This window comes from Rhinopithecus bieti, unplaced genomic scaffold, assembly GCF_001698545.2.
Source record: "Rhinopithecus bieti isolate Rb0 unplaced genomic scaffold, ASM169854v2 scaffold_1017, whole genome shotgun sequence".
In the NCBI taxonomy this organism is placed as follows: domain Eukaryota; kingdom Metazoa; phylum Chordata; class Mammalia; order Primates; family Cercopithecidae; genus Rhinopithecus; species Rhinopithecus bieti.
In genome coordinates, this window is record NW_016803657.1 from 7,527,169 (window position 1) to 7,599,257 (window position 72,089).

At 43.3% G+C, this 72,089-nt stretch overlaps 1 long non-coding RNA gene across 1 annotated transcript; it reads left to right on the forward strand.

The window, feature by feature from the left end:
• The first annotated feature begins 8,126 nt into the window (after positions 1-8,126).
• LOC108542520 (uncharacterized) lies at positions 8,127-27,651 on the forward strand. Its single transcript, XR_001889303.1, has 3 exons — positions 8,127-8,306; positions 11,748-11,879; positions 27,347-27,651. It is a non-coding gene; the product is annotated as an uncharacterized LOC108542520 (long non-coding RNA).
• Positions 27,652-72,089: the final 44,438 nt, after the last annotated feature.

Consider the following 72,089-nt stretch of genomic DNA (forward strand, 5'->3'; position numbering starts at 1 on the left):
ATGCCTACATTTCATAATACTGATTCAAGATTGACTGAGACAAGTTGAGGTACACCTTGTAGTCATAGAAATATCTATAACATAATTCTGCACAATCAGTTTATAATCACATAAGGGAAATAAAATGGAATACAGCTGACCTTTGAACAACACGGGTTCCAACTGTGCAGGTTCCCTTCTGTATACATTTTTTAAAATACACATATTAGAATATTTTTGAAGATTTGAAATAATTGGGAAAACTCACAAACTGTGTCACCTAGAAAAGAGAAATTTAAGAAAAAGTTAAGTATTTCATGAATGCACAAAATATGTGTAAATACTAGTCTATTTTATCATTTACTACCATAAAATATACACAAATCTATAACAAAAAGCTAAAATTTATCAAAACTTTTGTATGCAAACATCTACAAGCCATACATGATACCCTTCACAGTCAAGATAAATGTAAACAAATGTAAAAATGTGGTATTATAACTGCATAAAATTGACTCTAGTAAATACAGTACTGCTGTAATAATTTTGTAGCCACCTCCTGTTGCTATTTGGGTGAAATCAAGTTTTGCTAGTATCTAAGTATCTGCTTAAAGCACCATGTAACACTGACCATCTCCATGTGGGCAGTTCATTGCTCCTGTAAATTGCACAACACAGAAAAAGTGATTTCTTGCAGTTCTCATGTGTTTTCCACTGTGTTTAGTGCAATGACATAAACACTGAATAACACCATGAGACTCATACAACGTGCCACTAGTGATCCCAAGAAGCAAAGAAAAATCACTTTATTACAAGAAAAAGTTGAAGTCTTGATATGTACAGTAAATTGAGCTCCACACTTGTGGTTGCTGCTGTTTTAGAGATGATTCACCTTGTAAACGATAGGCCATGAGTAGTTAACGTTTTTGGAGGAATCAAAAGTTATACATAAATTTTCAACTGCATGGAGTGGTTGGCATCCCTAATCTTGCATTGTGCAAATGTCAACCATACTTATAATTACTTCACTAAACCAAAAGAAGACAAAAAAAAAGTATAAAAACAAAACAAAACAAAACAAAAGATGTAAGATAAAAATACAACAGCAAGATGGTAAATTTAAACTAAGCTAAATCAATGATTATAATAAATATAAATTGGTTAAAGCATTCAGATTAAAAGGCAGAGATTGTTAATGAATTTAAAAAATTGAGACTATTGTCAGGAGGTTATTCCCATAAAATAACTTGCTTTGGATTTAATATCTGCTAATATTTTACACTTTAAATTTTTATTAAACATTTTCCTGGGTGTCGTTTTTCAAAACCTTAACATAAATGTTACAGATAATGTACTTATATAATATCTGGAATAATTAATTCAAAGTTAGAGAACTAAGTATTTTCCATAGTCAGTAGATGAAGCTGGTAAGTAATAACTCCAAAGGACAAAGAACTTTATTTTAACAAAGTTTCACTGGGCAAAATGGCTCACTCATTATTCTCATACTCTCAGAAATGAGACCTGTGTGACGAATAACATATTTAATAGATCTTTTAGCCTGTGGTACTTGGTCCCTCTCTTGCACTGGGAGTCAAAAACTATGTTTCCACTTTGTGAATTTTTTCCCAAGGAATTGACATAACCAAGTATGGAGGCTGAACTACAGCTGACCATGGTTTATTCTTGTCTTAATTTAATGGAGTGTCTACATGAAAGACCCTCCTGGGAATGTATTACAGAAACTTCTCTTACACTTTATTAATACTTTTGTGGGGATTAGCAGAGAGGGCACTAGGCTATTCTTTTAAATTTGATTCATTTAAAATGACTCATTGACCATGTCTAGTTTACAAAGTAGTTTATTCTCATTACAGAATTTGAAAATTTTATAGAAAAAAAGTCAAAATCATTATCATGATGTTATCACATTGGTATGATTCCTAATGTTTTATATATGTATAAATATATACACAAAATATATATACACACAATTATATCACACTGTATATACAGTTGCATATGTTTTTTATGCAAAGTATATCAAAGTATATGCAAAATATAATTAATTTTATTGGAAACATAATTATAAAATTTTTATATGTGGATAGACAATACTTTGATTACTCTTCCTTATTCTTGCACTTTTAATATGTTACCAATTTTAACTCTATTATTTAACATAGTCATGAACATCATTGTACTTAAAATATTGAATCTCTCTCTGACATATTATTACTTTTATTATTCTTAATACCATATTGCACATGTAAAATAACATATAAATGTGCAGTTTGTAAAATAAAATAAAAAATAATATACTCAGCACACAGCTTAAGATATGAAGTAGTTTTGGTACTTATGAGGCTCACACTGTTTATCTTTCCAAATACGTTATCTTTCCTCCACTTTCTCCTCCACCTTGATAAAAGTGATTCTAAATCTTGCATAAATCATTCCTTCTTTTTAAATAACTTTGTTATATATATGATTTCTGAGTAATTCATTATTCAGTTGGTTTTTGACTAACAAATAAACAAAGATACACTATATACATTCTTCTGGAACTTGTTTTTTACTCATTTGGTTTTTGAGAAACATCTGAGATAAGTACACCTATAGTTCACTAACTTTCCTTCATATTTAACATTCCCTTTTATGATTGCTCCTTTTAACCATGTCATTTGTGATAGTTCCACTTTTCTCCTCTTGCTGACATTGCTTTGCACATTTTTGTGTTTCTCTCAACGAGCACAATTTTCTTCTCAGGCAGCATTTTCAAATTAAGAGTTTGATCCATTAGTGGATCATTAAATACATTTAATAGGTGGTGAAAGTATTATTTAATTAAATAAATAAAATTCAGTGGAAGAGAAGGGAAGGGAAGACAGTGGAGAAAAGAGGAGAGGAGAGGAAAAGAAAAGAAAATCAGATTGCATTCCACAAAGTAAGCAAAATTAATGTTTTGCAAAACTTTTATATTATATAACTGTGTTTTGTCTTATGATACTAAATGTTTTCTGCTTTTATCATTAAAAAAAGGTTGAAAGCTGCGAGTTGAGTTTATATACTTTGGAGTGGGATTTCTAGCTTTCAATAACGCCAATTTAGTTAAATAAACTAATTTGGTTAGCTAATGCAAGTAACTTTGCTACATAATGGTATCAATTTACACCATAAGAGGTGTGTGTCTCAGAGCTTGCTTTATCTCGATTCTCAACAACTATCTTGTAGTTACAATAATAAAGTACTCCAATAATAACAATAACTATTTTTTACTAACTTCCAGAAATTTTTATGAGTGAGTTCACCTTTTTGGGTCTGTTTCTTCACCTGCAATAAGTAAAGTCTGCAATATGAGAACTTCTAAAGTCCCTGTGTAAAATGTTTTAATTACAAAACACTTGTAAAAGAATCATATTGGTCATTCTCAAGAAACAGCAGATGTGACTGTTGGAGAGAAGGGCCATTGTGGTTTCACTGTTCTAACCAGCACATAGTAGTCGTTCAATTTGCCTGGATTAAATGAATGATTATGTGCTTTTCACTTGGTAAATATTTAACATATAAACGTAGTCCTTTCCCTAGCAGTGGGAAAGGTGCCAGCTGAGCTTATCATTATCCTTGATCTGATTCAGTAACAAAGGTTTGTAAAACTTGCTGGTTATATGTACGTTGGGTACTTAACTGAATGCAACATAATTCACTAAACATAAGCAACTTGTAGTTTCTCGTGACCATTGAACAATTCAAGTGACTTGAAAAATACCGATTTTCCACCAACTGCCAGATTGCTGAGGATTTCACCATGAAGATTTGGCCTGAATACACGAGTGAATAAATCTAGAAACACATTTACGGATGGACTTTTCAGAAGGATTCCGATTGTGAAGTGAGGAGAAGACTCATCACCTTGCTCCAGTGCCTGGCAGGCCTGTGTTACGTGTGCTGTCCACGATGTACCTGGAGCAGGCAGTGCCTCTCTCCCGAGCATCCTCACTCCCAGAGCTCTGCGTTCTGCAGTGATGGGCTCTCTCTTTGTTCTCCACCTTCAGCTATATCCTAAAAGCACAAAGCCACCCAGCTCTTTTTAAAAATGCTCGAGGCTTAAACCACCTATTGGAATGCTCACTTTACTCGCGAGAGATCATGTTGATTGAGCGTTCTCCTGTGCCATTATAAATACACAACCCACCAACGAATCAAGAAACCATCCATGAGTGAGGGTCAGAGCCTTGTCAGGAGCTGTTTCTGGAAGACGTGAGGGTGGCAACGTTGCTTTCGCCAGTGCTAGTTTCTGTCCAGATGGCAACTTTGCCTCAGTGTAATCCCAAATGACACGTCCAATTTCCCTTTCTCAACTCTTGAGTTTTTCCAGGAAGAAAATGTGGTTTTGCCCTCCTTTTAGAAAAGTGATGTTTCTATGCTTTTGCTTTGCTAGTGCATCTGAAAACATATGGACGCTTCTGGCTAAAAAAAGGAAAAAAAAGTCTTTTTTGATTCATCTGGCTGAACACATGAATTTTCCAAATTCAGTAAAAAACCCTTTTATGAGACACTTTCGTCTACCATAGATTCCATTAGACCACGGAGCAGAGCTTCTCCCAGTACACACAGTCATGTTGTCATCACAATTCCCAATGTTCCAGAATGGTAGACACTTCCTGACCTTTATGTCTGATACATTATTTGAGAGAATGTCTCCACTGACCCCATCACCTGGATTGGATCACCAACCTCTCCCAAGAGGAGCCTGGCTTCCTCCTAGCTGGGGAAATGGTAGGGAGCTCCCCCAAGTAAAGCCTCTAGGGAGAGTGACCAGGGCCCGGGTCAGGAAAGGTTCTGGTGCCCAGAGGGCTGCCCACAGAGCCTGACGTCCCTGCAAGTGCACAGGGAGGAGAGGTGAGATCAGATTCCAGCTGAGTCAGGCTTCCATGTCAGCCTGGGTGTGTTTATGCAGAGGTACAACTCAGGAATTACTGAGGAAAAAGTACAGGGCCAATTTAACCTCCTCTGAGAGACCTCTATCCCTGCTCATCACCACTCCTCGCTAAAAAGGGCCCTCGCCAGAGAAGAACCCAGAGGGAGACCGGAAATTCTCCTCCCCTTGGAGGAAGAGTGCTTCCTCTACCCTTAAGATATGAACTGACAAAAATTCAAACAGAAGGAAACTGGGGTGTGAGAAATAAAGGAAGCCGTTTCATGCTCTATGTCCACTGGCTTCGGGCAGGTCCCAGTGGAAGTCCAAGAAAAAGAGCCTAAGGTCCAAAAAGATGGTTTGAGCCAAAGTTCTAAAGCATACCAGACATGAATTAAGGTATGTTAATTCTAAAAGCAACTTAAAGAAAATAGAAGCATGATATGGTTTAGTCTCAGGTATTAAAAAATGAGCCGTCTCAGAAGTGGAGACCAACTGAAAATCTTCCTGTATAACCTCTTTTATAACTCTTTGATGCCCCTATGTTTGATTGATTTTTATCAGTTTACCCAGTCTCCAATGAACCTGATTCTATAGGCAGTTACTCTGTGTTCTTATCGATGGGATTCTAAGAAGTGAGGAACAGCATAGGAAACAATTTGCTGTGTAAAATCAGAGAGAGCTCGACTCACCATGGGTTAGAAACAGAGGGAGACTCTGCATTGAAAACAGGCTCCCTGACAGCAGACTCAACCATAAACTGGTTAGGAATTTATTATGAACTTCCTCTACATTCTAAAGCAGAAGGTTTAAAATTAGGCTGTAAGTCAGAACCCACAGTACCCATTTCCCACAGTATGACAAGTTTATATGGGCAACACATATATTTTAGAGTAATTTGTTGTCCCAGGAACTAATCTTGAGTGCTTTACACATGTAGCTGTTTAGCCGTGGACCCTTATGGTCCTCTGGGTTGGAATGATGAGTTGCCAGAGGGAGACGTCACTTCTGGATCCTCAAGAACACATGGAGAATCGGAAGACAACGCCAGAGGGAGACGTCACTTCCGGATCATCACAAACACATGGAGAGTGGGAAGACGACTCTGGGCTCGTCTTCACATTTTCCGTGTTGTCACTTGCCCGTTCTTTGTAAGCCGACCCTAGATGTACACACTGTCTTGCCAGGACCTTTCTCTTCTCCTCCCCTGTGACCACGCAAGTCTTTGATTCCCTGCCCCCTGTCTCCTCCCAGCCCTAGGACCAAGCTTTTGAAGAACTGCACATGGGAGGAAATACCAACCAGTTTAACTTCTTCAGAGACAACCTCTAACGCTGCTCACCACTGTGCTAGCTAATAAACGGCCCTCTCCCAGGAAAATCCCTAAGGAAAAGTGGGACTTCACCAAGGAGTGCTTTCTCTACCCTTAATTTATGAACCGAGAAAAATTTTAACAAGCCTACTATGAAATAAAGATGCCCTTATCCCATTTATGCCTAGTGTTCCATTATTGGAATGCTAAGCTTGTGGGAACTATTTATATCCTACCACTCAAAACCATTCCCAAGGTCTGATTTTTCACAAAAAACTTTTGCAGCCTTCAGTGTAAATGGGTTAATTCCAAAGCCTAAAGCAACCTAGTGTGTCTGGAATTGGTGGGTTCTTGGTCTCACTGACTTCAAGAATGAAGCCACAGACCCTGGTTGTGGTGAGTGTTACAGTTCTTAAGGATAGCGTGTCCGGAGTTTGTTCCTTCAGATGTTCAGATCTGCCCAGAGTTTCTTCCTTCTGGTGGGTTCATAGTCTCCCTGACTTCAGGAGTGAAGCCACAGACCTTCATGGTGAGTATTACAGTTCATAAAGGCAGCACGAACCCAAAGAGTGAGCAGCAACAAGATTTATTACAAAGAGCAAAAGAACAAAGCTCCCACAGGGAGGAAGAGAACCTGAGCGGGATGCCAACACTGTCTCGGTGGCCTGCTTTTATTCCCTTATTTGGCCCCACCCACATCCTGCTGATTGGTCCATTTTACAGAGAGCTGATTGGTTCATTTTACAGAGAGCTGATTGGTCCATTTTACAGAGCACTGATTGGTACATTTACAAACCTTTAGCTAGACACAGAGCACTGGTTGGTGCATTTACAATCCTTTAGCTAGACAGAAAAGTTCTCCAAGTCCCCACCCCACCCGGAAGCCTAGCCAGCTTCACCTCTCACTCAGTCCACAGTGTACCCAGCCTCCAGCTGCAGGTGTTGGCTTCCACACAGCACAGGACTAAGCAGTTTTGTGCTGAGTCCATCTCTGTGGCCACCAGCCACCCAGTGTTGGGGTTGGTCCTCAGCTTATCTGCACAAGGGCAAACCCGCCGGTTGGTGGAAGAGGCCAGAGGCAGCCTGGGCTCTGAATTCCACCCAGACCTGGAGAATAGACTTGGTAGGGGAGCGAATACCAGGGCCGCTGGTGGCCTTGCCTCTTCTGCACGGCAGCAGCTGTGGTGGCCTGAGAGTAAGGAGTTACCATAAGGACGTAGAAATAGATCACCTGAGCTGCATCCACACCTAGAGATAGGCCCACACATCTGTGGTGTGTTCATTTCAACAAAGATGCAGAGATAATTCCATGGAGGAAAAACAATAGCCTTTCAACAAATGGTGCTAGAACAATTGAACATCTTACGCAAAAAAAATTAACTTTTATCTGTATCTCATATTACGTAAAAATGGAACCAAAATAGATTATAAACATAATGTAGAATACAAAAGTAGAAATTATGGTAGAAATCATAGGAAAAAAATATGTGCTACCTTGAGTTAGGCAAAGATATTTTAAATTTGACAGCAAAAGTACAATCCCTAAAAGAAAAGAAACTGATAAATTGGACATACTCAAAGTGAAGCACATATACTAGTCAGAAGACACTACTGTTAAGAGAATAAAAAATATAAGCCACAGATCTGGAGAAAACATTTGCAAACCATATATCTGAAAAAATGGCTTGTACTTCACATCTAAAAAGACTCAAAAGTCAATAATAGGAAAAAACAATTTAAAATGGGCAAAATAGTTGAAAAGACAGATCAGCCAAGAAGATATATGAATGAAAATTAAACACATTAAATACATCCGATGTCAATAACCCTGCTACCTACCAGTTAGCGGATGTTGAACAGGCCAGCTCCACCGCGCATGCGCGGGCACATGTGGGCGGGAAGAGGAAGTGCCCCGAGGACGCTGAATCAAACCTGCCTACGTGAAGGGCTGAGGACACGACATTTCCTGACAGACGTCGCCATGTCTAGCAACACGAGCCTCTCCATGAAGGCATGAGGGGAGAAGGCCTCTTCTCTACCTTGTCGCAGGTCCTCCAGGACAGGCGTCTCCTTTGAGAAGTAGGATTGCTTTTATAAGTAAGAAAAATACCGGTTCTTCATTTTCAAAATGACGTCTCACATACGTGCCCAAGTGTGTCACACTGCAACAACTGCCCAGCTCTGGGGTTGGACTTGGGGAGCAGAGGGGACTAAGGGGCCTGCCTCATTAGGAGCTGCACAGGAGGGCTGAGCTTGCATTAGCAGCCTCTCCCGCCAATGCAGGAGAATGCATTGAGATTTATGGTTCATCTGAAAGTAGCTTAGAAAGACACCATATGCACTTACCATCTCCTGCAGAAGTTGCAGACAAGTTATTTAAAAGTCTCGTTTTCTTAAACTGTCTTTATGGCGAAGTAAAGAGCCTCTGGGATCCACTTCAAGTGGTCATTGTGGAGGGTACAGCGAGCCAGTCCCGGGCTAAGCATTTACCCCACTGATTCACCACCACAGCAAAGTGGGGAGCCTTGAGTTTTTGCCTGTGTTTCACAAATGAGGAATCCGAGAACTGAAGTGACCTGTCCAGTACGCAAGAGTGAACCCAGGGACAAAGCCAACCCGCTTTGCTGGGGCCAGTGCCTTTCCACACTCCTCTGTTTCTATATTTAAACCAAGTGAAAGGAGACCTGGAAAGTACATTAGCCCATTTGGAGGTGAATTTGATACACTCTCATTTGTCATAGAGGGTAGAAAAAAATGGAAAAGAGAAACAGGCTGGTTGGGAGGAGGGAAGAGCAGAGACCAGGGCCTCAGCCCAGCCTCCATCCGCTTCCCATTTTCCCTCCCTGTCCTTTTCCTGGAGGCCTTGCTTGCTCCTCACAAAACTGTCATTCTTAGGCCCTGCATGGATTTGGGTATTTTAACTTGTCTATTAAAAATACAATTCTGGCCCCATATATATACTTAATATTATCATGTGTCCCCTTCAAAATACTCTGTGGCCAAAGTGTGTGCCCTTTTATGCAGGATCAGGAATGGATTCCCTAATAAATGTCTTGCATTTTTCCCATCACAAAATTTAGCGTCTCAAAAATCTAGTTAAATTAGCGTCTCTTCATCTTAATTTTATTTCCCCATTTAGATAAAGCATCTTCACTTCCAGCAGCTGAGCTTTTCAAAGAGATTTGTCTCTGTGTAGAATTTTTTAAAAAAATACTGTATATTACCATTTCTGAAAATAAATAACTCAAAAGTTTCCTTTAAAATTATTGCAAAAATTTCATAAATTCAGTTAAATACATGCTTAGGGAAAAATACAGAGTTTGAAGGAATTTTTAAAAGACCACATATTCTGTAATTCTATTTATAGGAAAGTTTCAGAACAGGCAAACCCATGGAGACATCGAGTAGATTGGTGGTGGCCAGGAACTGGTGGAGGGAGATGGCAGGCAATAGAGTGGCTGCTGACGGGTGTGGGGTTCCTTTCAGAGTAAAAATGTTCTAAAATTATCTTATGGTTGTGGTTGCACAGCACTGAGACTATACTAACTGGCATGTACAGTTTATTAATTATATTTCAACAAGGTTATTAAAATGTTCAGTTTCCAAAAATGTATCAGTGCATGTAATTGCAATATGTTTAGATCTACTGGAATTTCTTTAATGAAATTTAATAAGTAACGTCTAGTTAATACACTTCGACGGGGATTTGAATTTTATATGTTTAAGTTACTCGTCTGAATTTTTTTTTTTTTTTCAGTTCTTATCAGTGCTTCACAAGGTTGGAATTCCAGCTGTTAAACTTACTATCGGCCGGGTGCAGTGGCTCACGCCTGTAATCCCAGCACTTTGGGAGGCCAAGGCGGTCAGATCACTTGAGGCCAGGAGTTTGAGACAAGCTTGAGCAACAGGGCAAAACCCCGTCTATACTAAAAATACAAAAAATAATTAGCTGGGTGTGGTGGCACGTGCTTGTAGTCCCAGCTACTTGGGAGCCTGAGGCAGGAGAATCACTTGAACCCAGGAGGTAGAGGTTGTAGTGAGCCGAGATCACGCCACTGCACTGCAGCCTGGGCAACGGGAATGAAACCCTGTCTGAAGAAACCAAAACAAACACACAAAACCCAAAAACCTTACTATGTAGTCTTGGGCAAAGTGACTTTTCAAAGCCATGTATTCTTTATTCTCAAACAGTACAACCAGCACCTCCCCCATTACACACATACACCAGCATACACACACACACACAGACACACACAAACACAGCCAGCATATAATTATTTTTTGCAAAGACTGCTTAGAAAGACCAAAAAGATAAGCACTAGTTTTTCATACATGTGTGTGCTACAAGAACCAATCAATAAAACAAAACAACAAATAATGTATATTGTAGCTTCTTAAGAATCTTCAGCTTTTAAAGTCTCAAGTCTCTCCAGGGCTCCCAGAACCCCAGTGACTCCTCCTCAACAGAGATGGGATCCTGGAAGAGCCCGGATCATAGTGGGAGGGAGGAAGATAAGGGAACTCCAGTCTGTGCTAGAAGAATTTCCTGAATTAACGTTTTCGTCAGGATTAAGTATGAATTATCAACTACACAGGAACCAGAGTTTGCTAGAATAAATGGTAGGTTTAAGTGATTCTTTTAAGATGAAAATTGATTGAGATTGGGTAAAGTTTGTGATGTGATCACATAAGGTTTGTGGACAGAAGACAAGAGTTTTGAAGTGAGCCTTCACAAGAACATTGCTGTTTGGTAAATGAGCTTTTTGCTCAGATTAGCAACATGCTGTCCTGACAGAAGTTTGCACAGGTAAACCAACTGTTTATCTTGATAAACTGATTTATAGGAATGCCTTGAAACAAATATTAGAGTTGCATGCAAAATGTCACTTCATTTTTTTTTTTTTGAGTAAAATTACCCAGAAAACCAACATATATGCCACAAGACACTGATACCAAGAGTCTGGCTGTCACACAGAGACAGTGAGACCAAGCCTAGGAATGATTCTGATTATCAGAATGAGCCCCATTGTGAGAATATCAAACCAGAAATTAGACTCATGACAAGAAGCCACTAGGGATGAACAAGGCATAGTAGGGGAGGAACATTACAGACACCATTGCTGAGAGGCAGCAGGTGCCTGTTAACAGTACAGAACCGTACATAGGCAACATGCTAAGAAAATGCCCAGGAAAACAGGGAAGGAAAGCCCCCAGATTTGAGGATGACACTCTAGAGCCAGTCATCTGGCACACTTAACAATGGGTATTGACGGAAACTTCACTTCTCACAATTTTCTCCTTCTTCTGAAATAAGTTGCCTTCATTTGCATAACTTGAGTTCTCCAGAACGTCATCTGCTCTGGTACGTTCCTCACCATCTTTGCTGTAAGGTTTTCTGATGGGACAGGGGCCCAGGTGTTGTTGTACCTGGGTGACGTAACTCTCAAGTTAATTGTGGACTAGTGGCCAAAAGCAAAGTATGGTGTTCCTTCCACATGACTCTAGGGCGTTTTTTCTCTTTTCATCTTTCCTTAAAAGACAACACTTCCAGGTCTTAATCTAGTGGATGCCGCTTTGGAGCCATGGAGAAAAAGCAGCCTGTGCCGATTGACCATGAGCCTGAGTACACTGCATGAACCTGTGGAAGCACCTTTTCTGTGTCTGCGTGAAGTAAGATAATGTTGAAAATCTGGGGGTAAATACTTTGCATAATGGCGAACCTGTGATAGTTTCACAGGGTGAGAGTTTTATAGGGGCTGCCAGGGAGTGTGGACTCATGAGACGAGTGTGATGTCTTCACCAGGGAAGCCATGCCGGATGCTTTGGATGGCTATAACTCTGTGGTACCGCTGGATGCCTCAAGGTTCTGAGCGGACAGAAGGCTTCTTTCAGAGCTCTTCAGTGACAACGCCAGCAAAACTAGAACAATGAATTCATTCTTTACATTGGGAGCCAGCATAATCATGCTTATTTATATATTTGCTTTCTCTACTATACAGTCCATAAATCTCTGATCAGTAAAACTCCAAGTAAATTCTGAGAAAAGTTAAACAATGACCAGGACACAGTCAAAACTCATTATACAGTGTAGTCATATGAAATTCAAAAAGGGGCCCAGGCTCTGTGTGTAGAGGCTTGGGCTCCTGTGCATTTTCCATTTTTCAGTGTTATCAGTGTCATGCTGTTGACCTGTAGACATGCTCCAACGTCGTGTTCAGCAAGTGGCAGTGTCGTCACTGGTATTGATTGAGTGCAGTGGCTGAGCCTTCTTTGCTGTCTGGCTAAATTATGTAAAATCATGTGCAAGGTTCTATTGGAGGTCCTCTGGCACCACCAAGTGGCTGGCCTGACAGCCCCCAGCCTGCCTGGCTGAGTTCCCCACCAGATTCACACTTCTCTTCTCTGATTCTGCAAAATTTCTGAGTTGTGTCATCATTTGTGACCAGTTAGATTCATTTGTCACAGTCGTTCTTCTAGTTTGAGATTCCCTCAAATCCTAGTTGAGCTTTTTTTAAAATTTGCATACGATAAATTTGACTTTTTGGCTTTTCTATGTCTTTGCACAACTCAGACATGCAGTCAAAAATCTTCCACCCACTACCACACAGAACAGTTCTATCACTCATCAACCCATCCCCAAACCCTTAGAAGCCCTGCACCCTTTTCTGTTCCTACACTTTTGCCTTCTCCAGGATGTGATATAAGTGGAGCATATAATATGCAGACTTTGGGGGCTGCCTTTTTCACTTACCAAAATGCAGTTAAGACTCGTCTAGGTCATGTGAGTCGGTTGCTCACTCCTTTCACTGTTAAGTAGTCTTACGTCGTGTGAACACACCACAGTCTGTTTCTCCACTCATGTGTTGAAGGACAACTTGGTTGTTTCCAGTTTGAGGTGTTATGAATAAAACTGTTACAGACATCTGCAGATTGTTTTTTGTGTGAACGCAGTTTTCCATTCACTTAGATGAAAGTCTGGGACAGGACTTCATGAGCCTTGAGATGAGTGTACGTGTATCTTTATAAGAAATAGGCAATCTGCCATCCAAGGTGTATGGACATCCAAGTAGAATACTACTTTTGCATTCCTACCAGCAATGGGAATTCTTGTGGCTTCACATACCTATCAGCATTTGGTGTCGTCGATTTTATTTTAAGCTTTAATTTTAGCAGTACTTGAGGATGATAGAGAGAAAAAAAATTCTGGATATAAGTACTTTATCAAATATGAAATTTGCAAGTAATAGCTCCAAGTCTGTGGCTTGCTGTTTTACCATATTTACAGGGTCTTTTGCAAAGCAAACACTTTAAATTTTGCTAAAGTCAAATTTTAAAAATTCTTCTTTCATTGAGCGAGCTTTTGGTATTGTATCTTAAAACTCACCACCAAAACCAAAGTCATGCAGCTTTTCTGTTATGTTTTTTCAGAAGATGTATGGTTTTGCATTTTCCATTCAAATCTATAATCCACTACGAATTAATGTTTGTATATGGAAAAGGTATATATTGGTCGTATTTGGGACATTTGCATACTAATTGTTCCAACACAATTAACTGAAAAGATTCTCTTTCTTTCCTAACTTGACTTGTACCTTTGCCAAAAGTCACTTGTCAATATATGTCTGAGTCAATTTCTCTGTTCTTACTTTTGTTCCATTGATTGACTGTCCCAATGCCAATACTACATTGTATTGTTTACTGTCGCGTTATAGTGTCTTAAAATCAAGTTATATGAGTACTTTACCTTTGTTGTTTTGTTCGTTTTCCAGAATTTTGTTTTGTTTTTCTTGCAGAATTTTTGTGATTATTATAGTTTCTTTGCCTTTCTATGTTAATTTTGATTCAGCTTGTTGTTATCTACGAAGTAGACTTGCTGGAATTGTATTGAGATTGCATTGCTCAAATCAGGGAAAATGGGAGAATGGACATCTTTGAAATATTGAGTCTCAAATCCATGAAACTGCATATTTCTTCATTCACTTAGATTTTTTTCTTTCTTTCATCAGTGTTTTACAGTTTTCAGCATACAAACGCATACAAACGCTGCACCTATTTTGTTATATTTATACTAATGCTTCATTTGTTTTAGTGCAATTTAATGCATATTGTGTGTATTTTAGGTTTACAACATGATGCTACAAAATATAGATAGTAAAATGGTTACAGTGGTGAAACAGATTAACGTATCTATTATCTCACATATTTTTGTGTGTGTGTGTGACAAAGACAGCTAAAATCTACTTATTTAACAAAAATCCTTAATATGAGGCAATTTTATTAAGTTAGGCCCTCATGTTGTGCATCCAGTCTCCGGAACTGTTGGCCCGCATACCTTCTATGATATTTTGATTCCCCATGTCCTCTTGCAATCCCCACCCATGGAAACACTGTTACACACTCTATCTCTGTGTATTTGAGGGTGTTTTTTTTTTTTTAAATCTCACATATAAGTGAGATCATTCAATTGTTTTCTTTCTGTGTCTGAGCATTTCACATAGAATCATGTCCTCCAGGCCAAGCCATGTTGTGCAAATGACATTTTATAAAATTCAAATTCCAAATCTTCATTATTGCAGGTAGAAACATTTTTAATTTTCATGTAAGTTATTTCCTTTTGGGCATAGAGGTGCTTGTAATATTACTGATTTTAGGTGTTTCCTATTTTCTATTACAAGCACTTAGTACTCTACATTTCCCTCAAAGCACTGCTTAGCTATATCCTGATAATTTTGATATATAGTATTTTAATTTTATTTGATTCAAAATATTTTAGTTTAGTGTAAGACTTCAGTTTTGACCCATCGTTGATTTAGAAGTGTGTTGTTTATTTGCCATATATTCAGGGATTTTCCAGATATGTTTTTGTTTATTTTCAGTGAATTTCATTATGGTCTCAGAACATACTTTGCTTGTTTTCTACTCTTTTATCATGTTTAAGGTTTAGTCTGTGGCACAGAATATCAGCTATCCTGGTAAAATATTTCAATTTAAAGATACACGTTGCTGCTGTTTGGAGGAATTTTCTATAAATGCCAGTAATAATTAGTAGCATTTATGGAATAAAATAGGACAAAGGATTAGTGATCTTCTGTTTGGCAAAGTTTTCCTAAAAGGACACAAGAAATTATACATTATAAATTTTAAAAAATGAAAATTATAATATTTTATTCTTCAAAAGACGTCATTAAAATTATTATAATAGATTGAAAGGAAGTATTGCAAAATAAATATCTGAGAAAGAGCTTTTGTTTTGAATATACAAATAATTTACAATGCAATGGTAAGAAAACAAACAACTCCGTACATTTGTGGACTGAGTTGGACAGGTATTTTAATGGATATTTCAACAACAACAACAACAAGAACAAGAAAAGATACACAAATGGCAAATAAGCAATGGAAAAGATGCTCAACAGTATTAGTCTTTAGGGAAAAGGAGGTTAAAACTATAAGGGCAATACCATTGTACACCTGTGAGAATAGCTAATATTTAAAAGTATGACCATAGCAAATGCTGGTGAGGATGGAGAGCAATTTCAAATCTTATACACTCCAGCTGGGAATGTAAACCGTTTTGGAAAACAGTGTGGTCAATTTATAAAACATTAAACATTCACCTACCTTATGGCTCAGATATTCTAATCCTACAATTAATACATTTGAGACCCAAATTTTGGATACAAATGCTCGTATCACTTTTTATTTTTAATAACCAAAACTTGAAAATAATAGAAATGTCCATTAGCAGGTGAATGGGTAGATAAATTGTGCTGTGCTTACGCAACGGGCAATGACTCAGCCATAAAAAGCAACAAGCTACTGGGGGATGCAGTGAGTGGATGATGCACCCAAAGTTGTTAGGTGAAATTAAAGCAGCCAGATTCATAGTAAGAAAGAGCATGCACTGTTAAGACTCCATTTACATGAAATTCTGGAAAATGAAAACTACTTTACAGTGGCAGAAATCAAACTGCCAGTTGCCTCAGACAGGAGCGGAGGGAGAAATGGACACCAAGGAATATGAGGAAGCCTTTAGGTTACAGAAACACACGTTTTCATGGGAAATCAATATGTCACTGTATTAGTATTCATCAATACGTGCAACTTATTTTACAGCCATCATACCTCATTAAACATAAGATGAAATAAAGACATTTCAAGTCAGAGAAGAGTTGATCAATTTCCTGCCACAGAATGACATCAGAAATAAACAGTAAAAGAAGTTTCTTGAGCGGAAGGAAAAGTCCAGAAGATCCTACAGGTAAGCAGAGATCATCAGGAAGGAATGAAGCACTCCAGAAACTGTAAAAATAGCAAGAACTGTTTAAAACAACAACTATAACAATTTAGTGCAAGTTTTATAAGGTGTGCATAAGTAAAATTTTATATTAGTGCAAAAATGGAGTTAACTATTGGAAGCTTCTTGTATTTTCAGAGAAATATTAAAATTACTACTTTAAACATTAGCTACTCAAAGATGCTTAGGGTAGTTGCTAAGAGGATAATAAAATAATGTACTAAAATATAATGAAAAAGAAAAATCAATGCATGAAAAGATGACTTACCTGAAAGAAATTAAGAAAAGTGGAACAAAATAAAACAGACAAGACAAATAGAATCATTTAGTAGGATGGTAGGCTTACTTAAACACAATTATTTTAGTAATTAAATGTATAAAACTGAACACTCTAATTAGAAGACAAAGATGGTCTGTATGAAAAACCAAGAACCAACAATATGAAATTTGCAGGAGGCACATTTTAGATGAAATAATACAGACAGGCTGAAGATCAATGTCTATAGAGTGGGAGTCATGAACACACTGTGTTTAAGAGGCAGCTGAGGTAGCTATAGCACTATGAGACAGTTGATTTTAATTAAGGCAAAATATTCCTAAAGATAAAACTGCATTTCATAAAACAGAAAGATACAAAACTCATTATTGTGTGCGCATGCCTAATAACATTGCTAAACATGTATAGGAAAAAAAAAAAAGACCTAATTAAGCAGAGGAAGATAAATATTCAAAAGCATAGTTGAGGATTTTAACACCTGTTTCTGAAGCTGAGAGAATAAACAAACCAAAAAAAAAAAGTATAAAATAGCCTTTGAGGGACACAGCTAAATTTTCCAGAACACAGCACCCAACAACTGCAGTGTAAACTCTTTATCAGGGGAACAAGGAACATTTACCAAAACAGACTCGACCATAAAACGCATCTCAACAAATTAAAAATAAAAAGATAAGTAAAATCACACAAACTCTGGTTTCCTGCGCAACACAATCACACTGTAACACAACAGAAAGATAACTGAAATAATCGCACAAACACTTCCACGTTGTTACGCATAGAAGGAGCACGATGGACATTGAGAATGTTTTGTATTGAAAAATGATAAGAAGTGTCATATCAAAACATGAGGGAGGAGCTAGAGCAGTGCTTAGAGAAAACTCTATAGCTTTAGTTGCATATATTTAATAGGAAGAAAGTTTTGGAATAAAGGCTCAGAGCTTCTGCCCCCAGAAACTGGGAAAAGAACAGCAAATTAAACCCAAAGATATAAGGAAACAAATTATAAACTAAGTTGGAAAACTAAGAATTTTCTGGTTTGAGCAGGTAATCGTTTGATGTTTCATCGCTCCAATTAAAAAACAACCAAAATTCTTTTTTAATAGTTCTAATTAAAAAGCAGTCCAAACTGTTTTTCACTCACACACTTACCTGTTTCAGGCACCGTGTTGAGCTTGCAAGAACTATCAAGCATAGTCTATGTGAGGAGTCAAAACCTTCAATAACAGCACAAGAGAGTAAGGGATACAAGAGTTTCCACAAGGCGAAATTAAAGGAAACAATAAATCCTGTTGTGAACCATCCGACATTGCAGAGGGAGTGTGTGAGAACAGCTGGGCTGGTGAGGGGCGGCTCCCCACCTTGCTCTGCCCGGGGCTGCTCTGGGGACACAGAGCGAGTCTGGCTGTGCTGCCATCTGTCCTGTCGGGGACAGGTCTGATATGTCCACCCAAGAACTGTTGGCTTTTTCTCTATTTTTAAAATCTAAAGCATTTTCTTTGATATTCCACCACACCCCTGCTTCAGGATGGGGAAGAAAATTGCTCTCCCCACTGTAAAGATGAAGAAAGTGGGATGTGTAAAGGTGATAACCCTGCACACGGCACAGTCAGAGTCAAGACTCAAGACAATCTCCTGCCCTGCTCCTGTCCCCTCATAGCAATGGCACTTGGAGCTCAGCAGGAGGTGAGGAAGCAGCCTGGAGACCATTCAGAGGCAGCCGTGGAAAATCCTGGCTTGAGCTGGACTGGGCAGCTGCCGAGTGCCGGGGCAGAAAAGCACGCAGCCGGGCCAGTGGGGGAGCACACACAGCTGCACACAGGACAGAAGGCCCACACGTCTCAAGACGCACACGTGCATTAGGTTTCTTCCTTCATAAAAAGTCACCAACTCGGTAAATCTGTCACATTTATTCAACTTCAGCTGCATTGGTGCCTCAGAGTTTGACCCAAATATGTGTTCTGTCACCCAGGAGACTTGAAACAGATGCTAACTCAGTCATGGCAACTTCACATCGCAGGCTTGAAGTCACAGGGGCTCTTCACAGAAGGGTGCAGGGGTCTGGGTGTGAGCAGAGCCGAGAGACCAGAGCCACGGCCTCCAGGGCTGCACAGCCTATGAAATTCACTCTGGCCATTTTTGCTTAGGCCAGCAATAACCTCCCTCATCAGAGGAACATCAATTTTGTTTTAATATGCCATGAGTCTTTTGTTATCCCTGAATGGTGACTAGGCATAGATTATTGCCATATTATATGCCATATTGCAAATAACAAAAAATAACCAGGCTCTATCACTGTGGTGAAATGCAAATCCTAGATTTAAAACTGTTTTTCAACATAAAGTCATGGGAATGGAAGTTCAAACACCAAAACAAAGTTATATAACAGGAATAATAAATTAAAGATGTCAAGCAGCAGATGCGGAGAGAGAAAGCACACACACTCACTCACGCCTGCTGGAGCCACAAAAGCTAAGGCCTGTTGCCACAGTTTATTTAAAATGTATACGCACGCATAACTCCCAAACCCGGCAAATCACTGCTTAGGCATTTTGACAAGCATTTAGATAAACAGAAATAATTAGCTGTTGTAGTTCTTTTTTTTTTTTTTTTTTTTATAACTGTCTCAACAAACAAAAGAAAAATATTGAAAGTGTTTCACAGCTGAGGCTGCAGGAATTGGGGCAATAACAACGCTCACAACTGTCAGGTTCAGTGACTTACAGGAATAGTAACTCTGTGAAAGTACTCCGTGGACTAAGTACCAAGAAATATGCAATAACTTTCACTGCTCCTTTGCTCTAATACATACAGCTCATAGCTGCTTTGAAGGGATGTATTCCTTATTTTGATGTTTCATGAAATTTTATAATTGTTAAATTTTTCTAATCCCTGCCCTGACGTTACTGGCTGTTTGATCTTGGGCAATTTAATTCCTTTCTCAAAGCCTGTTTACTGATTTATAAGATGAAATAATAGTGTCCACCTCATAAAAATACCATGAACATTTATAGAAACGATGCATTTAACACCATCTCAGTATGGGGCTTTCCAGCTAGAAGATCTTTACCAATTCAGCTTTTATTGTTTACAGTTTATGGTGCCATGTATAATCTGCTTTCTTCTTTAGCTACTCACTTTTGTTAAGTTATAAATTATGCTTTTCTATGTGAAGTAAGGCAAGATAAAGGGAATCCAGGGCATTGCAGTGGGAAGTGGATATATTCTAACTCTAAACAAAATGACCAGACTTGGGAGTGAGGGTGTTATCTGATGTGGGGTCCTGATTAGGAAAAGGAGCCAGGGTAGGGGGAGCAGGGAAAGCAAAAAGGCAAAGCAGATAAATTATAAATCTGCCTTTCTTCATGGTGCAGGACACACAGCCCTCCTGCACAAATAGTCCATCTAACACACAATCTCCCTATGCCTGACTTACCAGCAGACACCTCAGCTGATAGAAAAATGCAAGTGAGCTCACTGCAATCTTAGTGTTACCAGTACTGCACATATCCCTCTCCAGCACAAGCACCATCCTATAAAATACTCAGCAAGCTTTTGTCTCCTGGAACTCAGCATCTTTCTTGCTGATCTACCCATTGCATCCTTGCAACATATTTTCATACTTTCTTTAATAAATCCTCCTTTCTTTGCCTTGTAGGTAAAGGTAAACTGCCTTTGTAATTCCTTTACTGTATGCACCACTGCTCCCAGTTAGTCACTATCCACAACACTCAATCCTTCTGTTTAGAAAGCCTGGAGAGTGATGCACGTGGATGTCTGGAAGCGCATTCCACATAGAAATGATGACAACTTCAAATTCGTGCTTGTTGTTAAAGTGATAGGAAGGAGGACCACCTGGCCAGGCCATGAAGAGAACAATAGGGAGGTGCATAGCAAAAAGTAAGTGCCCTAGCAGGAAGCAGATGGCACGTTCAAAAGAGAAGTGTGGAGGTGTGATCAGTTAAGCAAACCATTCCAAACCCTTGGCCTGAAGCAAGGCGAGGTATAACCATGGAGCCCCACAAGAACCTGGGCTGTAGGGTGCCCACTGGACAGGATCTGTGAACACACAGAAGAGCAGCCTTTGCCAATACCTGGCCGAGGAGAAGGGAGAAAGAGAGACTTCCCCAGCTTCACCCTTCTCCCACATCCCGAGGTCCTCCTGGTGTTTCCAGTTCTAAACCCAGCAGAAAACAGAAAGCAAGGAGCCTGCACCTAAAGGTCATGAGGTTCAGCCTCCTGGCACGTAGCAGTGGGGAAGAATGGAGAGCTCTCTGAGACGGGCAGAGAGGACACGTGCAGCATTAGATAGAGGAGAGGTTGTGGGGTGTATTACATGAGGTCTTGAAAACCCTGCAAGAGATTTCACCCTGCTGGAGTGGGAAGTCGTAGGAGACACAGCAGGAGAGGGACTGCGTCTGACTCAGACTTACAAAGGTCCTTCTGGCTGATGTGTTGAAAAGGGCAGAAGAGAGAAATGGGGGAATAACATTAGGAGGCTGCTACCATCATCAAATGAGAGGGACAATGGCCTAAGAAGATGGCTAGTTGGAAAAATGCAAAGGAGAGGTTAGATGCTTGATATGTTCTGATGGTAGCACCAACGGGACTTGGTGATGATTGGATCTGAATGATGAGATAAGGAGAAGCATCAGAAGACGACTCCAGGATCTCTGACCAAAGTAGCTGGAAGGGAGAAGTCATCACTAACAAATGTGAGGGATCTGCAGGAGGAACTGGTGTGCAGGGAAGATGGAAAGTGGTTTGGACACGTTGAGTCTGAACTGTTTACATAGCAAAATAGAGACTTTCATGAGGCAAAAGCTGATACAAGCCTGAAGTTCAAGAAAGAGGTTAGGTCTCAATGTATTAATTTAGGAATAGTCAGCAAGATGGAAGCTAGATTCCTACAGTCAGGGAGCACATATGCACGCACGTAAGTGTGTATGCCCAGCACGACATCAGCTCTACATAAACCTTCGATATTATTCTTATTCTTGATTCTTCTTCTTCTTTCCCTTCAGTATACTTGATTAGGATTTATACACTATTTTTTGTTTTGCTAAAATAAACCTTGCCATTCTGTGACACTGTAGCTTCAGCAGAATTTCTGACCGGTTCAAGCTTATATAGACGTGTGTCTTCCTGCCTATACCAATAACTACAACTAGAAACTCTGAAAATAACGCAAGAAACAACCAAAGGAGAACCCTGAATGGTGGCTGGGTAAAGGTGGAATAGTTTGGTACCTAAGGACTAAAAAGAGGAAAACATGAGCACAGCAGCAGGGCATCCGATATACCCCTACCCATACAAGAAGGAGACCCAGAGGCACCATTTCCAGACCCCCAACCAATGGCAGAACCAAACCTAGGTAGATGTACAAGCAATAAACATCATTATTACAAACATTTTCTCGGGCCGTTATCTTTTTATCTTGGCTGCTTTCCCTTAGAGATGCTTTACAATGGAATGTTGTTCTAATCTGTGGATCACTGACTTTCCATGCCTTCGTGGTTTTAAAAACGTTAGTCTTATCTAGACGTGCTTTTCTCATTGCACAGATTAACTGAGTTAATGTGTGCACAACTAACGGGGGAAGGACGATTTGAGCCGAATCCCACAGCGCAACACACACCTGTAGGTAATGAACACAAAGAAAAAGCATCTTGAAATTGACCAGAAAGAAACCCATTACATATAGGTGAACAGCAGTTAAAATGTAAAGGATTTATCATCTGAAATGATGAAAGCCAGAAAGAAGCAGCCCAATAGTTTTTTTCTTGTTTTTCCCATACCATTTAACCACTGAATGAAAAGAACTTTCAACTCGAAATAAAGACATACTCAGATGAAAGAAAAGTAGAAAGATATTTGTTGCTCGTGGAAACAGAGATAAGCCCTAACATATCAATAATTATATAAAATGTAAATGGCCTAAATACATCAATCAAAATACATAGATTGGCAGAGTGGATAAAGAAAATGCCACTCACCTATATGCCCTTTATTAGCAACTCACTTTACATTCAATTATATGGCCAGTTTGAAAGTAGAAGTAGGAACAAAGATAGACCATGCAGCATTAATCTAAAAATCAGAAGAGACTCTATTAATATCTAAAAAAGTAGACTTCAGAGCAAAGAAAATTACTAGAGACAAAGAGGGACACTACAAAATGATAAAAGATAAATCTACCAGGAAGTTATAATAATTCTAAATGTATATGCACCAAACAATAGCACCTTAAAATGCATGAATCAACAACTGAAAGGAGAAATAGACAAATCAAACATTATGGTTGTAGATTTTAATACCTCTCTCTCAGCAACTGATAAATAAGCAGAAAACCAGCCAGGATACATAGGATCTGAATAATCACAATCAATTAACAGTATCTAATTGACATAAGCAATACATTCCATACAACAACAGCAGGATATGGATGTTTACAGGTGTCCACGGAGCATTCACTAAGATAGACCACATCATGAGTCATAAAACAAACCTCAATACATTTAAAAATTATAGTCATATAGTCTATTATCTGACATAATGAAAACAAACTAGAAATGAATAACTAAAATCAACAGGAAAATCTCTAAACATAAGGAAATTAAACTACAGACTTTTAAATGAGCCATTTGTCAGGAAAAAGTCTCCAAAGGTTTAAAAAATACATAGACTAGAATGAAAATGAAAATACAGCATTTCAAAATATGTGCAACACAGCTAAAGCAGTGCTGAGAGGGAAATCTATAACATGAATTGCTTATACTACAAAACAGTAAAGGTTTCAAATTAATTATCTAAGTGAATGCCTCAAAAAAGTAGAAAAGTACAACAAAATAAACTAAAATCAAGTAGATAGAAGGAAATAATAGGGAGCAAAATCTGTGAAACCGAAACAGAAATTTAATAGAAAAAATTAAAATCTAAAGCTGTTTTTTTCAAAAAAAATCAACGAGGTTAACAGACGCTAGCAAGACTGACAAAAGAAAGAAGATACAAACCAGAAATATCAGGAGTAAAATAAGTGATATCACTACAGATCCTACTGTGATCTAAATAAAATAAAGGACTGCAACAACCAATTTATGTTCATAAATCTGACCACTCAGAAGAAATAAATCACTTCCTTGAAAATCACAAACCAAAACATCTCAACCAAGATGAAATAGATAATTGGAAGAGTTTTATAAACATTAAAGACATTGAAGCCTAACTAAAAATCTCCCAAAAAGAGATTTTCAGGCCCACATGATTTCACTGGAGGATTCCAACAGACATGTAAAGAAGAGCTAACAGCAATTTTATACAACCTCTTCCAGAAAATAAAAGAGGGGAAAACTTTTCAACTTATTTTATAAGCCCAGAACTATTCTGATACCAAAACCACCAAAGAAAATACAAGAAAAAAAAATCTATCACTGAAAGCTTTTCAAGGGGAAGACCAGACTTTGGCATTAGGAAATTTTAATTTCACTAACCATTCTTCCAATTTATTTGCAATTGTTTCCTTGTATTTTAGTTGCATATCTTTTTTAATCCCAAGATATATTATGATTTTATTATTGTTTGTATCATTATGGTTGTTTACATTTAGTCACACAATTATCACTCTCTTTTCTCTTAATTTTTTTTTAAATGTCAGATCTTCATTCTAGGATTATTTTCTTCTTACTGAAATCCTTCAAAATCATCCTCTAGCACTACACTTAATAATAATGTTCTCCCTATAGGTGACTTAGTTTTTTGTTATCTAAAATGTCTTTATATTGCTGTAATTCTTGAAGCTAATTTTGCTAGGTACACCATCCTCAGCTGGTAATTCTTTTCTTACAGTGCTTGGAAAAGGTTATTCTTCTGTCTCCTAATTCTCATTGTTTCTGTTCACAAATCTTATGGCCGTTGAAATTTTTCATTACAGATGTTTCTCATGTCTCTGTAGCTGCATTTAAGATCTTCGCTTTGTTTTTGCTGTTCGGAAGTTTTATTAGAAAATGCGTAAGTGTGGATTTCTTTTTTATTTTCTTGCTATTAGTTCTTCCATAGTATGGCTTTCACACCATTCCCTTCACTCTTTCATATGTGGCTCAGCTTAAACTGAAGCTCGAGTTTTTCAATCGACTTTTTACATCTCTTAACCTCTTTTATATTTACCATTTCATTATATTTCTGAGTATCTCTGTGTAATTTCTTCAGAGAAATCTTCTATGTTACTTCTCTCATCGTTCACTTTGACAACTATTGAGTTCTTAATTCACCGATTTTATTTTTTATTTCTAAAAGTTATCTATTCTAATTATGTCTGGTTATTTTTAATAGTCTCTTTCCTTGGGCTCATTTTTGATTTGGTTCCTGTGACTGTCATTTCTGGTGCCACTTTTTCGGGTTTTTCTGGTAACTTTTAACTGTGAGCTTCTTTGTGGTTCGCCTTGCTACACAGACATACAAAATGGCCGAAGAAATGCGCTCCTTTGGAGAGGATTTGCATTTGCTTCTGTTAGAAACCAGGGAATACCTTTAGTGTAGGAGCCCTCCGGCGCTAGGAATCTTCAAGGAGCTCTGACATAAGTCTCTGGTGCTAGGACATGCAGGGTAGTGGCCGTCTTAACCCGAGCCCCAGCTGGGGTTATACACATCCAAATGTATCTGAAAGATTGATGGCAGGCGCCTGCTAGAATCTTGCTTGAAAAAGAATCTAGGAGCCTCCTGGGAAAGAACATATCCCAAAGGAAATAAAAGCAGGAGTGATAACTGCCAGTCGAGGGGTCTAGGTGGTCAGGGGTGGAGCATCGCCAGTGGAGAGTGCGGTCTGTCTCCTGCCCGTCTCCCCTTGGCCAGCCCCAGCTGGCTCCTACATGCCTCTCCTGGAAGCGCAAGTGCAGCGGGACCCAGGCCTGGGCAGCTCTGATGGAGATTGCGTTCTTGCAGGTGTTAAAACTGTGCATATGGATATACAGCTTAGACGGCCTCTGCCGTCACCCCAGAGGTGCAGTCTCCACTCCAGCTCTCACCCCTCAGTGAAGGTCTTGCTGTGCATGCGCAGTAGGACATTGAGCTTTTCAAGAGGACTTCAGATATCCTCCCACCGTGTAGATAAAAATACTCTGTCCGTGGTCAAGGCCTGCCACACAGCGGGAGCAGTACAATCTGGTGCTTTAGACCAGGGGTCAGCACACTTTTCCTGTAAAGGGCCAAAATATGTATTTTGGGCTTTGCAGTCTTCGTTGCAATGATTCAACTCAGCTGCTACAGCTTTGAAAGCAGCTACAGACAATGTCTACGTGGAGTGAATGCCTGTGGCTATGTGCCAGCAAAACTATTGACAGAAACATTTGTGGGGTGGGCTGCAATGACCACAGGCGCCAGCCCCTAGTTTAAGGGCAGATTCAGGTCCTGCCCTGCTGGGTTCACCCGATGACTCCCAGGTCTGCCGCTGTCCCGTGGGTGACTTTGGCGAGTTCCTTTGTTCCTCTGTGGCTCGGTGTCCTTGGCGGCAGAACGTGCTTAAGAGCGGCACCTGCCTCCTCAGGTTCTCCTGAGATCTGAAGGGTGCAGGACAGTCATGGTGAACAGCTTGCTGTGTCCGGTCCCGTCAGTCCCTACACCTGGGGTCTTAAGCCGCTCACTTCACTTCTCTGAATCTCAGCTTCTTCTGCATAATGAAGAAACCAACAGCAACTTTCTCAAAATTGTGGGGAAACCATAGCTACAACACCTACTACTGTGCCTGGAATAGAGATCTTTACACTCTAGTCACAAAGAATAGGGGGGAGGAGGAGTGAGACCTCAGGACACAGAGCTCAGATGTGTTCCTGGAGAGGATGGACATGCCTGTGAGCTGAGGGAAAGCAAGGAACTGGTGGGGTGGTGTGTGGGCTGCTGAGGTGTCTTGGCCTTCCTGGCCTAGGTCACAGGGTGGCATGTCTCAGCCAGCGGGAGGAGGCTCAGGCATCGCTTAGGAGCCTCTGTGCATCCACGTGGCCTTAGTGCTACTGGCGGGAGCCTCACCCCTCTGGTCCCCAGGGCCATGGATCTGACCCACAGGGAGGTGAGCCGGCACACAGCATGGTGCAGGGTTTCTCTAAGGGACAAGGTGTCAGATGGAGACCGTGGGGTGCACAGCTGCAAAAGCTGAGGGAGGACTGAGTGAGCAAGAGGAACATGCACTCCAGACCCCTTGGCCACCATTGAGATGGACATGTCATAGGTGGGTATTAAGCAGGGTGGTGCATTGGACACAGTTCTGATTCACTGTGCCTGACTCATCAATGCTTGAGGCACAGAATTCTTCCACACATTTTTCATGAGAAACCTAGACTAAGTGGATTATGCCCAATTACCACAAATATGTGCTTAACGGGAACATGTTTAAGTGGCACAAATACCAAGCTAAGTAGTGCCTTCCTGCGGTGTTTATAGGAATGGGGTCAAAACAGGCTGGGACTGCACTGCAGAGGACCAACCTTGGTGACAGCATTCAATGCACACATGAAAAGCAGTTCACGCGTTTTATTTATTAACAGTCGTCTCCTAATGCTGTGCATGTTTACTTTTCAGGAGAACTTTTCCATGGCTTTCCCACACTCCCTGAGAAGAAGGCACCTGCCTCCTTGACAGCACACACAGCTGAGAATCAGGCACTGGGAGGAAAAGGCACCACTTCACGAACCACACAAGGCAGAGCCTGCACTTTGGGTGTTCCTACTGCACACCTGACCCCGTGGACCTGGTGTCCCCACTGCCCTCCATCACAGGAGGCCTGACTGCACACCCCAGACCCTGTGCACAGGGTACCCCCGCAGTGGCATACATGGTGAACAATAACAAGGAGGGCATTTAAGGGACTGGGTTATATTTTAAACTGCAAAGAATAAAAGGATTTTAAAATGTGCTTCAACCCCTAAGGGAAGCCTTTTGATAAATATCAAATTGGTTCTAAGCTCAATACAGGGGCTCTGTAGTCTCTGCTCTCCAAACGCTGTAAAATGTGTGCTTCTGCTTCTCCAATGGCACCAACATTTGAGAGGCCACATCCAGGCACAACTGCACAGCCTTGGTTTCCTCTGATGGTGCCTGACCCAGAGAGATGAGGGAGGCAGGGAGGTCTCCACTCTGATGTCCAGCCAGTCAGCCTTCTGCTCTGGAATCTGGGGAACTGTGCCATGCGGATAGGAGTTATGGCTCCATAGCTAGTTGGCTCAAACGCTTTCCAAGCCTGTGTGAGAGGGTCATCTTGCAGAGGGCTAAGATGTATTAAACTCCCATACAATCTGGGCTTTTATTGTTAGCATAACCCTGTCTCTTTATTCGCAGGTTAATGAGACATCCTGGGTTATCCTGATGCTGTGATTTTATAATTGTGTGTGTGTGTGTGTGTGTGTGTGTGGTTATAGTATCCTTACTTCAAACATAAATGGAAGCCCAATGTATAAAAACAGATCCAGTACTCTGCTTCCCTCTCTCCTTGCTGTCCCTTCCTCCACCCTCTTCAGTGGCTCTCAGAGGAGCCGTGTGTAAGGCACAGGGTCTCTTGACCATGGATGGGAACCATGAGCCCAGAATGATGTTATCCAGTGGAGGGCAGGGAGTCACCCATGGCAGCCATAGGAAGTGTCAGGGCAACCCTGTTACGCACAGTGGGATCTGCCCAGAGCTTCAACTCCAAATATAAAGTGTGTCTTCTCATCCAGTGGGGTTTAAATTGCACTTCTGCAACCACAAATACATAACAAACCTGCAAAGACAACTCAAAAAGGGATAGAGACCGAGATAGATGGAAAACCAGAACAGCACAGAGCTACCCTCCTCAGCAAAAACTGCATAAAAGAAAAGATTCTCTGTCACAAAACTGATTAAAAAGCTGCTCCTTCAACACCACACTTGGAAAATGTGCAGGAGCCATCGCCAAGGACGTTCTGTAATTTCTGGTAAGAGAAATAGCAGGCAAAACAGCCCAAACCGTAAATACCAGAGACATGCTATTACAGCTACTTTCTGACACATGTATGTGTCATTGAGATGGGCACAGCATAGGTGGGTATTAACCAGGGTGGATGCATTGGACACCATTGAGATGGGCATGTCATAGGTGGGTATTAAGCAGGGTGGGTGCATTGGACACAGTTCTGATTCACTGTGCCTGACTCATCAATGCTTGAGGCACAGAATTCTTCCACACATTTTTCATGAGAAACCTAGACTAAGTGGATTATCCCCAATTACCACAAATATGTGCTTAATGGGAACATGTTTAAGTGGCACAAATACCAAGCTAAGTAGTGCCTTCCTGTGGTGTTTATAGGAATGGGGTCAAAACAGGCTGGGACTGCACTGCAGAGGACCAACCTTGGTGACAGCATTCAATGCACACATGAAAAGCAGTTCACGCGTTTCATTTATTAACGGTCATCTCCTAATGCTGTGCGTGTTTACTTTTCAGGAGAACTTTTCCATGGCTTTCCCACACTCCCTGAGAGCATGAGCCGGGTTTTTCTTCTTTGCAGAGTTGCATGCCTGGTGGAGAGGACATAGTGGGCACCCGGTAAACATGGATCAGATGCCCCATGAGAGGATCCAAGCCATCAGCACTGATGATGATTTAGGCTCTGTCATTGGAAGTTTGTAAAACCCCACTGTTAATGAAATCTTGGGCTTCTCCTGAATGAAATGGGTGAAAGCCTGAATCCTCCAAGACGTTGGTCAAAGCTAAGCAAGGACAGGAGCCCCGAGTTTAGTTGTAAATAGTGGAGAACACTCTCCTGGGATAAAGGGCGGAGAGAAAAATGAGACCACGAGGCAAGAAAGTGTGGAAAGCGTTGTTGCCACCACCTCTGCTTCTCTTCCTGCTGGTCTCTCCACATTCTGCTCGTTAACGGACCTTCCTTCATCACCATTGGGTGCTTCATCCTCAGGGTCACTCACAGAGGCTGCCGGCTGTAGCCGGGCACCAGGCAAGGATCCCTAGGGTCAGTCACAGATGTTGCCAGCCGCAGCCGGGCACCAGGCAAGGAAGGGCTGCTGGCCAAAGACCGTGGCACTCAGCAGCAAATGGCTCCCACTGACGGCTGGGTCTCCACCTCCTGTGCTGTAACTCTGTCAGTTACATGGAATTCAGAGTGGAAGGAAAACTACCAGCAGGATGAGAGGTTAGAATGGCATCTCAGGATTGATTGACTTTGCCTTGAACCCATAAAAGGTCATTTTAATGCCAGGTCACTTAACTCTCCTGGAGGATGAGCAAACTCTCTGTGAGCTCTGGACAGGAGAGTGAGAATAATGCTGTCCATTCAGGTCATGTCAACATTTACCAAGTGAGAAATAGCCTCCTGTTTCTCGATAGGGAACACACGTTTAACTCCTCCCTGGGCAGATCACACCAGAGTGAAATGTGACTCTGTGTCTTGGACCCCTGGCATCTGTGCACCAGTTTGTGACACTCTCCCACAGCTGTGCCTTTGCCGACCCTCTCTTACAGTGGAGGCGAGACAGCCGCTTTCGGGTGACGGGTTTGTTAACAAAGAAGTGAACCCATCCCATATCACGGGCGAACGTGTCCAGCATGCTGGGGCCCAGCGGCTGTGGGCATAAGCCCTCCTGATCCTCAGCTTTAATGACTACAAATCCCATCTCAAGTTTCTCAACAGCCAATTATGGATTTTCTCTTTTCCTCCAACAAACCAGTTATCATCGAATCATAAGGTGACAGGATATGTTAGAATTTTCATGCAGTTACATCAGAATATTTTAACCAGTTGGCTTATGAAATAATCTATTTTAAAATCCAGACTTTTAAAAATATAAAGCTTGGCTTTATATTCTATTTAGTGGATGCAAATACTGGCTTTCTTTTAGAAAATATTTAGTGTGTGTTGAGAGCAATACCAGCTCCTGAGTCAGACAGACCTGGTATAAAGCATAACCCTGCCACTGATTAACTGAGCATCTGACAACTTGGTTTAATACTGAGCTTCAATTTTCCTATGTGCAAAAAGGAAATAACAACGTCTAATTTAGAGAAGCATTTCTTATGTTCTGAACAGATGTTTCATTTTACTATAATCCAGAAAATCTTAATTCAGAACTCAGAATGGCATCAGAATTACCTGGAGCACTTGTAAAATTCAGACTCCTTAACTTCCTTACAAACTTGAGTTTTTAAAGAGGAAATGAATGTAAGCAAAAAAAAAATATTTTCAGAGTAAGTAGGCCGGGCGCAGTGGCTCACGCCTGTGATCCCAGCACTTTGGGAGGCTAAGGTGGGTGGATAGCTTGAGGAGGTTGAACCTACAGTGAGCTGTGATCACGCCACTGCATTCTAGTCTGGGCGACAACACCAGACTCTGACATCTGAAAGCAATAAATAAATAAATAAGTAAATAAATAAATAAGCTTATAAAGAAATGTTCAGTCTCATTATCACTAAAGTCTCAAAGATGCTGAGGTACGAGTTTATCTTTTTTTTTTTTTTCTTTCCGTTTTTGAGACAGAATCTGGCTCTGTTGCCCAGGCTGGAGCATATTGGTGCAATCTTGGCTCACTGTGACTTCCGCCTCCCATTTTGAAGCAATTCTTCTGCCTCAGCCTCCCCAGTAGCTGAGACTACAGGTGCATGCCTCCATGCCTGGGTAATTTTTGTATTTTTAGTAGAGCCAGGGTTTCACCATGTTGGGCGGGCTGGTCTAGAACTCCTAACCTCATGTGATCCACCTGCCTTGGTCTCCCAAAGTGCTGGGATTACAGGCGTGAGCCACCATGCCCGGTTCTACTTTATCTTAAATAAGTCACTGTATTGTGGTAACCAACACTGTTGCAATCTGGTAGACATCTGTGTTAAGTTCTTTCAGTGATTTTAGCAAATTGGACCTTCCAGCATTTAACTTTAGACATCTCTTCAGTCCTGGCCCTGCCGGGGGCCAGCTGCTCCGGTGGCCAGCCCCACTGCTGGGGAACAAGTGAGGTGCCCACAGAGAGGGTGTCTCGGGTACTGGATGGAGAATGCATCTGTACCGCCAGGCATGCAGTAGGCATGCAGTGAGCTATGATTTAATTACAGGATTGTTTAAACGAAGTTTCCCAGTCCTTCCAAAGAGCCCTTCCCCACTTGCTCAGGCACAGCACAGGCACAGCTCTCTAAGGGCTGAGGAGGTGGGAAATGGAAGTGACACTGAGAGCCTGGACCCTGTCTCCGCGCTGTGCTGCAGGTCTCAGGCCTGCGGAGATGACTTTTCCGGAGAGAAATCACGTTCTTCCCAAACTTCTGATCCCTCAGCATCACTAAGTATATGATTTGTATTAAAACAATGTCCTGATTGAAATTTCTTACATCTTTTTAAACGCCTGGTACCCTGTGATGTGGTTAACCTTGGCTGCATCAAATGAAGGGTGGTGCATCAGCCACTGTGTCCAATACATGGATAGAAACTCTTCAAACACATTAAGACGTAAACGCTGCAAACGCTCTGACAAAAGTGGAGAGATACAGAGCCAGATAAATAATAGTAGATATCTTTGAAAAAGATGAGCTTGAAATTAAAAAGCAGCGCAAGCACAGACCCCCTTGCAAATCGCACGTGTGAGAGCTGGCGCCAGATTACTGTAGTTCCCAGGAACCTGTCCAAGACCCCCAAACCATGTACACTGTGGAAGATAAGCGCAAGAAGGCAGCTAAGCATTGGCCCGGTTTCTCTTCCTAGCTTCTAATTGCAGATTTTACTTTGGTGTTGGAATACTTCCCTTTGTTATTCAGTTTTTATCAGGACCTGCCTCATTACAGGATCACACACTTTTTAATGAATGTGGGTTCATCTATATCCTGTTTCTTTCCTTCTTCATTTCATAAATGTTTGCATTAATAAATATTCAGTGAACACTTACTCTGTTTGGTTATTTCTTTAGCTATTTTGGGGGAAAATGAATTAGGCATAGTCCCTGCCCTCAAGAAATTTCTTGTCGCCCACTCACAGGATCATTGACTTGTCTTCACTTTCATCTATGGGAAGATTTCCTCCTCCTTTCTCCTTCCTTGACACAATCTTCTTCCCTTCCCTCTGCCTCTAAGTCATGAGCATAAACTCTTTAACAGGACTAGTCTTAGGCTGAAACCACAAGTTATTTTCTGTCTTGAAAACATACGGAAAACAAAAAAACCCTCTCAATCAATAAATGACAAATGGCTTCTATTCCTATCTGAAACTAAGAGAAAATACTATAAAGAAAGATGCAAATTTACATTTTGTACGTTTTTTTCTGCCAAACCAATTTGCCTGAATCCGAGGCAGAAACTGTGGTGTCTGAGTCTGTGTAACCCCTGGATTTTCAGAAAGAGGAAAGACTCTGCCGACAGCCAGATCTTGCTGTTCCTAACTGAGGACCAGCCAGGCTCAGAGGGCAGCAGCGATGCTGAGCTGAGACCACACTGCAGCAGGGCCTGGAGCAGGAGGGAGGCAAACCCAGCACATATCAGATACCACCATGCAGCCCCTCGGACTCACAGGGACACCTGCCACTTCATCCGTGCCCACACGCGCCCACTCGAATCTCCCCTCTTGGGACGACATGTATGACGGTATCTTCATCCATCCAGCATTGGCTCCCTCTCCTTAATCTCTCTTTGGGATTCACCCATCCAGCATTGGCTCCCTCCGCTTAATCTGTTCTTCACCCATCCAGCATTGTCTCCCTCCGCTTAATCTGTTCTTCACCCATCCAGCATTGGCTCCCTCCGCTTAATCTGTTCTTCACCCATCCAGCATTGTCTCCCTCCGCTTAATCTGTTCTTCACCCATCCAGCATTGTCTCCCCTCTCCTTAATCTCTCTTTGGAATCACCTAGCACAAGCCCCCATGCTTTCAGAAGCCCCTCTTAACTCCCCGTTATTGAAAGGGTTTCCTGGTTCATTTTAATTCCACTCTTGCTTGTCTCAGAAAGTTAAATAAATCTAATTTTTTGAACACAAGTGTTCCTGGTGGTCTTTGGATGAAGAATATGAGTGTAATTGGAACCTAATAGCCAGTTTGCTCTTGGGCAATATCATGAAATCCAGATCTGTTTGGTTCTTGAGTTCAGACAGTGAAAGTGTTTGGCAAGCCGGGGGTGCCTGTCACCGTTCCTCACATCTTTACACATCTAACCCCACTGCCTCCAGGATGCAACAACCAACACAATTTCATGCCAACCTGATTACCGCTGCTTTTTGAGTGTCTTTCTTTCTGAAAGCATTTGGAATTTTGTTCATTTGCTCTGGTTCTCTAACTTCATCCTGGATGCTTTGAAATTCACAGGACTGTACACAGGCATGTGCTATTACATGTACATACTGCCAGTCACTTACTGATCCCCGAAGGCCTGTGCCTTCTTTCAGCACCAGGGAGTGACCTTCTGAAGCGTGCTGGGCACAGGCACCCTCGGTAAAAAATGTGCAACAGAGTTAAGAGCACCCACTGGGGTGTCAGGTTGCCTGCTTTTAAATCCCGGCTCCACCGCTAAGGACTGTGGGATCCAAACCCTCTTAAACGCACCATGCCTCAGTTTCCCTATCTGTAGAAGGAAGATAACAGCACCAACCTAAGGTGTTTGCAGAAGTATACTTCTCAAGCACCTGAGAGCCATGAAGCCTTAACAGGTGTTAGTGGTTGGTGTTATCACCAGCTCCTTCATTCCTCTGTTTCCCCTTAGGAGCGTTTACGAGCAGGCTGCCCAGCCTCACCTCGTGTCTCCCCTGCCTTGCGTGTTGTCACTTTGTCCATTGCATTCAGTTTTCAGACAGATCCTCGGCACCTTTCAATCCTCGCCAAATATTCTTTATGACTATTAATGGAAATACATGTTAAAAGTGTATACACAGAAAAGAAATATCTCCCCGGCTCCGAGTCTTTTTAGAGAGGTGATCTGGTAATCATTAAATGGGCAAATAACTGTATAACCACACATATTCTTCCAGAGACCAGGAAAGGAGGAACACTCCCCAAATCACTGAATATGATATCAAAATCTTAGCCCAGCAAAATACAGCATAAAAGTAAAGCATTGCGTGTCAATCTTATTGACGAATATAGATGCAAAAGTAATAAACAAAACGTTAAGAAAGAAAATCCAGAAAAAAATATACTAAAATATTTACATCATGACATAGTTGAGTACATTCTAAGTCAGCAAGACAAAAACGTTAGAAAATCTATTAATGCTTTTCAAAATTTGCTATGGCAACAAAATCAAGGAGAAAAAAATCCCACATGGTGAGATTAAAAAAAAATTAGCAAACTAAAAATATAAAAGAATACTCTTATTCCAATAAGGTATGGCTAACTAAAGTAACCATGTCAAATATCAGAAATTACAGTGACATGGAAGCAACATTCCGAGTTAACTTAGAGAATGAGCAGCTTTCCTTATTTTTTAACAAACATTTATGTGGTATTCAATATAGAGCAGGCACTATTCTAAATAGGTTAATAGGAAAAATTAAAATCGTTATTGATCACAGCTAAAATTCCATCATACTCCTTTGCACCATCAAAAAGAATAACTCAAGACTTAGAAACATTACATGTAACAGAAAAAAAACATAAAAACAGAAAGTAACAAAATTTTCATGAGATAGAAATGGAGAAAATTACAAAATTTTGAGGCATATTAAAAACATGTAAGTGAATGGAAAGATTTACCATGTTCATGGATAGAAAGATTCAATATTGTGAAGATCTCAAAACTCTGCAAAGTAATTTATAGATTTCATGCCCTTCTCATTATAATCTCAGCAGGATTTTTTAAATAAAATGTGGCAAGATTGTCTAGGCCTTATAACAAAGAACAAAGGTCATAAAGTAGTCACAAAAATACAGGCACAAAAGAAAGAAGAAAAAAGATGATGAAAATTATGATACAAGGTATCACAGTTAGTTATGTCAGTACTTTTAAAACAACATAATTGTGATGGCTAATCTTATGTGTTAACTTGACTAGGCTGAGGGATGCTCAGACAGTTGGTAAGATGTTATTGTGGATGTCTCTGTGAGGATGCTTTTGGATGAAATTAATGTTTGAATCAATAAATTGAGTACAGGATATTCGACTTTACCAGGGAAAAGAAATACACATTCTCTCTCTCCCTCTCTTCCTCCCTTTTTCACTCCCTCCCTCTCCTTGGGCTGGAACATCCACCCTTTCCTGTCCTTGGACACTGGAGCTCCAGGTTCTCAGGTCTTGGACTCCTCAGTCAACACCAGCAGCTCACCAGCCTTCAGGCCTCAGATTCAGACTCATCTATGCCAGAATCTTTCTGGCTTGCAGAGGCCAGATCATGGGACTCCTCAGCTTCTATAGTTATAGAAGCCAATGGTCATAATCCATCTCCTCTTATATCTCTCTACATCCTATTGGCTCTGTTTTTCTGGAGAATCTGGACTAATAAGTAAATTTATGAGCAAAATAGAAATCTGGAGAGGGTTAAGAAAACTGTTCCACACTCATGGGAGTGTGATTCCTGCAAAGATTGGGAGAAAATGTGGCTGCATCTGAAGTTGGAGACGTGAGTTCCTGTGGCTCCGTGGCCCAGCTATTCCACTCCCAGACTTCCAGCGTGTTCCTGTGGCTCCGTGGCCCAGCTATTCCACTCCCAGACTTCCAGCATGTTCCTGTGGCTCCGTGGCCCAGCTATTCCACTCCCAGACTTCCAGCATGTTCCTGTGGCTCCGTGGCCCAGCTATTCCACTCCTAGACTTCAAGCATGTTCCTGTGGCTCCGTGGCCCAGCTATTCCACTCCTAGACTTCCAGCATGTTCCTGTGGCTCCGTGGCCCAGCTATTCCACTCCTAGATTTCCAGTGCGTTCCTGTGGCTCCATGGCCCAGCTATGCTGCTCCTAGATTTCCAGTGCTTTCCTGTGACTCCATGGCCCAGCTATGCCACTCCTAGACTTCCAGTCTAGAAAAAGTGCTTCCACAAGGGCCTAATGGGACAGATTTTCATAAAGACAGAAGGACAAAATATTGGAAACAACTAAAAGTCTATGAAAACAGGAGACTGTGTGAATAGTAATGCATTCATTGGTGGGGTAATAAATAAACAGTACTACACATCTCAACCTGAATTAATCTCATGAGGAACATGTTTAACATACAAAGCCAGTCATGAAAAATGTAAAATGTAAGATTCCCCTTATACACGTTAAAAAAAAATACACAGACTGATCAATACCAAATATTGAGCAAACCTCCATACATTTGTAGTAAAATACGAATAGATATTTGGGAAGAATAAACACCCATGCAGTCAGTGATAACATGAGGAATGGGAGAAGGAAGCAATGGAAGTGAAACCTTTGCTTTGGCAGCATTCGCCACGTTTCATGTCCTCTGCTAGTGGCTTGTACTCATCTGTCATCTGATTATTCATAACTGCTTTGAAATATTTCATTAGACCTTTAAAATAAAGACAGTTAGTCAAAGGGACAAGAGGTCCAGTGAATGAGCAATAGATAGAAACAAAGGAGAGAATCTTAAATGGATAAAGAAATGGGCTCTTATTTTTGGTGTATGCTCTGAATACAACATTATTTCAGAGTATAAATTGGAAAAATTCCCCAAAACATACCACAAAATTAAAACAGTGTTTTAGTATGACACAGTCAATAATGGTTAGTTGTTTTGCTTTTGTTTTCGTATTTATGCTTTTTTATAACTGCATTTTAAAATATATGTGCTGTTGGGCTTCACAATTTCTCTACTGGCACAGGATGAGAAAGAGTCAATGAAATAATTCATCTAAGTCACTTTTACAAATTAATTAAAACGTGAAATGTAGACAGCCTTCCCATCCAGTCAACCTCAAGGAGACCCAGCTGCTGACGAGAGCTGACCTCCGTGTCTGGTTGAAGACGTCAAGAACAAGCTGTTCTCATGCATGGTCCTTGTTTCTTTCCTCCATAAAACAACTAATTGAATTTGTCTGGGCTTGGTTTGGTCTGTCTCCACCCAATCTCTGGTGCCTGTTGGTGGCTTGGCCCACAGTAGGTGCTCCCTGTCCATTAGCTAAACAGATGACAGTGGACATGGCAGCCAATGCCGGTTAGAAGCTGGCACCTGCCAGATGGTTAGAAACTGGCACCTGCCAGGTGGAAAGGAGAAAGCCCAGGCAAGACACCATCGTCCCCCGGCTCTCAGGCACCATCTGCACGCACAGTATATGAGAGCCTCTCCAACAGCAGTCATGATTCCTACTAGAGCCGTGCAAAGAGGGAGGGTTTTGCTACTTTCATTACATGAAATGCCCAGATGTCTCTAAGTTCCTAAATAAATATTCCATTTATAACTAAGTCTAATCTTTAAATTTCTGATACTCCTGAATATTAAAGAATGTCATGGGCCTGGACTATTACTACCAATAATAGTTATTTTGTAAGCATTGAAGTCTTTTCAACAGATGACGAGAAAACTGTAGTTGGGACTATTTCATTTCATTCCACAGTTTCCAGCAGCTCCTTCCCGGAGCTGGGCCTGCAGCCACAGACCCTCAGCTCAGGTGGGAGGCATAGGAGCTGCCACCATGTGGAGCCAACAGTTCTTTGTCTGAACCCACCTGTATTAGTGTTTTCACGCTGCTGATAAAGACATATCTGAGACTGGGCAATTTACAAAAGAGAGGTTTAATGGACCCAGTTCTGTGTGGCTGGAAAGGCCTCACAATCATGGCAGAATGTGAAAGGCATGTCTCACATGGTGGCCGACAAGAGAAGAGAGCATGTGCAGGGAAACCCCTGTTTTTAAAACCATCAGATCTCGTGAGACCCACTCATGATCATGAGAACAGCATAGGAAAGGCCCGCCCCCATGATTCCATCACCTCCCACCAGGTCCCTCCTACAACATGTGGGAATTCAATATGAGATTTGGGTGGGGACACCCAAATAATCTTATTATTTTTCAGCCCCTGTATTATCCACATGACACCCTCTGTTACTGATGCTTAAGGAGTAGCTTTCTCATTCCCGTGGCATGTGTCTTCATCAGCTCCCCAAACAAAGGGTCAGCTCGAGCTGCACTTCCCCAGCCTGCAGGGTTTTTGCATAGGAAGCCTCAATCTCTCTCCCGAGCAGAACGTCCTTGACAAACGCCAAGCAGGACTTTTTAACAGGGCCATCTTGCGTCTCCTTCAGAACATGGAAAAAGTTGGCAGCAACTCAGACCCACAAAACGAGCAAAGGACTTTCCATGCAGGTGATCTGTTTGGCGACTCATTCACCCGTGCAAAGAGAGAGTTCCAACGCATGCTTCAAGAGCATAGTGAATTTGCCACTACTGTTATTTGGTCTTATTATAGATGTATAAAAAAAAAAACATTTTGGAAGGTGTTCCAGTCTTAATGGAAAATAAGGCCTGTAAATTTAAAAAGATAGCCAAGCAGAGTGATCCACAAAGTGGCAGCAATGTGAAACCTCTTTTCCTAAATATACATTATGTCTTTAAAACAGTACACATGCAGCGTATGCCACTCATTGTGTATTGGTCATTGAGGAAAAAATTCAGATAGATAAATATAGATAATTAGTACATGTAGACATATTTTACATTATTAAAATAAATATATGGGCAAACCACATCTTTGATTTAGGTAACCATTGAGCATCTACTAAGCAGCATTTAAAAGGTTTTTGAAGCATTCTTCCTAATTCCTTTCTGCAAATCCTTTTTAAATATCTGATTCCATTAACTTAAAACCCTGCCAGTGTTACAGTTTCCATGGAAGAGGGCATTTTCATTACTCTGACACTAAATTAAAATCTTTCTTTGTCCTTGTAGCTAATAGAGAGCACCGGCATTGCCAGCCCAGCACAGTGGCGCTGGATGACAGGGATTCCACCACAATCATGAGGGCAGCCATCCTGGGACTGGGGGGAAAAGGCACAGCGTTTGATTGGTGAGTCTGTTTCTTGTCTCCAGGCTGCTTTGTGCTTTTCCCCCGGCATTGTGTCCCTTCCATCCCCAAGTTTATATCATTCCGTGAGCCTTGGGTAACAGGGTATTTCCATCACTGGCCCTGGTGCATGAAAGCCACACTGCCAGCTTGTCATCATCACCAGTCCGGGTTCCTTTCCAATGGAGTAAGGGAAACTCCAGGCCTGGACTGGAAGAAGCTTATCTCCATCGGGGAAATGTCTGCAGGTGACTGAAGCTTTCATTCCACCATAGCATATTTCAAGAGCACATACTTACTCACCCTAACACTTAGTAAGGACCCGTTTACAGGAAAACATTTATTTTGAAGCCTGCGTCTCTGCCAAAAGATACAGAGTGCTAAGATGTTCCATTCCTTTTTAAGGAGATTGCACTGACCCTTTAAGCAAGAAATGACTTCACAGTCGAAACTTTGGTTTGGAAGACTCTTGTTTCAAATCTCGGCGGCATCCAATAAGCCCACCTCATCAGCTGGTGGTAAGCACCTAGGACTTGGGCCAGCAGAACGAAGGAAAGAAACACAATAATTTAGTAAAAAGGTATCATAAAACATCAGATCTGCTGTTTGTGGCTGTGGGGTGCTTTGGAATGTGCACACACACGAGGTTTTCCTCTCCCTGCCGCTTCCTCCTTCTCTTCTCCCTCTTCACACAGAAGTAGCTGCATATCAAGAGCTGGTCTTTCCCAAAGCCTAGGCCTTCAGGAGAACTTGGAAGTTTTCAGACAAAAAAGAACGGTGTTTGTAAAACAGGTAAGTCTTGGAAAGGGCATCTTGGAAGCGGGTGGGATAGGAAAAGGGCCCCAGTGCATGCCAGCACCATGACAGACCGAGACCTCTCCTCTGTGTGTGGAGGGGAAGTCTAAGCATTTGGAGCCAGTTGGAGCCAGTTCTTTGCTTCCTGGCATGAAATAAAGAAGCATCAGACAGGAATATCAGGTGTGTTTAGGAAAACCGGGTCGACAGCCACTTTCACAAAGTAGTTCTGGGGCCCAGCCTGGTGGGTGTTGTAACTAGAAGGCCAAGTGAGCAGAGAGATGGTGGCCTCAGGAGGTCTGACTGAGAGGATGAGCTTTGGAGCCAGGCAAGAAGTTCAGATGCCACTTGTCTTCCTAATGCTATCTCGCCTTGGGCAAGTTACTTCACATCTCTGTCCTTAAGCTTCTTCATTTATAAAATCACACATTCCTCTGAATTTATTGTGCAGATTAAATGAGTTAATATTTACAAAGCATTTGAAGCAGTGCCTGACACCTGGTAAGCATTATATAAATACTAGGTACATAACCTATTGGCCCCATGCAAGTCTCCTAAACTGAGGTGTACATCCCAAGAAAAATCAAAGTTAGGTTTACCCCAATCTTAGTGAAATTTCAGCTCAGAAATACAAAGAAATAGCATTTTCAGTAATAAGGCTAGCAATAGTTATTGCATACAGAATGCATGGACTGAGATTTATAGGCAATATCATTGTGGATGCAATGACTTTGAAAGGTTTCCTCCGGACGATGCCTCAGTCTTTTAGTTATCATGTGAGTGTGTGGGGGGTGTGTGTGCATGTGTGTGCACTGGGCACACTGTGCGTGCATGTGTGGTGTCACATGTGTATGTGCTGCTGTGTGTGTGCATGTGTGCATGTGTGGCAATCATGGCACACTGTGGCATGTATGGTGCCAGCATTACGCATGTTGTGGTTTTGTGTGCGTGTTGCATGTGCACCATGCACACTGTGTGTGGTGGTGTCCATTGTTATGCGTGTTTGCTGTGCTTGTGTGCATGTGTGTGTGGTGTCATAATGTGTATGTGTGCTGTTGCTTGTGTGCATGTGGGCACGTGCATTGTGGGCAGACTGTGTGTGTGGTGTCACATGTACGTGTTGTCTGTGGCTTGTGTGCAATGTGTGGTGTGCATCATGGCACCTGTGTTCATGTGTGTGGTGTCACGTGTCTTGTGTTGTTGTCCTTGTGTGCATGTGTGTGTGCATCATGCACACTGTGTGTGTCTGTGTTGTGTCGCATGTGTGTGTGTTGCTGTGTTTACATGCGTGTGTGTGTTGCAGGTGTGTGTTCCTGCATGTGATGGTGCCCATTGCTGGGCTCATTCTCAGCCCCTGAGAGACAGTGCTCACAGCTAAACTAAAATTCCTACTGCAAACAATTTGGTCAGAATCAATTTACATGTGAATGTGTGGGTAACGTTTCCTCAACCAAAAATGTGAAGAATTGTGCTCTTCTTCTCGTGCTAACAGGCAATAATTAGCAGTGCACTGGTTAAGCTAGTTTTGTTTTCCCCTGGTGCTTGTTTAAGTCTTTGTTGGTCAGGGCCTAAAATGTGCCTCAAGAACTGCAGAAGAGCAAAATTCGGCAGAGGGAAGAGGAAGGAGCAGAAGATGGAAGGAGACTGGAAATATGTTGACAAATGCATCAGACTCAGAAGTGGCACCTGGCCTGGCTGTGTTTTCACAGAACCCATTCCCAGTCTTTCTTCACGGCACCATTGCAGCCTCCCCTTTCACAGAGATGGTTCCACTTAAGGAACTTGCCTTCGGAAATGGAAGACACGAGGGAGGTTAGAGGTGGGTCCCGAGACAGACACTGAAGATAGAGAACAGGAAAGGGTGAAGCTGAAGAAGATCAGCACATTTGTGTTCAGAGCGGTCTGTTATCACAAGAACAGGCCCAGGCTCCTGCTGCCAGAGACTGAGGTTCAGTTGTTTGGCTTCTTAACAACAGCAATTCAGCAATCAGCTTTTTTTTTTTTTTTTTCCCATACCCATGTGTGAACATGTACATATATGTTTGTTTAATTGTATTAAAATATCTTTTTGCTTAGCAAAACATGTCTAAAGTTTTGATAGGTTTATGAATAAAGTTAAAAGTGATCATCCAATTTCAATTAGCAAAAAAATTTCAGAACTTACTTCTTGATATGTTGCTTTATTTTAGCAACTACCCTGTTCCGTCTTATGGTTTGACTGCAGTTACATATAACTGTTCTTGCAACCCATGTTAAATGAAGACAATTAGACAGAACTTGAAAGCAATCTGATTACAATGTGCACTGCATTAGTGGGATTCATGTGGCTCACTGCATACCCTGTTCTTGGGTTACCATCAAGGAATACCTGAGACTGGGTAATTTATAAAGAAAAGAGGTTTATTTGGCTCATGGTTCTGCAGGCTGTACAGAAAGTGTGGTGCCGACATCTGCTCAGCTTCTGGAGAGGCCTCAGGAAGCTTCTAATTATGGAGAAAGGCGAAGAGAGGGTGGACATCTCAGGGGGTGAGAGCAGGAGCAGGTGTGGGAGGCGCCACACACTTCAACAACCAGATCTTGTGAGCACTCATTCACTATCACGAGGACAGTGTCAAGAGGATGGGGCTAAGCCATTCATGAGAAATCCACTCCCGTAACCCAATCACTCCCCTCCAACATTAGGGATTCCGTTCAATGTGAAATTTGGGCAAAGAAATATCCACACCATTTTAGTCACGAAGGTAAACGTGGATTTTTGGCTCAGCCATTTTTTATCAAGAGACCTAGTACCCAAGTAAGTTATTTTGTACTGCAAAATGAATACAATAAAAAGACATCAAATTTATTTACCAGCACTCACTATAAACACAGATCTTACTCTTTAAAACTTATCATCCTGTCTCAGCCGGGCATGGTGGCTCACACCTATAATCCCAGCACTTTGGGAGACCAAGGCAGGCAGATCACTAAAGGTCGGAAGTTCAAGACCGAGCCTGGCCAACATAGTGAAACCCCGTCTCTACTAAAAATACAAAAATTAGCTGAGTGTGGCGGTGCATGTCTATAATCCCAGCTACTCAAGAGGCTAAGGCAGCAAAACTGCTTGAACCTGGGAGGTGGAGGTTGCAATGAGCTGAGATCGCACCACTGCACTCAAGTCTGGGTAGCAGAGTGAGACTCTATCTCAAGAAAAATAAAAATAAATAAATAAATAGATAAAGCTTATCACCCTGTCTCAGGGAAAAAAAAAAAAAGCTAAATGAAGGAAATGGGCCCAAACCCAATGAGAACATGTTTGAGGCTGTGCTTAGGTACAAGATACAAAGTATCCATTATAGTTGTTCCAGAAGAAATGAGTCAGTGCAGCAGGGGCCAAATAAAGGTGATGTAATTGACAGGAGAAGAGCCGGGGGGGGGACCCGGTCCTGGGAGAAGTCTCCGCTGGCTTGCTTGGGGGTTCCTCAGATGGGGAGAGACTGATGTGGCCTCCTTTTCACATGAAAAGTGCTCCCTGAGCACCATCTCCATGGGCTTGAACAGGACCTTGGTCTCTCGGGGCCTCCCTGAGTCCTCCTGAGGTCAAGGATCAGCTTGTGACTTGAAAGACGCAGAACTAGCTCCCAGCCATGGTGGAACAGCATCTTGATTTGTGCAAAGCAAAAGGAAATCACATAATATGACTTTGTCTTCAAAAAGGAAGATGGAGTGAGTCTGATTCCAGGGCGGGACTCCTCTGGGGATGTGAACGCCAACAGCAAGGCTCAGATGTAAATACGAGACCACCTGTGCCCACCAGGAGAGGAGAGCGGCCCCGCCCCTGGATGAGGGGTCTGTGAAAAGAAGTCTTTCGTGTCAGGGACCCCAGTCTTCCCTTCACAAGGTCAGGAAAGCCGATGAGGGAAGACGAGCGGAGATTCATCTCCACCCACAATAATAAAACATCAGAGCTGGATTTCAGGTTGAAAAGAGAAAAAACATAAACAAGTCGTTTCTAAAAAGCATATTTCAGTGAAACTATATTGTTGATCTTTTAATGAAAACCTTTTTTTCAAACTTTTACAAACTATGCTTTGTTGGTTCATTTTTTTTTTCTGGAATGTTGGAAGAGTTATGTCAAACCCTTGTAACCCAAGGTGCTACGGCTTCTTCCCCTGGGAGGATGGTGTGGTCTGCAGCTTCCCACCCCACACTGTCCTGCCTTCGGTGCAGGCTCAGCACCCAGCCTCCCTGGGGCCTATGGCGACAATAATACTCATTTCTGCATGGTGAGCTGTAAGTTGTGGATGGGGGCAGATATCCCTCCCTGAAGAAAAGGACAGAGTCCTACAAAGCAAATGCTTTTGATGGGTTTTTCCTCCTGTTGGGATGCTGATGTGATGCCTGGAGGTGTGGCAGCCATTCTGAACCTAAGAGACAATGGGGTGTGGACAACGGAAGACTCACAGTTCCCGCTGACATCCTGAGTGCACAGAGCCTGTCACTCCCTCTTTCCAATTTCTTCTAACAAACAGTTAAGAGGGAAAATATTGTTACTTAAACCATTCTTTGTCAATTTCTGATTATCTACAGTTGAATACACAACTATGTAATTGATTTGTATTTATGTTTATAAATGCAGATTTAGAAAAGACGTGGAAAATGGCCATGACATGGGCAATTAAAACAGGTTAAAATCCAGGGCACCTGTAGGTTGCAGTAAGCAGCTGTGGTTAGTTAGTACCTGTTCCCAGGCCTGCACTTTGCTTGCGAGAAAGCACCATGGCCAGCACCACCTCAATCTTCCAGGAGTGGCCTTGATAACGTTAAAAAAAGGATGAAACTCACTGTAATAATGTTTGATTTAGCCCAGTTTATTCCTCAGATTACTATTCCAGCATGTATTCAATATGACAATATTAATTCGATACTTTACATTCTTTCTTTTCTACAGAGTCTTTGAAATCGGTGTATGTTACATCTACAACACATCCCACATTGAGGGAGTCACCTTCCCAGGGTGAGATGGCCACACAGGCCTCCTGGACAGTCTTTGAAATTGGTGTGTGTTACACCTACAACACGTCCCACATGGGAGGAGTCAACCTCCCAGGGCGAGATGGCCACACAGGACTCCTGGACAGTCTTTGAAATCGGTATGTGTTATGCCTACAACACATGCCACATTGAGGGAGTCACCTTCCCAGGGTGAGATGGCCACACAGGCCTCCTGGCCACCCACACAGGTAGCGAGGATTTGAGTTTCCACAGTTACCAAATCCCACACCTTCCCCTAACCATACAGTACCAGAAGTGGATAACTAGCTCAGAGCATGAAATCAAAAATCTAAAGTGATAATAATAATTTACTGAAAAATATATTTCGATCTTCAAAAGTTTTAACAAGTATGACCTCATGTAATTTCTTTCCCTATAAATGTAAGTAATGGTAGTGCTCATGCCTTAGCTTTCTGCAAGACTTAAATAAGAGGCTGCTTGTGAAGATATTTTTGTTGCTGTCTTACAAGCACTTCTGAAACGTTTGCTAAGCTTGACCAAACTCTGAATCCCACTACATTTTAAAGTATTGGCATCATAACGAGCACATTCTCTGACCACAGTGTAATAAACGAGAAATTAATAACAAAAAGATGACTAGAAAATATGCATATGTTTTAAAATTAAACAATACACTTCCAAATACCACATGCCAAATAAAAAATGTAAACTAAAAAGTAATATAAAGTAAATGACAAGGAAAATACTCCACATGGAAACTTACAAAATACAACTACATCCATGCTTAAAGGACATTTATGGCCTTGAATGTGTATATTAGAAGAAACGAAAGTGCAGGTATAAGCCAGTAAGTTAACCCTATCCAGGAGTTAGCACCAGCCAAAAAGGGGGAAAAATTATATTGGGGTCACATATACACTAAGAAATTATTTTCACAAAAGACCGATTAAGAGAGTAAAAAGGTAAGCCACTGAGAAAAAAGAAATACTTGAGACTCATTTAACAAAGGACTCTTATCAAAAATACATAAAGATCTTCTGCAAATCAACACAGCAAAAGCAATCAGTTCAAAAGAAAATTATGTAAGATACAGATATCCAGTGACAACTAATATAGGAAAATATGCTCAATCTCAATAATTCTCAAGGAATGAAAACTAAATCAACAGGAAGGTGCTATTCCACAACCCCCGCAATGACTGATGGTCCCAGGCATTCGCAAGAGGGCGTGTGGATGAGAATTATCCTCACACACTGCTGGGGGGACAAAAATTGGTGAAACCACTTTGGAAATGGTTTGGCGATATCTACTAAAGGTGAAGGTGTCTACACCTGGGTTCTAGCAGTTCCACTCCTGAATGGGAATTTATGTTTATGGGCATGGAGAGACACACACGATTATTTAGAGCCATGTTATTAGCATTAGCTGTACAAACCTACGTTTTTCTCAACCAGAGAATAGATATATAAACTTCGGAACACAGATGCGATAGAACAAGACAGTGTACAGCAGTGACACCAAAGGAACCATGGCTACAGGTAGCAGCAGGTGAACCTCACAAGTAAAACCGAGAGAATGCAAAGGACTGGACTGTATGACGGCATGTCTGTAACGTTCACGAGGAAGGCAACACCGTCGTACTTAGTGATGATGAGTTGAGCCTCAGCAGAAAGGCAAAACTGTGATTGCACAGCAGCCTGTAGCATAGTGAACTTTGCAACGTGGGGAAGGGCATACGAAGTGCAGGCCTCATGGAGTCCTGGCCATTCTGTGCACTGACCTGGGTGTGGTCACATTTCTTGATTAAACAATTGAGGAGCACGTTTTTGCCTTGTGCCTATTTTTTATGTTATATTTCACAATATTAAAAATACGTTAAGAAGGAAAGTGAGCTACTAAAATCGTAGTACATTCAAAAATAAAACAAGCATTCTCATGAAGCTGGGATCAAAGAGAATCTGAGAGCAGGGCGTTGAGGCTGAATCTGCAGCCCTCGGAAGCTCCAGATCCGATTACGAGGAGACTCTGAAAATACGGAGCACCGGGCAGAGGGTGGAGGCCAGGCTCATTACTGGGCTTACGGGAAGGATCTTCTGCCATGTCATTTTAATTCTGTGGGAAATGTGTCTTCCTCTGACTTGTCTTTTCCGCCAGGGTGCAGGCAGAAGGACTTGACGCCTGGTGCTCCAGCAGCTGTTTTGCCACCGACGGGGTAAGGCCAGGGAAAGTGCAGAGTCAATAGTCCAGAACGCTGAGATCCTCCGGCCACTGGAGGATCAGGCACCATCAACCTCTGGTCTTCTCAAGAAATCAAAAAAGCCTTATGGTTTCCAGAAGATTAATTTTATGAAGTGTCTAAAAACTCTTTTTCAAAACATTTGTTAATTAAAAAAAAAGTTTCAAAACAGGTCTGACTTGTAAGTTTACACAGCGTGAAAGCTGAAGACACGCTGTCTTTGTATGGCTTTTGTTGAAAGGTCATAGTCATGAGAGTTTAATCAGACTTTTCTACAACCACTTTAACTGTACTCAACCAAAACCTCAGGTCGCTGTGTGGAAAACAACCACTGTAGCATGAAAATTAACACTCAGAATGTACCAGAACGCTGTAATTTGAACACTCAAATGAAAGTAGATACAGCATGAGAGCAAGGTACAAGATATGCTAAGAGGTGGTTTTAGCCTCAAACCCAAGTTTCCTGGACTGTGGGTTCAAGTCACATCTGCAGTGTACTTTAACATATTTCTGTGGCTTAATTTCTGCTGGTTTTCTTTACAGTCATGGTTTGAAGAAATGGATGAACTGATCTGAACTTGCTTTTTTAACATTTAAAAGTACAAACTAAATTCGTCTAGCTAGATTTGAAAATTGGGGAAAAAAAGCTTTATAATTGTTTTAAAAGTCGCCTCACTTTTCATGAGGTGATCATGATTATTTCATGAGAAACACAAAAAGAAACGCCGCTGAACAAGGATGCCATGTCATTGTAATGGAATTACTTGGTTATCTGTGGTCATACAGGTATTGTGGGATTTCTTAGACTCATTTTGTTAGATAATTTTTGAAATGAATTTAAAATTTCTTGTAGAACACATGATCACCCCTGCAGTACCAGAAATGGTGACTTTATCTGGTAACTTTATCCGGAAATCAGAGCTCTGCACAGCTTACGGGACACCTCAAGCCTGCAGGATGAGCCAGGGCGCCCTCTATGGACCAGCAGGTCTACTCAGGGATTGCCACATAAAATACAGGACACCAGTTGGATTTCAACTGAGGGTAGACTGTAATTTTTTTTAGCATAAGTATGTCCCAAACATTTCATGGGATATAATGACACTAAAAGAGTATCCCTTGCTTATCTGATATTTGAGTTTAACAAGGTGTCCTGTTTCGTTTGCATGTTGGCCAAGTCTGTCAATCCTAACTACAGACATCCCAGGGCAGACAGTGGGGGCCTCTGGTGAGTTATCTCACGATTATTTAGCTTCAGTGAACAATTCCCTTAAGGCTTGGCTGTCAGGACACCCCCTCCCCCATCTCCTGCCTGAAGCCAGTTTTAAACAGCGTATTCTTCAAATCACTACTTATGTCTCATTCAATGCATGACAAAACACACACACACAAATGGGACCATATCTGGCCATCTCTAAATTAATCCATAACTTATCTTTTCCACTTCTTCTACAGTTGCAAAATACTGCTCCAACTAAGAAGCTCTTGGGAGAAATATGAGTGGATGCTTCCTTGTTGTGAGAAGCTCTGGCCCACCCTGTCCCATCCATCGTAGGGTGGCTGAGAAGCCACAGCAAGGCAGGGCCCACAGCTGAGAGAAGCCGCCAGGGAGGCCAGACAGGCCCCGATGCCTCACACAGGGACACACTCCCTCGTGATTTTATGTAATCATTACAGCCCTCACCAGGAGTCCAGGGAGGAGCAGGACCACCCTCATTTTTACTGATTAAAAAGCTGAGGTTCAGAGAGACACAAGACCTGCCTGCATCTCTACAGTGGTGGCTCCTGGGAGCTCGGCTGCAAACTCACACTGGTCTCTCGGCCACCCTGGTCTCTCACTGCCTCTCACTGCTCTTTTGCAATATACAACATTTAAAATCGATCTCATTTCAGGAGTTCGAGACCAGCCTGGCCAACATAGTGAAAATCTGTCTCTACTAAAAAATACAAAAATTAACCAGGTTTGGTGGCAGGTGCCTGTAATCCCAGTTACTCGGGAGGCTGAGGCAGGAGAAATGCTTGAACCTGGGAAACAGAGGTTGCAGTGAGCCGAGTCCACACCACTGCACTCCAGCCTGAGCAACAGAGCGAGAATCGGACTCAAAATAAATAAACAAATAAATAAAAATAAAAACACTCTACCTCATTATCTCAGTTTTCATAATTAAATAAACATTTCTTTTTTAATGTAATGCTCTTAACTATAATCCTCATTTTAAAAAAAAGAATTTTATTTTATTAATTTACAAGAAAGAATTGTACATAGTCATGGGGTGCCTAGTGATTTTTTTTTTTTCTAGGCTGAGTTTTACTCTTGATGCCCAGGCTGGAGTGCTGGCACGATCTCCGCTCACTGCAACCTCTGCCTCCTGGAGTTCGAGCAATTCTCCTAGCTCGGCCTCCCGAGTAGCTGGGATTACAGGCGTGCACCACCACGCCCGGCTAATTTTTGTATTTTTAGTAGAGACGGGGTTTCATCATGTTGGTCCGGCTGGTCTCAAACCCCTGACCTCAAGTGAGCCACCTGCCTCGGCCTCCCAAAGTGCTGGGATTACAGGCGTGAGCCACCGTGCCCAGCCCTCTAGTGATGGTTTGATAGATGAATTTCTCATATCATCATCACTAACATGTAGTTCTTAATATATTCAGCAATAAAGGTTCCTGAGGTTAAATAAATTTCTCCGTAGGAAAGAGGTATCGCTTTGAAGCACACACTCCCTATTGCTAAATTAACCATGGAAGATGAGGCCCTGCACGAGAGTTCATAGAAGGCAACTGTGATTTTGGAGTGTGTGTGCAGGGGAAGGCACCACGTATCTCTGGGAAACCCTTCCCCTCCTCTTTAAAAGCATCAGAAGAAAATGATGCTTTTGGCCCTTTAATAACTCAAAGCCAGGCCCTGGCAGAGTTTGGTTGTGAAATAATAGAAGGGGAAAAGTTTGAAAAGAAACATTAACTGATGCAGAGTGGCTTTTCCCCAGCTGCAGGCTTCAAAAGCCAGGAATTTGGCAGCAGGGAGGCCTGTGGATTAGAGATCTCGCGACTGGCAAAGGCCATTTCCGGGAACAGGCCTGCCCTGGGTGGCCACAATTTTCCTCTGATCTGGCAAAATCTAAGCCATAGGATATGAAGAAATTCCTCGATTCTGAAAAGCAATGTCAGAAATCCTTTATTTGAGTAAGAAGCATTCAAGCAGCAGCTTAGAAATAAGAGGAAGCGATAGGACAGCTGCTTTTCTATCTGAAGCCAGACACTGAGCACCGGGGGGCCCAAGGGCAGCTTGGTGGGGCTGCGTCTGCCAGGAGTCCCCAGGTCCCCAGGGATGATGACGCGCTCCTGCATGGGGTCCCCTCCACACCCTGCAGCAGCACCCCTGGCTTGACTTGGGAGGGCCACGGTCTACACTGTGACGCGTCTCTGTGCACCCAGGCAACACCTCCCAGGCTCATCTCCAAGGGCTTCAGAGCGACATCATAACACGAACTTCACGAAGCTCCTCAAGGCAGAGGATCAGCACGTGCCCGTTTCACACGCTTCTGACTATAAAAGAAAAGTGCGACGCAGTCGTCTGCTAACACGCAAAACCTCATGTATCAGGCCATGACTTCCCATGTTTGTGATTTGGGTGTGTAGGATTTTGTTCAAGAATAAAGGTATTTTAAACTCTTCACTTGTTAGTCATGTTTTAAAATTTGATTGACAAAATCTCTCACTCTTCTTCTATATCCATACATTAAGCTTTCTTATATATGTGGTTTTCCATTTCACAGGGACACCCAGACCAGCTTTGTCACAGCTGGTGCTCTATGAATATTTGGGATTCAATGAATGAATTGTTCTTACGTAATAATAAATGAGTATGTTTGCTTTTCTATCCTTTTCTCCAGGCCAGTATAGCGTGTTGTAAAGCTGTATGTAAACAGTACATAATGATAATTTCTCTTGTTCTAGTTACCAGTAGAAAGTATCCCCTCCCCAGACTGTTTCTGGAAGTCCTGAAAGCCATTTTATACATGCTTGTGGGTGATCCCTGGGGCCGCTCCTGAGTCCTCTCCTGTCCCTGCTGAAGCCACCAGTGCAGCCGGCCTCTGCCTGCCACAGTGCTCCTACCTCTGTAGGCAGAAGCCATGCTCAGGTGCCAATGTGCTGCTTTCTGCAAGATTCTGGCTTGCTGCTGCTAAAGCTGTGTTCCAGCCCTCAAAATCTCAAACACGTCCTAGCTCCAGGTCCTGCTATCTGGAGCCAGTTGCGAGGCTAGGTCCTAGGGGGGCTTCCTGCTGCCTCCAGCTCAGCCCTGGTGCCATCTTGCTGTGGGGCTCCCTGGCTCCGAGCCGCATGTCTGTCAGCTCTGCAGTGAGTGCCACCTCCCAGGATCTCAGCAGGCGCCTGCACTGGAGCCCTGTGTGCACCAAAGCGAAGGGATGCCCTCACCTCCCCATGCTCCCCTCTCTGTCCTGCGGCCCTCACACGGGCCTCCCCTGCCCCTGGGGTTTCGGGGTGGCCAGCAGCACCAATGTCCGGCAGGAGAAAGGGAGGAAGCGGAGGGAGGGATGGAAGGCAGGGAGAGAGTCAGGGAGGCAGGAACTGAAAGGCCATTCTGAAATGAGCTACAAGGTGGGGAAACTGAGGAGCCAAAATAGGGACATGGAGGCTCGGGTGGTCCTGGGCCCTGCAGGACTGGGGCGACCTCTGGGCTTCTGCATGGTGGGGTGCATTTTAGCTGGGAAGTGACAGCTTTGTTCTCAGCAGGTCTAGTGGCTTCACTGCTGCCCCAGAGACCGGAGGTCACAGGAGGACACTCGTCTTACACATTTTGCACACACCCGTAGGCTGCCCAGAGCTGACCGCCACGTGGGAAGAAGTGGCTCAGACAAGAAACGTACGTGATGAAAGGAAACAGAAACGGCCATGGAAATCAACCAAAAGTGATTCGGAAGCTGAGTACCATATGTCAAAGAAGCACGCGCATAAAACAAACCAAACAAGGGCAGCGCTGCGCCAGGCCTATTGTGCTGCTTGGCACAGAGGTCACAGGTGAATTCTGGCCCCAGCAGAGTCCCACCCCATGGGTAGGGGTTCCTACCAACTCCGCAGTAAATAGTCGGATGTCAGAGCTCCCTGGAAAACTTCCAGGTTGGCAGTGCACACCCACACTGGAGCACAGGGATGACGGTGCACACCCACACTGGAGCACAGGGATGACGGTGCACACCCACACTGGGGCACAGGGATGACGGTGCACACCCACACTGGAGCACANCCGAGTAGCTGGGATTACAGGCGTGCACCACCACGCCCGGCTAATTTTTGTATTTTTAGTAGAGACGGGGTTTCATCATGTTGGTCCGGCTGGTCTCAAACCCCTGACCTCAAGTGAGCCACCTGCCTCGGCCTCCCAAAGTGCTGGGATTACAGGCGTGAGCCACCGTGCCCAGCCCTCTAGTGATGGTTTGATAGATGAATTTCTCATATCATCATCACTAACATGTAGTTCTTAATATATTCAGCAATAAAGGTTCCTGAGGTTAAATAAATTTCTCCGTAGGAAAGAGGTATCGCTTTGAAGCACACACTCCCTATTGCTAAATTAACCATGGAAGATGAGGCCCTGCACGAGAGTTCATAGAAGGCAACTGTGATTTTGGAGTGTGTGTGCAGGGGGAAGGCACCACGTATCTCTGGGAAACCCTTCCCCTCCTCTTTAAAAGCATCAGAAGAAAATGATGCTTTTGGCCCTTTAATAACTCAAAGCCAGGCCCTGGCAGAGTTTGGTTGTGAAATAATAGAAGGGGAAAAAGTTTGAAAAAGAAACATTAACTGATGCAGAGTGGCTTTTCCCCAGCTGCAGGCTTCAAAAGCCAGGAATTTGGCAGCAGGGAGGCCTGTGGATTAGAGATCTCGCGACTGGCAAAGGCCATTTCCGGGAACAGGCCTGCCCTGGGTGGCCACAATTTTCCTCTGATCTGGCAAAATCTAAGCCATAGGATATGAAGAAATTCCTCGATTCTGAAAAGCAATGTCAGAAATCCTTTATTTGAGTAAGAAGCATTCAAGCAGCAGCTTAGAAATAAGAGGAAGCGATAGGACAGCTGCTTTTCTATCTGAAGCCAGACACTGAGCACCGGGGGGCCCAAGGGCAGCTTGGTGGGGCTGCGTCTGCCAGGAGTCCCCCAGGTCCCCAGGGATGATGACGCGCTCCTGCATGGGGTCCCCTCCACACCCTGCAGCAGCACCCCTGGCTTGACTTGGGAGGGCCACGGTCTACACTGTGACGCGTCTCTGTGCACCCAGGCAACACCTCCCAGGCTCATCTCCAAGGGCTTCAGAGCGACATCATAACACGAACTTCACGAAGCTCCTCAAGGCAGAGGATCAGCACGTGCCCGTTTCACACGCTTCTGACTATAAAAGAAAAAGTGCGACGCAGTCGTCTGCTAACACGCAAAACCTCATGTATCAGGCCATGACTTCCCATGTTTGTGATTTGGGTGTGTAGGATTTTGTTCAAGAATAAAGGTATTTTTAAACTCTTCACTTGTTAGTCATGTTTTAAAATTTGATTGACAAAATCTCTCACTCTTCTTCTATATCCATACATTAAGCTTTCTTATATATGTGGTTTTCCATTTCACAGGGACACCCAGACCAGCTTTGTCACAGCTGGTGCTCTATGAATATTTGGGATTCAATGAATGAATTGTTCTTACGTAATAATAAATGAGTATGTTTGCTTTTCTATCCTTTTTCTCCAGGCCAGTATAGCGTGTTGTAAAGCTGTATGTAAACAGTACATAATGATAATTTCTCTTGTTCTAGTTACCAGTAGAAAGTATCCCCTCCCCAGACTGTTTCTGGAAGTCCTGAAAGCCATTTTATACATGCTTGTGGGTGATCCCTGGGGGCCGCTCCTGAGTCCTCTCCTGTCCCTGCTGAAGCCACCAGTGCAGCCGGCCTCTGCCTGCCACAGTGCTCCTACCTCTGTAGGCAGAAGCCATGCTCAGGTGCCAATGTGCTGCTTTCTGCAAGATTCTGGCTTGCTGCTGCTAAAGCTGTGTTCCAGCCCTCAAAAATCTCAAACACGTCCTAGCTCCAGGTCCTGCTATCTGGAGCCAGTTGCGAGGCTAGGTCCTAGGGGGGCTTCCTGCTGCCTCCAGCTCAGCCCTGGTGCCATCTTGCTGTGGGGCTCCCTGGCTCCGAGCCGCATGTCTGTCAGCTCTGCAGTGAGTGCCACCTCCCAGGATCTCAGCAGGCGCCTGCACTGGAGCCCTGTGTGCACCAAAGCGAAGGGATGCCCTCACCTCCCCATGCTCCCCTCTCTGTCCTGCGGCCCTCACACGGGCCTCCCCTGCCCCCTGGGGTTTCGGGGTGGCCAGCAGCACCAATGTCCGGCAGGAGAAAGGGAGGAAGCGGAGGGAGGGATGGAAGGCAGGGAGAGAGTCAGGGAGGCAGGAACTGAAAGGCCATTCTGAAATGAGCTACAAGGTGGGGAAACTGAGGAGCCAAAATAGGGACATGGAGGCTCGGGTGGTCCTGGGCCCTGCAGGACTGGGGGCGACCTCTGGGCTTCTGCATGGTGGGGTGCATTTTAGCTGGGAAGTGACAGCTTTGTTCTCAGCAGGTCTAGTGGCTTCACTGCTGCCCCAGAGACCGGAGGTCACAGGAGGACACTCGTCTTACACATTTTGCACACACCCGTAGGCTGCCCAGAGCTGACCGCCACGTGGGAAGAAGTGGCTCAGACAAGAAACGTACGTGATGAAAGGAAACAGAAACGGCCATGGAAATCAACCAAAAGTGATTCGGAAGCTGAGTACCATATGTCAAAGAAGCACGCGCATAAAACAAACCAAACAAGGGCAGCGCTGCGCCAGGCCTATTGTGCTGCTTGGCACAGAGGTCACAGGTGAATTCTGGCCCCAGCAGAGTCCCACCCCATGGGTAGGGGTTCCTACCAACTCCGCAGTAAATAGTCGGATGTCAGAGCTCCCTGGAAAACTTCCAGGTTGGCAGTGCACACCCACACTGGAGCACAGGGATGACGGTGCACACCCACACTGGAGCACAGGGATGACGGTGCACACCCACACTGGGGCACAGGGATGACGGTGCACACCCACACTGGAGCACAGGGATGACGGTGCACACCCACACTGGAGCACAAGTCAAGTACACTCACTCCCAGCACACCTCGTCCTCATGAAACCTGGCGATGGGGATGGCTGGGGACCCCGCGTGGTGATGGGGCCATCCAAGGGCTGGGGTGGGTGAGAACCCCAGTGGCCCCTGCTCCAGTGCTGCCCTGGCCGGGCCCCTTCTGCAGAGGTCAGCCTGTGGGGAAAGTGTGATTCCACTTCCTGAGACAGAGCTGCACACTGGGTCTTACATACATGAATATAATTTGGTCACATTCTTGTTAAACCAACTACCCAAGGGAAAAACAGAAAGAAAAAAAATCTGCTGTTTGTTCAAAAATAAAGTAACCTGAGTGAAATAATATATAAACTGTCTTTGCGATGACTCAATTACTCTTCATTTTATCAAGCCCAGGCCCACACATACTTTCTCTCCTTCTGTCTCTCACTGTATTTAAATAGACATACATAGGCAGATAGATAGATACATAGATAGATAGATAGATAGATAGATAGATAGATAGATAGATAGACAGACAGATAGATAGATGGATAGCTAGATAGAGGAGATGTAATTTATATAGAATAAACTCTGTTTATTTATATTTTTTCAGCAAAATGACTACAAGCCAGGGGGTAGTCAAATCTCACTTTAGCTTGAGTCAGTTTTTTCTGACATTTTGCCGCTCTATCACAGCACCTGACAAAACATTTAAATTTTACTCAACCAAGAGAAAAGTAGCGGCCAAATGCACAAGAAGGATCTGTAAATATTTATGTCACGGTCACGTGTGAGGCATCGCCATGCACCCGCCGTCACAGATGAGGCATTGCTGAGCACCCAGTCCCAAGCGGCCTTTCGTCTGTTTGTCCACACTATGTAATCCATGTCTAAAAGTAAAATCTGTGTCTATCATCTACACGTTCATTTTAAATATTTAGTAAATAGAATTAATCACACATTCAAGTAAATAGGCATTTAATCTTTTCATTTCACTTTGTTTCATCCAACCATGTTATCAGTTAATAATTGACCAAAAATAACTCTGTGTAGAAACATTTTTTAAATGCATCTTCTTATTTTCCACATTGGTACACATGTTTCAGCTTAATGCATGCACATCCATCTTTAGGAAAAACGTGCCTGTTCCTCGGAGACTGGGGCTGGTCAGTCCTGGGTTTTTGGATCACAGGAGGCGTCAGAAGGGAGTAACATATCCATGTGAGAACAAAGGCTTCTATGCCACCGGGGTTCGCTAGGAGTGTCAGCACTGGATAGAAGCAGAGCCCTGATAAAAACTCTAAATTCAAAATGTTCCAAAATTTAAATTAAATACCAATCGCTGAGGCAGGATAGGTAGTCAAGGAAGTAGCCATGTCCTTGGGTGGACATCGGTCCACAGTGGTGGTAGACATTGGTGTACGTGGTGACTGTACAATGGACACAGCAAGCCTCGGCATTGGCATCGGCATTGGCTTTGAGCTCGCTCAAGCAAAGCTACCTTCAGTAGGGAATTTCCCCTGCAGAGAGCATGTGCACTTTGATTTTACCGTCCTCAAACTGACCCTTTGCTCATTATACTCATAAAACGCAAACCTTGGGTGGAGATACAAGACCCTGAGACATGTGACATGTGAGCAAGCATGGACAGCTACCATGCATGCACCCAGAGGACCATCCGGAACACGCCCCAAGCAGCGTGTCTTCCCACCCTCCTGGGTAACCATGGAAGATTTCCACAGAGGGAGCCTCCCTCCTGCTGGTCTCTGCTGTCTCACCCCGGAGAGGACCCGCCCTGAATCTTCTCTCTCCCAAGTTCTCCTGACTATTCTGCACCTAACTTTCAAAATATTATTTTTCCTTTGCAATAAATTACTTCACACTGCATCTCCTTTGCTGTGTGTCTCTTGCTTAAATCCTTTTAAACTAAGACCAGACCCAAAGTCTCACAACCTCCATCACCATCATCACTTTCAAGCAAAAATAATACAGCAGCCCCCTCTATTCCGGTGTGGGTGAGTCGTGTAAGAAGGTCTGATGTCTGAATGCTCTGCGGATGGGGGAGCAGGGGACAGATGATCTGGGCTCTTCAGGAACACACCACACCATGTGGGTATCCACGGACCGCCCTGCTTATTCCGCGTGGCAAAGTGTTTGGTGCCACTAGTCCCCATGCTGTAGTCACTACCAACACCCCCTCTTCAGTGCTGGAAGTGTTGGCGTTTAGGGAGTGCTGATGACTCCTCTAAGGTCACGCAGCACCGGACGTGCAGCCGGATGACTCTGGCGCAGGAGCTCCTCACCACTGCGTCCCAAGGGGCTTCACATCAGCCGCTGGTTTCAAGACCACAGTTCAGATTCTCCCTTTGCCACAATGGGTGGACAAAAACTACAGAGATTGATCTGTGATTGTCAGGCTGTTGGGCCCCAAGTCCTGCAAATTTTCTTTTTGCCAATCACCATGCTCTAGTAAAGCCATACAATTTGTTCAAAAGCACATTTTCTAGTCTGGGGAATTTGGGGATCTATGTGATATAGAATTGCTCTAAGCCAAGGAGCACCAGGGCCTCAGTAGAGGATTCTATAAAGGAGAAGAAAACCTCATGCTGAATAGAAAGAGTCACAGAAACTACCATCACCCTGTGGCCAGATGCCAAGCACTCACGAAAGCAGAGCTCACGGTGCCCGGCGGCTCCTGTTGCACGTCTCTGTCCTGGAGAGCTGCCTGTATTCACTGGATGGTTCCTCGTGGTTGGCAGACATGGCGTTTCCATTCTCCTCCAGATCTCCCGTGGGGTCCACCACACTCAGGTGTCTCCCCAAGTCACCACTCTTGGAGGGCAGGGCTTTGTGCAGTGGTTAGATGCAAGGGTCCTGTGGGCTGACCCTGCTTCCATCTGCCCAGACTTAGCAGTCCTGTGTTCTCAGGCAGGGCCTTCGCCTCTGGAGCACCCCCTTCCTGTTTGTAATAGAAAATCTTTATCACTAATTCATTACATAATTGGGCTCATGTGAGCATTAATGGGTTATTGCAAGAAAAATGTTTACAATGTTGCTTAAACATTTGCTAATGAAAGAGAGGGCAGTCCCCCAGTACTAAAACAACACTGTGCCTCCCAGGACACCCATTCCCCAACTGACAAACATGCCTCTGCACCACCTGGGATAGGGAGTGGAAAGACACAGGGGCTTAGGAAGCTGGGACTCAGTTCTCCGGCGGGTCTGGCACTTCCCCTTGGATCACACAGATGTAAACCTAGGGAGACTTTCCAAATTTCCTTGTCAGCAGATTGTGGATGGCATTAAGAACCTATGGATGAGATGGATGAGATGCACTGCATGGCATGTGGAAGGCGGATGAAAGTAGAAGCCCCCTCTGTCTTCCTGCAGCACAGGATGCAGGTGGGTCTGAGCAGGTGTGGCTTTCAGCAGGTGACCTAAGCAGCTGTGGCTTTCAGCAGGTGATCTAAGCAGTTGTGGCTTTCAGCAGGTGACCTAAGCAGGTGTGGCTTTCAGCGGGTGACTTGAGCAGGTGTGGCTTTCAGCAGGTGGACCAGAGCAGGTGTGGCTTTCAGCAGAGATCCTACCCTCAGCACTGGGTGTGGAATGTAGGAATGTTTTCCGAAAATGTTAAACTGATTTCATTGAACAAATAGAAGTTGAAGCAAACTCAACGTGACAGGACATTGGGAAGTGCGCAAAGTCATCCAAGTGCAGGAGGGGCCTGTCCTGGGTGAAGACAGAGCCCCATCCATGTTTTCATTGAGTCAGAAGAAATGGAATTGCTGAAAGTTGCAGGTTGATTTTGTTCTAGGCCAGTGCTGTGAGGAAATCCATGCTGGATAGGCAGGAACAGGAGGGTGGTGGGGCAAGGTGAATGTTCCAGGCAATAGGTGAGCATCGGGGTCCTTGGTGTGCAATGTGATTTGAGGATCGTGGAATTGTGCTGACTTTCAGAACAGATGAGAAGCCGGGAGGAGTCTGCGCAGAAGAGGAAGATCTATGTGGAGAAAGGCGAGGGTGTGAGGAGCAGCTGGGATAAGGCGCTAAGCAGGAGCGCACCCAATAATGGGAAAGAAGGGAACCTGGAGGAGGCCCAGGCATGCTGGTCACAATGGGGAAACTGAGGCAAGGAAGATAATTGCTAGCTGGGAGTTTCAGGATGTAAGCGGAAATGAAGTGTCATAGACAGATATACATGGGAGGGGGCAGTGAAGACAGAAAAAGTGGGGTAAAGTTTAAGCTTTTGCAAGATTCAGTGGGCAGCATGAGATCATGTAATTGTAATTTACCTGTGTGCTACAGGGTGAGCCCGCCATGCCTTTGGTGCTGCAGGAGATGAGGGAATCTGAGCATGAATGAGAGAAGGAACTAGATCTCTCAGCTCCTGACGTGAGTCAGTCTTTTGATTCTGTTATTTGACTTAATTCTCTCAATAACTCGCCAAGGTTGAGTGTATTAGTCAGGGTTCTCTAGAGGACTAGTAGGATAGATGTATACATGAAAGGGAGTTTATTAGGAGAATTCACTCACACCATCACAAGGTGAAGTCCCACAATAGGCCGTCTGCAGGCTGAGGAACTAAGTCCCAAAACCTCAAAAGCAGGGAAGCTGACAGTGCAGCCTTCAGGCTGTGGCCAAAGGCCTGAGAGCCCCTGGCAAACCACTAGTGTAAGTCTGAGGTCCAAGAGTCCAAAAGCTGAAGAACTTGGGAGTCTGATGTTTGAGGGCAGGAAGCAGCCAGCACGGGAGAAAGATGGAGGCCAGGAAGACTCAGACAGTCATCTCTCCATGTTCCTCTGTCTGCTTTTATCCTAGCCAAGCCAGCAGCTGATTAGATGGTGGCCACCCAGACTGAGGGTGGGTCTGCCTCTCCCAGCCCACTGACTCAAGTATTAATCTCTTCTGGCAACATCCTCACGGATACAGCCAGGACAACACTTTGTGTCCTTCAATCCAGTCAAGTTGGCACTCAGTACTAATTATCACAATGAGTATTAGAATCTTCTACATTTTTGATTCAAGGAAACCAAAGTTTATGGAATTTTGAAGATTTGGCTAAAAAAATTTCTGAAATGGCAGAACATGCTTGTGGTGGAGATTGTATGAGGATATGCACTCCTGAGAAGGAGCAAGTCAGACAAAGGGACAGGCAGAGAGAACAAAAGAAGGAAGAGGAGAGAAGCAGGGAAGAGGAGGAGCACATGAAAGCAGGAGAGGAGGAAAGGGGGGAGACAGAGACAGGAGGAGCTGCAGAGAGGACCCCGCTCACCACCCGGGAGGACAGAGGACCCCGGTCCCCACCCAGGAGGATAGAGAGGACCCCGCTTCTCACCCAGGAAGACAGAGAGGACCCCGCTCCCCACCCGGGAGGACAGAGAGGACCCCACTCCCCACCCGGGAGGACAGAGAGGACCCCGGTCCCCACCCGGGAGGACAGAGAGGACCCCGCTTCTCACCCAGGAAGACAGAGGACCCTGCTCCCCACCCGGGAGGATCATCACTGCTCTGTAACTTAAACAACCACAACAAGGGTTAGATACATGTCTGCTTTACGAAACAGTCAGATGGGACATTTTTCTCTCTTTCTTTTCCTTCCTTCCTTCCTTCCTTCCTTCCTTCCTTCCTTCCTTCCTTCTTTCCTTCCTTCCTTCCTTCCCTTTCTTCTTTCTTTCTTTCTTTCCTTTCTTATTTATTTCTGAGACAAGGTCTTGCTCTGCTACCCAGGCTGCAGTACAGTGGTGCGATCCTGGCTAACTGCAGGCTCCACCTCCTGGGGCTCAAGCCGTCCTCCCACCTCAGCCTCCTGAGTAGTTGGGGCCACGGCCTCCACAGCCTACACCACAATATCTTGTCAATTTTTATTTTGTAGAGATAAGGCTTCACCATGTTGCCCAGGTTGGTCTTGAACCCCTGGGCTTAAGTGAACCCAGCCTGCTTCAGCCTCCCATGGTGCTGGGATCACAGGCATGAGCCACTGTGCCTGGCTATTTATTTCTTAAAGGGAGATTTAGAATTCCACTTTAGGTAATGGGCTTTTGGAATAATTAAGAAGAATCTTAAACACATTCTTCAAAAAGAGCAGGTCAAACTGTCACAGAGCAGGGGAAGCTGCAGAGACGTGAGGACAAAGTGTCACGTGGGATCCTGGGCAGGAGGGAAGACTGAGGGGACACAGATGAAGGACGGCCTGAGCTGATGCTGATTATCAACACTGCCGCCAGGACGCTGACTACCAACACTGCTTCTATGACTGAGGCAGACGCACCACACCAGGGAAAAACACCACAGTAGCAGAAAGTGGCGTGGGGCTCGTGAGATTCCAGTACTGCTTTCTCAATTTTTCTGTAAATGTAAAATAAAACAGAGTTTTAAGAAGTTTATTTTAAAACACCACTTCCATGTCAGACATTTCAGACATGTGGAAAGCCCCGCTGCACCACATCCGACCTCTAAGATGGGGAGGGCGAAGGGCGAACGGTGCATGATTCCTCTGACCTGTATTCAACCACTTCTGTCTCCAAACTTCCGTCTGACGCAGTGGAAACCACATGCAGAGATTTCAATCATAGTTTAAGTTTATTTATGTGTAATAAGTGAGCTTTATACACTAGGACATTACCTGATTCAAAAGGAAAAATTTAGAAACATCTTCTTCTTTTTTTTTTTTTTTTTTTTTTGAGACGGAGTCTCGCTCTGTCGCCCAGGCTGGTGTGCAGTGGCCGGATCTCAGCTCACTGCAAGCTCCGCCTCCCGGGTTTACGCCATTCTCCTGCCTCAGCCTCCCGAGTAGCTGGGACTACAGGCGCCGCCACCTCGCCCGGCTAGTTTTTTTTTTTGTATTTTAGTAGAGACGGGGTTTCACCGTGTTAGCCAGGATGGTCTCGATCTCCTGACCTCGTGATCCGCCCTCCTCGGCCTCCCAAAGTGCTGGGATTACAGGCTTGAGCCACTGCGTCGGGCCAATTAGAAACATCTTAACCCTTGGGCATAGTGGAATAAAATCAAATTATCATGCCTAAGAAATACTGGAATTAATCTTTTTCTAAGGACGCCTTTGAAGACCCTGCAGACCAAGTGGAAAGGAACTCTGAGTCCCACTTGGACAGCAATGAGGAGTAGTCATGGCCCACAAGGGAAAAAAAATGAGCAGTGACAAATCCTGAGACTATTTCCATGACATGGGACTTTGGATGCATTAGTAAGTTCACGACTTGAGCAGTCTCTGCTGGTCATAGGTACACAAAGTGAAAATGTTTCTGGGAAAAATATTTTCTCTGATTCTGAGTTGTGTTTGATTATTAGTAAGAAAAATATAAATAATGGCAATATTATAAATAAATAAAATAACAATATTATTAAATATTAAATCAATAGCAATATTATTCCATAACAGTTAACATTGTTAGAGCTCTTAGGAGATTTACATATTTTCTCAGTGTTTGCAACAGCCTTGTGTGGCAGGAAATACTGTTATATTTGCAGAAAAGAAGTGGAAGGTTATTGATGTTTTATGACTCCACCAAAATCCCACTTCATAGAATGAAGAGTTTGGGCCTAAATCTGGCCTGCTTGCCTCCACGACCTCCATCATATGCCATAGGACTGGCACAAACCTCATATCCCAGTGATAAATTCTGCATCACTTCCCAACCCTCTGCTTAAGACAGAGAAAGTCATTACATGTTGTCGTAGTTTTAAAACTCCAGAAAAAGAATCAGCTGACTACTTGTAGGTTTGCCTTGTTGTGGTGGTTGTACTTGTGATTGTTAGCAACGTTTTGAGCAGTCTCTGCTGGTCGTAAAAGTAGAGCTGTGTTAACTTTAGACTTCTGAGGCCTTGTCTTTACCACCAGCTTCATGTTGGCTGTGTGAGAACCTATTACTTGGCCGTTACTAAGTCCAGGATTCACAATGTGTGAAAACTGGTAGTGAGTACACATATGCAAACATATGCTAGTGGATAACTTCTGCTTCAAGTGTATGAAAGGGATCTAATCCATCTCCTACCAAAAGAGGGATGGAATCTATTTAAAATGGCTTTTGAGACACTGGACATGGAGCAACAAAGGTCAGTGACCCATGAGACAGTAAAGCAAAAATCACTGAGCCCCACAATGGCCCAAAGGTGCTGCTTTGAGGGGGTTCCAGGCCACAGCCCAGACGGGAGGAAACCGAGAAGAACCTGGTGACTCCCTGAGCGGAGGAGGCAGAGCTGAGGCCTCAGGAAGACCGAAAGGGCTACACAGGCCACTGGAATGAGTCTCTGAGATGAGAGAGCTGGAGTGAGAACTCCACTGATCTGTCCTGATCTTCCCAGGGTAATCCTGCAGCATTCAATAGAATATTGATCAGCACATGCCTATGGGAAAAACCACCTGAGGCCAAGGTAGTTACTCCCAGGGAGGGAACCATCTGGAAGGATTGAGAGAAACAGTGTCCCCAGCTCACCCAGGCCTGGAATGGTGCCTTTTCCCACTAGTTAGAAAGGCCTCAGAAGCACAGCCCATTGGAGAGGCTGCACAAGGGGTTTGCCCAGCTGGGGGAAATATCGGGGCTGGACAAAGCCCTGCTCTGGTCTCTCCTAAAATATATAAAAAGCAAAACTCAAATGGCTCAGAATCAAATTGCTTTCAAGTAACTTACTGCCTCTCCCAGAAAAGCTCAAGAATAGGATGTGGCAAACATGTCCCGTATCCAATAAGAAAAATAACTCTGTCTAGCACTGAGACAAAAATTACCAGACATCAAGAGAAGCAAGAAAACGTGTTTTATGATGCAGAGAAAAGGCGATCAGACCTCATCCACAATTGATAAAAATGTACAGATAGCAGATAAGATGATTAAAATTATTATTATAACTATGCTCCATGTGTTCAAAAAGCTAAGTAGAGATATGGAAGATTTCAAAAAGGCCCAAATCAAATTTCCAGAAGTGAAAACAATAACTTAGGATGAAAACCCTACTGGGTGGGATTTATGGAAGATCACATGTTACAGAAGAGAAAAAAACCTGATAAACATGAAGACATAGAAATAATTTCAAAGATAGATACATTGAGATAGGAAAAGTTTTGAAATACGCTAATGATTTAAAAAAATGGGTAAAGAAATATGGCATGAGAACTAAAATAAAATCCTCCGCCCCTGCAACTAACCCACGCCCCCTTGGCCAAGGGGACCCCAGAGAAAACTTTACATGTTAGTGCTCCGTCCTGGTGGTACGGGAGGTCAGACATGCCTCCTTATACCCACTCCCTTCTGCAGTTTAAACACAACAGCCGACCAGCACTAATGTTAAAATAGAGGTTGTAAGACTGACAGGACTGATTCTTTGTGGCAATAAAACACCAGGTTTTCAATAGGACCTAAAGCAATGCCAGGAAAGGGCAAAGTCATGCACCCTACACTTCCAGAGTAAACTATGTTCTTACCAACACAAGGCTTTTATTTTTCTCTAGCAGCTAAACAAGCACTGGCCAAGAGATAAGCAATGCTGAAGCAATTGCAGCTCACCAATCATGAAACGTGGACTGACCGCCTGCTCCACCAGCCATAACTATAGCTTTGATTGACAAGAGGCTGATTTCAATACCTCTCTCCTGTTGAGAAGGTCACTGACCCCGGAATGGTTCTGGCTGGTTTACAGCATCTGTCCCCACTTCACACTGTGACATATAAGGTCTAATTGTAATGCATTTGAATGTTAAGTCTCCACCTCAAAGTAAACATGGGTCATATGTAATACGCATGTTTGTTCAATAAACATGGGTCGGGACACCTTCATGAATATTCATAGCTCCTCCTATAACCTGTTGAATATGTGTGTTGAGCCAACCCCTTCAGCATCAGTTCCTGTCTCACCTTTTCTCTTTTGAAATGCCTGCTAAAGGTCCTTGCCAGAGGCTATACTTCCCGGCCTGTCACACCTCGTAGGCTGTAACCCTCTGCAAGAAATAAAGTTGGCTTTCAAAATGTATAGACCTTATCATTTTGAAGTTGAAAGGCATGTGGCAAAAGCATGGTTGCGGGAACTCACATGAAACAAAATTCTGAGATCCAGTAAGAGTGTCCCCAGATCTAGAGGTGTCTCCACTACTCTGACATAAGTTCTGTTTCATGTGATTAGTGACTTTAAAATGTCTTGACATAGCCAGGCAGAACAACATTTCTCTGAATCCACCTTTCGTATCTGTCTTTTTAAGGTAGACCACAAGAAAATGTTTGTTTGAGACTTGGAACAAAGTCTGAACAAAGTCTTCGAACAAAGACTGAAAAAAATTTCAGGCTAAACAAACATTTGGAAGATGGAGGGGAAGCGGCAGCCATTTAGTAGCTCACACGTGTTGCTGCTGATCCACCGATTCACCGCATCGGTGTGAAGCAGCAACTGGTCCTGCAATTGCTTTTTTTTTTTTAAACTGGATTCTCTCTCAGCTCTTCTGCCTTCAGGCTAGATATGTGTGTGGAATGCCCTAGCAAAGGGCAGTTTCTGCAGGAAGCTCACAGCAAAGTCAGAGGCAACAGGAATGGACATGAGTTTCAGCTCATCCCAATGGGATTCCAGCTCAGGCTTGTGACCGTCCCTTCCTGAAAGCCTGGCTTCTCAACTTCAGGACCCAGTGTCAGGTTCAGTCTGGTAACAACAGCCTGACATAGGCTGCTTTAGCAGTTCCCACAGTTGTGTAATCCAAGTCCCTACAGCCAATCCCTATAATATACAATTATATACACACACATGGACAAACACACACACACACTGAATACGTACCAATGTGGTTTTCTGGTCAAACCATTTGTGATGCATTCATTATTTTAAATGCCTGGTGTTCTAATAGAATGCTTACAAGTGTGCATTCAACTTGGCTCCTGTATTAACTGACTGTGTGTCTTTGGCCAAGTGACTTGTCTTCTCTGAGTCTCAGTTTTCTCACCCGTAAAGTAGGAATAATATTTTCTCCCATAGAGGTAATCATGAGGTAATATAGGTAAAGTTCTTAATTTAGTAATTGACTTATGGTACCCAACTGGGTACATACTGTTTTCTTCAGTATCTTTATCAATTCTTCATTAGACACCAGAAAAGTATGACCTCAGAAAAAAATGCATGATGATGACACTTTAGAAAGCAGAAAATAAAATCCAAGACAGAGAGGAAAAAGGGTAGCCCAGAATCTGAGACATGATTGCGGTCAGGGTCCCTCAGCCTTGGGAGGGGAGAGGCAGCAGAGTCAATGCTGGGTATGGGCAGCAGGGGAGCACACGGGAGGAAAGGAAGGGAAACCTAGAAAAGACCCGAAAACAAAGAAAAGAAATGCAAGGTGATTTCACGCCTGCCTTAGGCTAGCCCAGAATACAAAAGCAAGCATGAGGCTGACCTCATTATCAGGTAGTATTATGGATCACTGTCCATTACCTTCGTTTCTTAATGGATGATAAAAATTTTCTTAACAAAATTTAAATACTTAGTATTCATTCATAATGTATAGCTGTATTATGAACCCAAATTGTTTATGATAAGTTTTATAAAGACTTACATTTGTCCTCATTTAGAATTCATACAGAACTTCCTGATGTGCAGAGCTCATACTCCACTTAGGCCTTGTTTGTTAACTGAATAATAGTCATTTTCTGTTGCACAGTAGTTAATTGCTAAGAAGAGGAGTCGTCAGGCTAATTCTTTGACTGTAGCTCTCTATTCACCTTACAGTTACATCTGTATTCCATGATCATCTGTTAGATTCAAAACACGAGGAACTCGAGGACCCAGTGAAAATCACCTTCACATCCCTGGCCATAACCCAATATGACAGGACATGTTTTCAACGGAATTATAAACCATCAAAATGGAACAGCCGAAAGTCAAGCTATTAAGAATGGGGCATTTTCCCCCTGAGAACAATATCTCCATTTACAGCTTGTTTTGTTAGTTCATTTAGAAAATACAAAAGTGCTTACCCGTGTATACTGCCGCTTGCTGGGGAAGGTTCCAATCTGGGGACCTTAGATCCCTTCTAATGGAAGTGAGTTATCTCATAGAGGAACTGAACTTTCCCTGCCACATGCCATTCCTCCCAGTCAGTGGGGGTGCTGCAGGCCCCGGGTGCAGGAGGTGACCCTGGCCCTGCTCCCTTACCACGGCCCCTGGTTAGCTCCTGTTCTGTCTCTAATCTCCTCCCTGTGGCTTCCCCCACTCCACTTCCTGTCACATTCACTCATCCCTTTCCCCCGGCGCATTTCAGATGTGTGCTTGGAGATGCATATTTATAGGTGGGGGATCCAGTGCTGTTTATTGCGAGAGTGTTTTGAATTATTGATTTATATAAACAACTTTGTGCTATGGGGTATATCCTGCTTTTTACTTTCTCACTCAAAGCTACGCTTCTGAGATGTGCCACGTCACTGCTGGGATTCGTCTCTCTGCTGTGTAGCATTTCATAGCAATGGCCGTGCCTGTGGCATTGCCATGTGCGTGACAGTGAAGACATGGTAGGCTCCACTCCCTGCACTACAGGTGCATGACATTGGCATTGTCACTGAGCTCCCAGCATGGGGGTGCAACGGTGTCACAGTGTGGGGCAGCAGAATTTGTGTGGCAGTTCGTGATTCAATGAAGCACATCTATTGTCATATTCTGCTATGGCTGTGGATATGGAGGTGATTTTAAATGGGTCCTCAAGGCTCTCATAATATTTTGAATCTAATAAATGATAAAGAAATAAAATAAGAATGTGCCCATAAAATAAACTGAGAGTCATTGCCAAGGGATTAACCTAACAAATCAACTGCTTGTTTTACCCGCTTAATTCTACTTAGCACTGCTACATGTCTTTCCACAAGGACTCTGCTAATGACAGGACCGCCAAGGGCACCTGGAGTCCTACCTTCTTACATTCAATCATTATTCAGTCACCCCTTCATACCTTTCATCGACCCAAATGGCAGCTGAGCTCCTACCACAGGCCCAGTGTTGTTTTAGACAGGAAGAAGCAGGGACTAACGAGAGGGACAGGACCTTGGAAGTATAAAGTGTACGTCCTCTTGGGAGAGACAGATAATTCACCTAGACAACTACTCAAGGTGATTTCGGATAATGGTGATGCACTATGAATAACTAAAATAGGTGAAAGATTAGAGAACACCTTAGTATTTGTTAAAAATAATGTGGGGGCTGCAATGATTTTGCTGATTAATTCATTTCAGGAGCAGGTGCTGGCCCCTACCGGACGTCAGCCCTCAAGTGCCCTGAAGGTTTCCGTGGTGTGTGAAAGGCAGGAGCCCCTGTCCTCAATGGGGGTAGGAAGGTTCCCCTTTTAACTCCATTGAAAGATGCAAAGAAAAATGAAAGGCTGGTCCATGTAGAGGGTCCTCAGAATCCCCCTCCTGCCATCCACATTGTGGAAGGAGGGAGCGCTGGGGCCCTGGGACGCTCCGTGCAGCTCTCATGGGTCTTTGGTGAGTCCTCCCTGGGCCCATTCTCTCCCCACTGCTACACAAAGGCACAGTGAGCAAGAACCCTGGATGATACCTCCCTAGTGCCTCCAGTTCCTCAATGCTCATGTCTGGCCACCTGCCCTCGGAGATGGGGACTGGTAGGGCCTAGGGCTCCTCACTTAGAGCACTTGGGCACAGAGCCAAGTCCCTGAATAAACCAATTTCCTGGGCTTCCGCACTTCCCAAAAGGCCAAGTGCACCAGGCCCCCCTAAGCCCACCCAAGCCTCCAGGCTCTCCGTGGGTCCTCCCCTCCCAGCCCCCTCACCCTGCATCACCAAGCATGAGGCTCACCATAGGGTGGGAACGCAGTTAATACCACTGGATAAAGGCATTATCACCTTCAGTCATCATAGGTGAGGTTTGGTGCTGGGAATCCTGAGTTCTAGAAAAGGCTTAAAACATTAATAGAAAAAGAAAGAATGACACCGTCAAAAAATATGAGCCCAGGTATTATTAACATCTAGCCTCCAACAGGATAGCAAACTAACACAGGCTACAGGGAAGTTCCTCCAAGTTCAGTCCTAGAGACGTCAGATCGCTGAGAAGGAGGTTGATTGGTAAGGAACAAATGTCAAAACTATTAGAAACGGTTAGGGAGATTGAAGGTGGCTGAATCCTAGAACGTAAAAAAAAAAAAAATCGGATTCCCACCTCTTAACACTTGGTGAATGCCAGATCCATGAAAGCCCTAAATGTGAAAGGTAAAAACGTTAAAGATGATATAAGAAGACGTATAAGAATATCTGTAAGTTTGGGATAAAAAGACTTTTAAAATCATACGCCAAAGAACGAAAGTTAAAATAATCGATACCTCAAAATTAAGGATTTCTTTTAAGTGAGGGACAAAGTTAAGAACATTAAGAGAAGTAATGTACCAAGAGACCATTTTCCAATGTATGAAATCCACGAGGGGTTCACTACGGAGCAGATCGGTGCTTAACAGAGAGTGAAACTGACCGGCCAACCAGTCCTAGTCAGAGTAGGAGCTCCAGAAAAAGGAGGTTCCCCGTCTTCCCTCTTGTTCCTCCCAAAGGCCAAAGTTCCTCAAGCGTGACATTTTTCCAGGACAAAGATGAGCTGTTTGAGGAAGGAGGGCAGGGAGCATTGCTATGCAGTCCAGCTTGGATCCAGGGAAAATCTGAAGATGGAAGATTCAAGTCACCAGTCTCACTCCCAACGAGGCATCGAGACAGTGAGCAGGTCGCTTAGGGCGGGTGGTTCTGTCTGCCCCAGTGCTCCCCTGGCGTAGAAACTCAGGTCAAAGCCCTCAACTTTAGGGACAAGTCTTACTGGAGAGGCTACTCATATGGAAGGGCGAGAAGGTGAAACTGTGGTAGTTTATTAAACAGAATTTCAGAGTGGGGGTTGGAATTTCAGAAAATCCTTTGAAGAGGCAGAAAGAATGGCTCCAGCTGTGAGGAAACGCATGTTCCCAGCTTGAAAAAGAGCATCCAAGAGGCAAGTGGGCCAAGGAGGGGCCGCGGTGTCACGTCGCGTGAGCTTCCGGGGGCAGAGTTCACTTCTTCCTTTGCCAGTTCGAGGATTCACCACGTTTGTCCTTTGAAGATCGTTTGGGTTTCATTCCGTGTGACCACGTTCACCTGCTGGTATTGTTTAGTTACAAATCCAGACAGAGTCAAAACGCTTGAAGAACAGAAAACACGATGCAAATCCAGTCATTTCCAGACTGTTTTTCCAAGGTGCAATTATGTGGCTGGAGTCAGACAAAAACAGCCTAGGAGCCAAGTCCTGTTTCTCTCCGTGTCTCATCTTGGGCCTCCCAAGTCCTGGAGCCGCTTTTTCTCTCCTCCTAAATGTTTAATTCTGATGCCCTTCGAAACTTAATTGTGTAGTATCTCCCTAGGTCAGCGTTTCTTCAACGGTGATCCACTAACCAGTATCACCTGGAGTTCTGGTTTAAAATAAGGACTTCCAGACCCTACTTGGTAGCTGGTATATGAGTTTCTAGTATTGCCAAGAACAAATTACACAACTTTATTGGCTTAAACGACACAAATCCATTGCCTCGCTGTTCTGGAGGGGGAAAGCCAGGGACAGAGGTGTCAGCCAGCATGGCCACACTACCCCCTGGGTCGGGAGAGAGCCCCTTCCTTCCTCTTCTCACCCCTGCTTCCCTCCTCTTCTCACCCCTGTGGCTGCCAGCATTCTCGCGTGGGCTTTTCTCAGCACATGGCCTTTGTCCTCACATTCCCTCCACTTCTCTGGGTGCCTAAATGCCTGCCTCTCTTTTATAAGGACACTGCTCCTTGGATCTGAGGCCCAACAGATAACCCAGGATGACCTCGTCTCAAGATCCTGAACTTAATCCCATCTTTCCAAATAAACTCACATTCCCAGGTTCCAAGGATCCATCTCTGGGGTCACTACTCAGCCAATTATACCTGGTGAATTGCAGATTGAAGTGAGGGAAAATAAATCACCAGAAATATGCATTAAATTGAGAAGACCACTACCAGGGTAATTTTATCCCCAGGGTAAATTTACTCCCACAGCTTTAAATCTCATCTGCATGCTGATTCCAAAAGTTCTCCCTCCAGGCTAGATCACACATTAGAATTCCCAAATTATATATATTCAATCACCTACTTGGCATTTCCAACTAAAATATCTTACCAGCATTTGAAACTCAATACACAAAAAGTATACATCTTCAGGTTGTTTTTCAGAAACCACTGTCTCTAAGAGTTCTAATTTCAATTCACCATCCTCCAGCAAGTCA